The sequence below is a fragment of the Sapajus apella genome, unplaced genomic scaffold (genome assembly GCF_009761245.1).
Source record: "Sapajus apella isolate SASKATOON/1434 unplaced genomic scaffold, GSC_monkey_1.0 scaffold1, whole genome shotgun sequence".
Taxonomy (NCBI): domain Eukaryota; kingdom Metazoa; phylum Chordata; class Mammalia; order Primates; family Cebidae; genus Sapajus; species Sapajus apella.
Window position 1 is genome coordinate 89348153 of NW_022436941.1, and position 72089 is coordinate 89420241.

The 72089-nt window shown below is 35.9% G+C and overlaps 1 protein-coding gene across 1 annotated transcript; it reads left to right on the forward strand.

Moving 5' to 3' along the window:
* Positions 1–24445: 24445 nt before the first annotated feature.
* On the forward strand, positions 24446–32158 carry LOC116553749 (ATP-dependent Clp protease ATP-binding subunit clpX-like, mitochondrial). Its single transcript, XM_032281213.1, has 4 exons — positions 24446–26323; positions 27451–27543; positions 28516–28622; positions 31695–32158. Exons 1-4 carry the CDS (start codon positions 24695–24697, stop codon positions 31783–31785), a joined length of 1920 nt encoding a protein of 639 aa, XP_032137104.1. The 5' UTR covers positions 24446–24694; the 3' UTR covers positions 31786–32158.
* Positions 32159–72089: the final 39931 nt, after the last annotated feature.

Here is a 72089-nt window from a genome sequence, read left to right on the forward strand (position 1 = left end):
CCTAGAGCGATAAGTAAAAGGTAACTCAACCTATGTACTTATATCATTCAAACACCGTTAAAGAAATAAACTCTACAACAACACTTATTTGAAAACTCCCTTTGTGGCTTATAAGTTTTCCTCATTTAGTTCATATATTGCTATTGCTTTTATGTTGCTATCTCTCAAAACACACACATACAAGAGAAAGAAATAAAATGTTTTTCTAAGTCATGATTAATCTTTTTCTCTACCCACTCTTCCATTTCTTTTTGTGTTATATAAGACACTCCAAAAAGGTAAGAGGGAGAGAAATGGCTCACAAAGCCAAAATTCTTTTTAGTGGTCAGTGAAAGAGGAAGAGCTGTGGGCAAATTTAAGTTAAAATTTTCTAACATTATTTATGAGAATAATTGCATACATTCTTGCAATATAAGCCACCTTCCCCAAACCAGTGGTTCCCAAACTTGGCTTTCAATTTGAAATGCCTAAGAAATTTTTATTTCTCCTTCACTACTGAAAGAATTTCAGTGGATATAGAATTCTAGGTTAATGAGTTTTTCTTTTAACACTTTACATATTTGATTCCACTGTCTTCTTGCAAGCATGGTTTCTTCAGAAAAGTCTGTGTAATTTTTATCCTGTTTCTTATAGGTAAGGTGTTTTATTCTGTCTGGCTTCTTTCAAGATATTCTCTTTGTCTTTGGTTTTATGTAGTTTGAATAGAATATACTTACATGTAGATTTTTTTGGTATTTATCCATCTAGGTGTTCTCTGAGCTTCCTTGATCTGTTGTTTGGTTTCTGTTATCAATTTTGGCTTGAATCTGCATGTCAGGAAGGATCTGTCTTTTTGCTTATTGCTATCATTCACCTCTTCCCAGAATATAGCTCACATAGGATGAACAAGTCCTAGATCAGTCACCATTTTCACATCAAGCCCTTCTGTTATGTCAGAGGACTTCAAAATCCATAAAAACAACTTGAGCTCTATTCACGTAGATCTTTGACATCCTCAAATCCTAGAAACTTTACTTCTATTTCTCTTAAGCAGACAACCACATGGTTGCCCTCTTTATCTTACCTGACTTCAATAACACTTTGTGCTAGTGCTCACCCTGTCCTTGATGATAAACCCTCCCATCACTATCATAATACTCTCTGGTATCTTTCCTTCCTCCTCTTGTCTGTTATTCTACTTCATGGACTTCTCTTTTTCCTTTCTCCCTAACGGTTTGTGTCTTCCAGTGTTCATCTTATTCCATTTGTCTTTGTGTTCTAAACACTTCCCATGGATATTTTCATTTACATTTTTGAATAAATTTAAATTCACCCATCAGTGAAGCCAAATAACTGGTCCTCTGCTTTGTTTAAAAGTAGAGGTTTTTACTACTTTTGTTATATATATGAAATACACACACAAACATACACAGGTATATATATATATATATATATATGTATGTATATGTATGTATATTGTACATGTGTCATAATTTGAATGTATGTAGTTGTTAATATTTTTCTTTTTATTAAAACTACAATAATTAAAATGGTATATACATTTTTGTAAAAGTTTCAAATCTTCATCAGATTCAAAAGGGGACTAACATCAAGAAAAGATCAAGCATCACCTCTTACCGACTGACTAAATTTTAATCATCAGCTTGCTGTTCTAATGGGAAAAATCAGGAGGTAACATTTACAGTCAAAGGAGAATTACAAATTGTCAATTACTCACTGTTGTAACTGTGTAAAGGTCTAACCTTCTAAATTACACGGTAAGCTCTCCTATCTGACACCTCACCCTGCAGAAAGACTAAAGTGTCTCACTTAGGTGTTTCACATCTTTATAATAACTTCCCTAAAATAATAGGCTCAAATTGGGTTAACAACAGGTTCTGGTACCTTACCCAGTCATCTGAATTTACAAACTGCCCAGATGATTCCATTACAAATCATAGTATCACAGTCTGGGCCAGTGTTAAAGATCTAGTAGAACTGATAGGCCCTTGTTAACTGAGAAAATAATTCCTAGTCAAAATAGCTGGAAACTTGACTAAACATTTAATATATAAGAGCAACAGTAAGAAATTGGTAAGAAAGTTGGAGGTTTTTATTCTTTTTATTCTTGTATTGTTTTGTTTTTGCTTTCATTTACTGTTTAGCAATTTGATTTTAAACTTTTTTAATTTTTAGTTTTTGTAGGTACACAGTAGGTGTATATATTTATGAGGTACATGAGATGTTTTGATATAGGCATGCAATGTGAAATAATCACGTCATGGAGAATGGGATATCCATCCCTTCAAGCATTTATCCTTTGTGTTACAAACAATCCACTTACATTCTTTTAGTTATTTTTAAATGTCCAATTAAGTTACTATTGACTACAGTTATTTGAATCTCAATCCAAATGGGATGACTCTCTGGTAGCCATAGAATCATATCCTTCAATCATCTTTGACATGATTATTATAAACGAGGCTTAGAGTTATTATATGAATATATGATCCATAAACCTTCCAAAAACTCTATTTTTAACACATTTCTATTTTATAAAATTATTTAATATTCAGCATAAGTAATCAAATTATCTATAACAAATGCCTTCTAATACTCTTTCCATTTTTTCTTAACAAGCACTCACATTTTAATCTTTAAACAAGATTCAAATTATAATTGTATATACAGAAAATAATACAAATATGGGAGAACATAAAGTGCAGATTCTAGCACCAATCATGAGTCAGTTTATCTAGAGGACATACATTTGGAGAGTAGAGATGAGACATGACCTTAATTTTAGCCCTTAAGCACAGTAAGATGTTTAGTGGGTCATTATTTTCACAGTTCAGCAGTACAAGTAACTTTGCTTTATTTTCTTTGTAGGGAACATTTTATGCACCCCATAAAAGTCTTTTTCCCTCTTCACTTCTTTAAGCAGGGGTTAATAATTAAACATTGAATTTTAATTGAGTGTAAGAATATCCCAGTTCACTGAGATCGGAAGCTTTCATTTGCAAGGTCTTATGGTAGCTTCAGGAAAACTTTTCTAACACTCTCCAGAATAATATATTGCTACTACTTTGACTTTATTCACCAAACAACTCCATTAATTTCCAGCAACCAGACTTCCTTGCAAGGTTTTCTGCACCTGGTTTGCAGACGGGATGTAGTAACAGAAGCCCACAGAGCACATCCAGACTGCTGTAGAGGCTAGAATACTGGCTACACTCAACTAATTTTATGTGTCTGCAGAAAACAGGGCTTTGGATTTTTACCAGCTGAAGTTACTGTTCATTGTTTCTCTATTCAACACCAATTTTGCTGTGCACAAATTATAACAAGAAAAGTGAATTTTCAAGATGTCAACCAAGTCATCACTTAACTGAAGTCCTATTCAAATACTGATGGATTCATATGTTGAATACATGTTGATTCATATATTGAATAGAGAGCATGGGGATTAACACTTACCAATAATTTGGAGCCCTGTCATTGACTTTATCTATTAATAGCATGATATCTTTCTAGTAACAATTTCACAACAAAAGCTGAGGGCTCCTCTAAAAAAACAAACAAAAGATGCCTTAATATTCTGCATTCTTATTGGTAAATCTATGTCTGCATTAGTTAGGGGTTGAAGGTTCTACTTAAAACCAGTCTTAAAATTTCTTTTCTGCATTTGACATAAGCTGTCTGTCTGTAATATGCCCAATAAATATTTGGGGAACAAATGATACCTCGTTTTCATTGTGTAATCAGACTTTTTTATTCCCATTTCTTTCACATTCATATGTTTTTCTATATTCAGGAGGGGTTCCTGACAAATAATTAAACACAAGAACCATCTTTGGGTCTTACTCTCTTGGGATCTGCTCTGGTGAACTGTCCCAAGGCAGAGCTGGTATGAGGAACAAACTCTTAGCAACAGTGTGGACAGAGAACATTCCTCCACTTTGCCTCAGGGAGACCCTTCTGTAAAGATGCAGATGAAACAAATGACTTGGCATATTTCCTCAAAGATCTTCTGCACAGATGAGTTAAAACTGATAACTATAGACTCCTTTCAGGTACACTGAAAAAAAGCCTTACACCAACTTAAGCATTCCAAATTAAAGTGCAAAAAGATACAGGAACTCTTGGGCTTTATATGGTGCCTCTGAACCCCACGGACATCCATTTAGAGAGACCTGGGATCGGGAAAAGCATCCCAAGACTGCCTCCAGGACTGCTGTGTGGCATCCCAGGAAACCATCAGTATCTTCCCATAATAATAGTATACTCTTTGGCCCAAATTTGTTTCACTTTTCATAAAGTAATAAAGAAATATGGAATTAGAATATCTGGAGTGATTGATTTTGTGAATGGGGAGATGAAAATAATATAAATATGTAAAGCCAAGAAAAACTAAAAATTTATAAATTTTCTATAGTTTGACTCCAAGAAAGATTTAAGAGTCTATTTTAATTTTATTCTGCCTAAAGTAAGAACAGATATAGAGATAGAATTGTTGCTTGACTATAGGACAAAATGAAATCTACAGCATTTCCTCTAATATTGATTTCATCATTAAATAATTGAAATTTTTCTTTCAGAGAACAGATTTGATAGGCATGTCAAATGATTTTTGCTAACTTTATCTTTTCATCTTGGTCTTCGTGGCAATTATTTCCAGACCATATTGTGGTTTCCTGCACAAAATTATACCCTTAAGCATAGCAGCTTTACATTTACTACAGGCCCAGGACAATAAAAAGTCAATAGCAGGAGAAAATATGTTTTATACGTTCAGTTAACTTTACACAGAACTGGAAAGTATTGGTAAGTGGCACTTAGTTATGTTATCCTACTTTAATATATCTCAAAAATTGACAATCTGAATAGAAATTGCTAACTTCTGCAGTTAGAGATTAAAATAATTATTTCTATATTTAAAGCCTTCTAATAATCTCTCTATTTAGAATTCCTTCTCTTATTTTATAGTGTTTTTATTTTTAACTTAAATGTCTTTAAACATAAAATTAATAGTAATTTAGAAATATATAAAAATATAAATAAACTAAACATGGGTAAGACATGGGTGATCATAATTTCTTTTTCTTTTTTTCTTTTTTTTTAGATGGAGTCTTGCTCTGTCACCAGCTGAACTGCTATGGCGTGATCTCAGCTCATTGCAACCAACGCCTCCCAGGTTCAAGTGATTCCCTTGCCTCAGCCTCCCAAGTAGCTGGGACTACAGGCACGGGCCACCATGCCTGGCTTTTTGTATTTTAGTGGGTTTCACTGTGTTGCCCAGGATGATCTTGATCTCCTGACCTTGTGATCCACTCGCCTCAGCCTCTCAAAGTGCTGGGATTGCAGGCATGAACCATTGCGTTCGGCCATTAATTCTAATTTCTTTAGCAATGTGGGAATTGTATTTGTTTACTATCGTTCAGTTCAGAGATCTTCCTATTGATGATATTGTATCTATGCATTAGTTACCTACTGCTATAAGACAAATTCCTCCAAAGCCTGGCTGCTTAAAACAAAAAACAGTTATTGTATTATAGTTTCTACGGGTCAGAAATTCATGAGTGGCTTTGCTGAAAAGTTCTGACTCAGGTTCTTTCATGGGATGACATTCAAGATGTCAGCCAAGGTTGCGGGCATCAGAGGGCTTGGTTGGGGTTAAGGGATTTGCTACCAGAATAGCTTACTCTCACATCTATTCTCAAGGAACCCTCAGTTCCTCACTGGCAGGAAGCCTCAAGTCCTTGCCACACAGGCTTTTCCATAGGGCTTCTTATTTTCCTCACAAAATGTCAGCTGGCTTTCCCAAAATCCAGTAAGCCAAAAAAGCAAAAGGAAGCCACGAATGCAAGTGATTAAATTTATCTGAGATCCTAGGACATCCACCTTCCTTTGATTCATGTATTTTAATATTTCTCTTAAATCCTTCAATAATATTAGTTTGAAGTAAAAGTGATTGTGGTTTCTGCAATTGAAAGTAATGGATAGATACCACATCATGATTGCTGATTGTATTTCGTACTCTCTCTAAACACTAAGAAAACACAGAATAACATGCATAGGAGCGATCTCATAAAATCTGCAAACAGAAATTAAATCCAAATCATATAAATAAGTTACTTTCATTTGAATTCTAATCTGTCTGCTAGTTGCTATTAGCCTTTGGTTATGACCCTAAATAGTAAGATGCATGACACATTGTCTGAATTTACTCATTTAAAAATAACACCTCGGCTAGAAATGCCATATGTGTACCATACATGTAACAGAGATAATAAAGAAGTGTAAAGAGAGACATTAATACAGTTCCTCAAAATCTTATTGGATGACTGATTTATTTGTGTTACCTCTTTTTTGACAAGAAATTATCAGAGGAAATGTGGAGCATGGGTTGATTTTGTTTCCTCAGGACTGACTTTCTAGTTGCACTCTAAGATATTACATCTCCAGAATGACAACGTCTCTTGATGGAATTAAACAGTGGCCCCCACCACCCCGGAAATGAGAGTAAGAAACATGTGAACAGTGAAGTCAAATGGTTTATTATCCTAAGGTCTGCCCTTAGCAATAGATGGCTGAGGAATACACAGCTTTAATTTAGAGACAGACATCAGATTGAAGGGAAATACAATGAATCTAAGCACAAAAGATGGTAACTAAGCCCAGCAAAAGACTTTAGCATGGATAAGCAAGGGTCATGTGGAGCAATGAATATATTATTTACTCACTGTTCATTCATTCTTTTTTTTTTTTTTTTTTTCTCCCACTACATTAGTTTTAAGTAATGCTTAAATCAAATAGATTTTTATGGGAGAAAAAAAAAAAAAAAAAAAAAAGGGTGTGGGAGAAGAGGCAAAAGTAGTTTGTTTTTTTTTTAACTTTATTAGAATTTGCCTCCAGTACAGCAGAATACTGATATTACAGAACACCAAATGCATACAGAAAGATACTTTCAAAAGAGAAGAGGCAGAACAGAGCCTTGGGGTTATAGCTGACTCAGCCATCTAAAGTGAAGAGTGGAATTAGAGGTGAATACAAGTTTGTGTACTGAAGTAGCTCTAGGCCCCCCCATTAAAATGGGGGTCTAGTAGAAGAAGGCTAGTAGGAAAGGAAGGGCCTTGGGGTAAAGGGGGCCACAAAAACACAGGAACTCCCAAATAGCATCAGGTGGTCGAAATGGAGCAAAGAAGATAGGGGAAACAGGGCCTAGGCAAACTCTAACAATTACATCCTTTCAGTTTTTATTTCCCACGAAATGAATGACAGAGTACCAAATTCACCTTACTGTCACAAAGAAACTCATCACAAGATCACCCATTAATCAAGAAAACATGTGTCAAACTTTAATTCACCCCAAAGAGAGAAATTATGGGATTCATAAGGCCAAAGTGGCTTTACTAAAATCCTTAATTTGCAAAGTTCCAAATACAGTTACATTAATGTATATAGCATATTACCAGATAGTAATTGAGCTACTCTTTTGCCCGTATTCTTACTTCCTTATGACTTGAAAGTTATGAGAAAAAAGTAATGTAATGCTACCTTGGGCATTTGTAGTGGGAGGCTAACTAAGTGTGTGTGGGGGGGGGGCGTAAACCACGTAGCAATCAAGGATGTGGCTCAAAATATAGAGGTGGAATAAATTGAAGAGCCAAGTAGCTCTACATCTGTGGTTCTATTGCCCACATTAGAGTAATAGTTTACATAAACAGTGCACTTTAAATCTTTTGAAGTACTTCCACATATTTTCCGTATTCCATTTTATATCATTACAACAGTCCTAGAGTAAGTTGGGAAGGTATAATTATGTCTGCTAGTTTATTTGTAGAAATAGACTCACAAAGGATATATGACTTGTAGAAGTGACAGGGCAATGGCATACAAATGCCCAGAATCCCAGTCTGGTGTTTGTCTTCCCTAGACCAGAACTCCTAGAACTTTAACACTAATCCCTGGGAATCTTGTTAAACTGTACATTCTAAGGCAGTAAGTCTAGAGATGGCCTTTGTAACAAGCTGCCAAGCAATACCAATGCTGCTGGTTTGCAGTTCTAAACCAGACACCATCTAATTCAATAATCTCCTGATTTCAATGACTGTATATCAATTTTTTTAGACATTTATACAATTGTTACATTTATACAATTGTTTTTATGTACAGACTCAAAAGTCCTAACGGCTGGGATTCAGTAAGTCTGGGATAGGTCCCTGGCATGTGTCTATTTTTTTAATATCCAGAAGTGATTGAATTCATATCCAGGGCTGAGGACTTTTGCACATTAAGAGGTTTACAACACCTGTAATGTACATTTTTATAAATTTAAAGTCAGAGGTTTTCTGTTGAAATTATATTGACTCCAGTTCCATCCTAACTCACAATAAGGGAACTGTTTATAGAATATTGAAACTGATTTCTTTCAGATTTCTATCCCTCATCTTTTGACTTTTATTTCTCTAGTTCCTTGAGTAAAAAGTATTGTAGCACTCCATAATGTCACAGGATGTCAGTTTCACCCATTTTTGTTTAAAATAACATCACTTATAAATTTCAATCCCTATTTTCTTTGATCTTTTAAAATGTCTATGCTTCTTGGTAAATTTATTGTCAGGTGTACTTTTCATAAAAAGGTACATTTTAGAGGTCTATACAGAGATAAGGAGAAAGTGTTCAAGATATAAAAATCATTTCAAGAATTAGATTTTGGAAGAAGAAAAGAACCTAACCCCTGAACGACAATTATATAATGACAATTTATAAATAAATGGCAACCTTATTGCCACAGTTGAGCTTCTCGGTGAGCACATCACAAAAACTGAGATAACAACTAACATTGATAGAAGGTGTTAGGAATGATGTGCCATGCTGGTTTTCCAGTGGTCTTTGGAAGTTTGATAATCCAGGAAGGCATCTACCAGATTTTGCACTCCTGATCTGAAGGATGGGTTAAGAGCAAACTGAGGATCCCCTCAGCCTTCTTTTCTTTGTAAAGATGGCCTTGGCTTTCAAATTGTTAAACTAGATGTCATTTTATTTCCACTGTAGCCAATGTTTACTTCTCAGATAAAAGCAAACAAAGGCGGTGGCCACAGGGTGGCCAGAATTTTGCAAAATCAATCCAACAAATTTTTAGTTCTTCCCTCCTGTACAGCCTTTCCATCCAGAAATTTCAAATTTCTTTAGGCCTTTAGTCCTAGTGGGGTAATGTCCCCAGAGAAGAAATGCCGTCTCAGTTTACAATGCTTTTAAAGTCACAGAAATTTTTTCACAACACACCCTGAACCAAAAAAAATAAACAAAAAAAAAAAACCCAGTTCAATTTATTAAGCAGTTAAATATTTAAATCCTCACACTTTAGTGCCAGCTGAACACTATTCCTAAATGATTTTCATGTGCTCCCTGCTTTCCATCATTACAAAACCCAGCTTCATAAAGATATAATGTAATCAAACAGACCATTAAAAAACCTTAGGTTGAAAGCATTAGTAGTTCTGTACATCCAAAAGACGTTACTTTAGTTCCCTCGAAAGTTTACAATATTTAGTGATGTCCCCCCATATCTGCTGAGATACTCCATAAATCCTCAGCCTCAATTGGAGAACCATTGCTCTAGCACCCAAATTAGAAGCCTAAGACCCAGAATTCCGTTCATGGTGGCTGAACCTTCTAGCCATGTCTTGTGGAGGAAGTCTCTTAATTATTCTAAGCTTCAATTTCCTCACTTGAAAAATAAATAGTTTTCAGCTTTCTAAGAGGGAATATACTTGTATTAGTTCATTTTTACACGCTATAAGAAATACCCAATGCCCGGTAACTTAAAAAGGAAAGAGGTTTAACTGACTCACAGTTCCACACGGCTGGGGAAGCCTCGAGAAACTTACAACCGTGGCAGAAGGAGAAACAGGCACCTCCTTCCGAAGGCAGCAGCAGCGAGAAGAGTGAGGAGCTAAGCAGGAAGAGCCTCTTATAAAACCATCAGATCTCGTGAGAACTCATTATCACGAGAGCATCATGGGAAAAGCGGCCCCCATAATCGTCACTTCCCTCCTTCGGTATATGGGGATTATAATCCAAGATGAAATTTGTGTGGGAACACAGAGCTGAACCATATCAATAGTACTGTGTAAGTAGAAAATAACTATACTAACAAAAGCTGTAGAATGAACTCTTAAAACTCACGCCTGTAATTCCACCACTTTGGGAGGCCGAGGCGGACGGATCACCTTAGGTCGGGAGTTTGAGATCAGCCTGACCAACATGAGGAAACCCCATCTCTACTAAAAATACAAAATTAGCCAGGTGTGGTGGCCCATGCCTGTAATCCCAGCTACTCAGGATGCTGAGGCAGGAAAATCGCTTGCACCTGGGAGGCGGAGGGTGTGATGAGCTGAGATCGTGCTATTGCCCTCCAGCCTGGGCAAAAAAAGCGAAACTCTGTCTCAAAAACAAAACAAAAAAAAAAAAACCTGAGTCTGTCCAGTATAGTGAATTTCAGACTTTTGCCTTTAAAAAGTAGAAATCCTTCTTTAAGTGAAATACCACCAAGAAGAAAAACACATATGTGTGAGATTTGACATAGAGATATTCCAGCTGGAAAAAGCAGACTGGTCATTTTCCTCAGGCCCGTTCCTTGCCGTTTTCATGCTTTGCTCTGTTTTCCGAGGGGCTGAAACTCTTTCTGTTTCCCATAATATCTTGCAATTTGGCTTCTCACTGGGCTCATCTTGTAGGCTATTGCAGGGAGAGTCCAGGGAGAGTCCATCTGAGAGCCTATCAGATGCTTTTCAGTAGTCCTGCTTTTAGTCTCCCATAAAATGTCCCCTCCTACAAGATTTCCATTACTTCAGCTTCTCCTCCCTTTTTCCCTCCAGCCCTGTGGGTAACAGTGATTTCCTGTGATTGCTTATCTTGCAGTTGCCTCAACTTCTCCAGGTTGCTCATTCAAGCTCTTCTAACCTATAGCTAATTTTGTATATTAAATTTCCCACACTGAATTTATGGCAGTTGGTTTTATTTTTCTGACTGTACCCTGACTGATACTAAGATGTGAATAGCCTAGAGCCCTGCGTCTCAACCCCAGGTTTCCTGACTCGAGGTTCCTTAGGTACATCTGAAAAACCATTAAGGCTCTTTCCTCATTCTATCACTAAATAGTTGTATGATATTGGGAGAGTCATGGAATATCTCCAAGCCTCACTTTCCTCACCATTTAGGAGTCAGACTCATCTGTACCTTTCATAATAAATGAAAAAATTTTTAGACAATTTAAAGTATTACACAGATTTTTTATTTATATCTCAAGTCTTTGTAAATTTGGATGAACTAGAAGATAGATATAGATATTTAAGAAATATAGATATAAATGATATAAATATATAGATACAGATAAAGTGTTAGTTTCTCAGGGATGCAAAAAAAATGTCTCCTTCTCCCTAGATTTTAACATAGAAAATTTTAAACTGTTCCTTTAAACAGTTGTAAGATTAAATGAGGATTCATAGATTTATATCAGTTGTAGCAAAGTTATAACAAATCTTAGTTATAGCTTCTGATTCATGTTGTTTCTATTCAGATGTTGTTGTTTATGCTTAACAACCCACACTGGTATTGTACTCATTCTTTCATGTATTGTGGTTTCAGCACTTCCAGAATGGTTTTAGGCAGTTCCAATCTAAATTTTAGGTACATGTGTTCTCAGATAATTACCTTTGGTTGCAAGGAGGATGCATACATATGAAAGAAGTTGGAATTAGACAATTATGGTTTGAGAATTGGTGCTCCAAATAGAAAAGTTGAAATGTATATGTTTGTAAATAATTATGCTCTAGTGTGATTTTTTTGTTTTTTCTCAAAAAAAAAATTCAGTTTCATTTTCTGACTTCCTGGAAAATCAACTCAGTCTAGTGGTAAGAAGACATTTGGGTCAATGTCACTACCACACATCATCTGACCCATGACTGAGAGTATTGATTAAACAGACTATCAGAATATTTAATACATTGCATTGTGATTGCCTCTTTACTTATCAGCTTGACCCACCAGCTATTATAAACTTGAAGGGAAGTAGGATTAAGTCCTTTTCATCATGTAGTTTCAGTGACATCACAGTGCCTGCCACATGGGAAGTTTTCAAAAACACGTGAGATGAATTAATAAGTGCCAGGCTGGATTCAGGCCAACTGATGCCTTCGAGCACAGTCTGACAACAGTACCCTCTCAGCCTTTCCATTGCTTAAAGAAATATAAAAGCTTAAGGATCCTTTACAGCCACTGTGTTTACAGTGGATGGAAGCAAAAGTCTTAAGCCCTGAGACAGAAACAAATGCAATATCTGACAAAACTTTCAAGTCAAACTTCTAAACTTGATCACTCACCATGTCAAAAAAAAAAAAAATTTAATAATGCAAATTGAAGTCAAACATGACAGATAAATATTTTTTATTTAAAAAAAATAGACTAAAGTTAAGGGAGGCAGTGAAATACGTATGGCCATGATAACTGAGGTCAGGTCAGGGAAACTCTTTAGTACCCTTTCCTCTTGGTGCACCTGTTTATTTTGCTAAATGATTAATCCAGAGCTGAATGAATGGCAAAAATGCAGAGCTGATTGATATTTAAGTCTACCTTCCATGTTCTTCTGATTCTCATACACTAATGTAAGCCTCACTCCATAGTTCCATTCCATGACTCTTCTTGTTCATACATTGAATTGGGACAACCCCCTTTTCTTAGTTCTATGAGATCACATCTGACTCAGGTTTTTCTTGTTCTAGTGCTTTGCATTCTTACTACTCAATTCTTCACCACTCAAAATTGATTTTCTCTCATCACCTAGCAAATCGTTTTTGTTGCCTAATGTGTACAACACTTTGTGAAAAGTGTGATGAAACTGGAATATAAAGGAAAGGAAAACCAGAACTACTATGGAGTATTTCACAGTATGACTTCAATTAATTTACTCATTTTTCTATGAATGAACTTTTAGGTTGATTCCAGGTGTTCACCATTGGACAAACATTGTTACAATAAATATTCATGCAAGCAACTCTTAAAACACATGTTCAAGAGTCTTTCAAAAGCATATACTTAGAACTGAAATTTGTAGATTTTAAAGGACAAGAAATATTCAACATTGTTATTATCAAAATTTCTCCAATTGGTTTTTACCAAATTCTACTTCCATTAAGTAGCATATGAAGTTCTCCACATCTCGATATCTTAGTAACATTTGATGACGTAAGAATTTTTTCTTTGACAATCTGTCTGTAAAATAGTATAACTCCTTTGTTTTTATTTATAGTTCCTGATTATTTGTGAAGTAGCATATTTCTTAAGTTTATCGGTTGCTCTTCTCCTAAGAATTGCATATTATACCCTTTACATATTTTTTCAATAATTTCACTTATTGTTTTTATGTTGATAGTAGATTTTTTTATGTATCCTAGATAATATCGTGCTGGCTATATGAATTTCAAATAATTATTGTTCATCTTTTAACTTTATGAGGTCCATGGTTGTTTAGAATATTTTTACTTTGATATAGTCAAAGTTCCAATATTTTATTTTATAGTTTGAAAGTCTTGTATCTTCTCTGAGACTGTCCTCTATATTTGATTCTAAAAACTGCTTTTATTTTTCTTTGTATAGTGTGACATAAGAATCTAATTTCTTCTATATAAACAACTGACTTTTTTCACAGAAGTATTTGTTGTCATTGCTTTATAATTCTGTCTCTATTCCTTTTTTTGGGGGGGGGGGTGGAGTCTTGCTCCGTCTCCCAGACTGGAGTCCAGTGGTGCGATTTCAGCTCACTGCATCCTCTGCCTCCTGGGTTCAAGCAATTCTTCTGCCTCAGCTTCCGAAGCAGCTGGGATTACAGGTGCCCGCCACCATGCCTGGATAATTTTTGTATTTTTAATAGAGACGAGGTTTCACCATGTTGTCCAGGCTAGTCCTGAACTCCTGACTTAAAGTGATCCACCCACTTCTGCCTCTCAAAGTGTGGGACTACAGGTGTGAACCACTGCAGTTAGCCTAATCTATTCTTAAAAGTAGTCTGTCTAAATAATGGTAGCACATTCTAACGTGAATATTCTCTTTTAAGCTATCTTTTTGATCAAAAGTAGCTACAGGAAACTTAAGGTATAGCATGTGTGTATGTGTGTGTGTGTTTGTATTCCAGAGGCATTAAATTCCTGGAAATGTTGGTTTTCAAATATTCACTATGAAATAGTCTCAACTAGAGATCAAAGGGAGAAAAAAAGAATATTAAAGATAGATGGGCACTTTTGATATTTCTAGGCTATAGAAGTCATCCCCAGCCATATCCTGAAACCTAGGACCACTCTGGCATAACCAGAGTCTCCAACTCCTGTTGTGCAGAGACCTCAGATTTATGGTGAGGCTCTGAAATTTGTCTCTGTGATCGCATCTTCAACCTGAATTTGTCATTAGCCTATAACCCAGGATGCAGCTCAGCACTTTTCTGGGAGTAAATAAGAAAGGGATATTTTGAAGTCACCAGCATGTCTCCACTTTAAGGGTGACAAGGTCCACTACCACTTCATTGACCTCTGGATTGAGGTAGACCACTGAAGTGTTTCACTGAGGAAAGGTGACCATGTACTGAATGGACTTGTTTCTTCTGGGAGACATTATATGATCTATTGGGGAAAAAGAAATGACCCAGCACAAACTAACCACAAACATCACAGGTAAGCATCTCTGAGGAGCCGATGGATTCAGTACAGATGACCAATAGTGATAGATAGCTCAGATAATAGGCTTCTTATATAACGGGGGTGAGGGGAGCTGCAGAGTTTCTGCTTAAAAGAAATTCTGGGCCCAGGTGGTAAGAGCACACATATAAAAGCAGCAATTCCTGGGCTTTTTCACTTTAACACTCCTGTAATTTAAAAAGAATGTAATGGATTTTATTTTCAAGACCTGGAAAAACAAAAGTCCTCTTAAGTTGAGAACAAATGTTTCAAGTGTTTGCCTGAAGCCATTCTTTTTATTGGGGGAGTTACTGCCCCTTGAGAAAAAGGGATTTATAATGGAAAAAATGAAACAACATCAACCATAACAGAGCTCAGAAAATAAATAATAAAGTCTCTGTTAGTGCCTGACATTTTATATTTCTCCTGCCTTTTATCCAAAATAAGACAGTTGCTTAGGAAGTAAATAAAGACCAGGCTGATCTGCCCACAGTAGTGCATTCCCATTTGAATGTTCCTCAGACAAAAGACCAAGAATTTTATAAGAAAGACAACCATGTATTTAACACAGCTCTTTTACTTACTTAACCTTTATTACCCTTAAGGGAAAATGGTCCCTTGGCATATGTTAGATTTCCCTTAATTTCAATCCCCCACATAAATGCTGCAGAAACCCTTTCAAAAAAGTCTCCATTAAAGACAGGATTATGCTTTTCAGCTGAACCCACCAACCTGAGGAGGAAACAGCATGGTTCTCAGGACCCAAATCTTCCCACAGTAGAGGTTTTGCATATGAAATTTCTCCATGGGGGACTTCTTGCAACAAAGTACCTCTAAAAACAGTAAACAGAAATAAGTATTCAGTTACCCTCATGAAGTTGGGTACCAAGGACATGGCAGTACATGTGACACTGTCCTTGTTCCCAAGGACTCCTATGCAAGGAAGGCAGAGCCAGTGATTAAACATGGTTTGTGACAATTATTATACACTGATGTATGCTTTTCACTAGGCTTAACTTTTCACATGCATTGCATCCTGTAATCTGCATATGAACCTCAATGAGATCAGGTATTATCACCACTTTCTAAGATGTGAAAGTGATGAATGAGCTTCCAGGTATGAATGAGCCTTTCCAGAGTCCACTGGGCAGGAACAGCAACCAAGGAGGATATTCTGCTTCCTCATCTGGGTACCCAGCTTGTAGGAGTTTCATACACTATATTAGGTTCACAGAATAAAATGTTTACTAGTAAAAATTGACCCTTGTCATTTTTAATTGAATGTGATAACACCAACAGCTATCATTGGTTTTTAAATCTTCACTTCCTCTCAGTAAAATGTGGTAATATAAATATGTTGAAGCCTTACACAGTGCTGCTATTAGGGTTTATGCTAGGGCATCCTCTCAAAGACAATTCTTTTAGGCCATGTTTAACAAGTAGTATCCCTTAGAGAAATCCAAAACAAGCTGACTTTACTCTGACTTTTACACAAATAAATTCATATTAATAATAAGATAATGGCAATTTGTGTAACGATAAGGTAGTGGCAATGATCCTATCGCTCACAAAGTGATTTCCTACTATCTCTCATACTCTCTCCTTTATAATCTAGAGGTTTCTCTACCTTAACCTAGGTTTTTTGCATAAGCTTAAATCACTTAAATTGGTAGTAGAACTTGCTCCAGCATCACCTTCTAAATTATTGTATTGCTATGTTTATAAATTGTTTTAGAACATATATCACATTCTAATTTTTATCTGGTTATCTTTAGTATTCCTCTTATGCCTCTATTAGATTTTAGGCTCTTTGAAGGTGGTAGGCACAATGTTTTATTCATTTCTCAACCTTGGACAGTGCTGGGTATCAGACAAGGTGCCCAACTAAAGATTTGAAATGTAATTTTTTAGAAAATTGTTTTTGTATTGAGAATACTTAGTAGTCTTAAAATGATCTCACAAACACTCCAATAATATTTGCATTATCTCGACTAAATATATAGAATTTTAAAATGTCTTATCTTTCTTCTCTCTCTGCTCATACTTCTTGCCTCAGAGGTAGCCAATATTATGAGTTTACAAAAATCTTTATCCCTAACTGTATTCACCTGGACATATATGTGATAGCATCAATAAGCATAATAAAAAGTACCAAGTGATCACTGTGTGTCTCACACTGTGCTAATTATCACGTTACATATTTTAACTTTTAATTCACATAACAATTCTACCAGGTACATCCTATTAATACTCTCATGTTAAACCTAAGCAAATTGAGGTGCTGAAAATGTATGTACCTTGCCCAAGGTCTCTTCAGTAGTAAGTAAACAGAATGCAAAGAGTCTGATGCTGAGCTCAAGTTCTTAATCATGAGCAGACTATTTTTTAACTACAACAGTTTTCTATACCTATGATAAAAATTATATTGGAATAGGCTTCTAAAAATTTTTTTAATAAAGAAATGTTTAAATACATAACAAGAATAAACAAAATAGTAAAATGAACCCTACATATTCATTGCCCAGTTTCAACAATTGTCAACTCATGGCTCAATCATGCTCCAACCGTACTCTACTTTACTCTCTCCACTCTGGATTATTTTGAAGGAGATGCTTATACATCATATTATTCCATATGTCTTAGTTCATTTTCTATTGTTACAATAGAATACTTGAGACTAAGTAGTTTGCAAAAAAACAGAAATATATTTCTTATGGTTCTGGAGGTTGGGAAGTTCAAGAGCATGGTGCTGATAACCATGAGGAGCTTCTTCCTGCATAACATGGCAAAGGGCATCACAGAAAAATAGGTCAAGAGAATGTATGTCAGCTCAGCTCTCTCTTCCTCTTCTAATGAAGCCACCAGTCCCATCATGGGGCTCCACTGTGATGACCTTATCTAATCTAATTATCTTCCCAAAGTCTCCACCTCCAATCAACATGTCAATTTGAGAATTTAATTTTCCACACGTGAAATCTGGGGGACACTTTCAAACCATAGCATCATACATGTATAATTCAGTATGTATCTCTAACAGATAAGGTTATTAAAAATCATAACCATGACACCATTATCCCACTTAAAAAATTAGCAATAATCCCCTATATCTTCATAAACTTAATAGATATTCAAATTTCTCTGGTATTTCTCAGAATTTTTCTCAGTAAGGTCCATATGATTTAAGTATCTCTTTAATCCACAAATTATTCCTTCCTCTTTCGATTTCTCTTCAATGCGTTTGTTAAAGACACCACCTTCTTGGTCTTATAGTATTTCCCTGGGTAGATTTTGATTATTACATTCTTTTAAAAGAATGATTACATTTATTTTTACTTGATTTTTTTGTTGAGAAGATATCACAAGTATTGTTGTGGACTTCTACCAGGAGGCACATAATTTCTGATTGCCACCTTATTATTATGTTAGCAGCCATTGATATTCATCTCCTAGTCATTATTTTATCAGGGATTACAAAATGCTGATGTTATGATTTTATAATTTATTCTGCATTTATTGCTTGAAACTTTTCTGGAGGGAATATTTTCTCAACAACTAGTTTATTACCCTGTAGTAGTTTCTATATTAAAGACAGGATAAAATTTTAATTCTTCATTTTATTTACCAGTTTTCTAAATAATGAATTGGTTTCCTGGCATGACTAACTTGAAGGTTGAGTATCATTTGGTATTACTATAAGCTTATAGATTTAAGCATCTTTGATATTTGAAAACCACTGCAATCATTTTTTAATTTATGCTCAAAAATTTCCAACTTTGACCAAGGACATCTCCTCAAATTGTCTCCTTTTGACAATTTGTCTCAGTCATCATTGATAACTTTCTTGCTGACTGATGTAACAGGATGATGCAGTAAGATATTTAGAGACTAGAATATTATGCTAATGTGCTTATTTCCACTACGATGGTCATGATGTCTATATTTTTTCAGTAGACAGAGTTACATGTCATATTTGTTTTGAAGCTAAAATACATTTCAAGTTTATAATGATACATCTAATTCAAATACAAGGTAATAGTTTTTACTTAAACTTTTTGATATTATATCTCCTTTTTCCCATACCCAAAACTAGATTTCATAAACATCAACATAACTCTTTTGTTTTATTCTATGCCATGTACATGACAATCTTAGAAAAATACTGTGGTAAATTATTTGTATTAATTGCCCTGGTTTTGCACCACTACTCACATCTACATGCCTTGCTATGTAAACCTGTATTGTTTTTTCATTCTTATTTTGGCTCTTCCAAATGACTTGCCATGGCCAACAGGATTTCAGCAACCATGAAACAAGAAGGAGAAAAAAAAAAAAAAAAAACTTGCATGTTTCTGCTTGCTCTCTTGCATTTCTACAGTTACCGCAAGAACAATGCTTGGACTACTTTGCTGGAGGTACCTGGTCTGTGCTCTTCCTAGTCTGCTGTACACTCATTATATCCTACTGCTTTCTAAGTTGTACTGTACTGTCAGATAATATGAAGGGATCAGAAGAAATGATCTTGAAAAATAGCTTGAAAATTCGATTGTTCTATGACAGTTTATATTTTAAATTCAAACCAAAATGATGGTGAAAATTGATTATGAAAATGACATTTTTCAGTATTTACAGATTGCAGAAAGTTTTTAATTAGTTCACGGATAAGTTTCATAAGCATCATGTTAGTGTTTTGTTTTTATTATACTAAACACTGGGGTTTTGGGAATGAAGAATTCCTTTGACCCAAATGACAGAAACTCAATTCAAACTGAATTAAACTAAATAAATAAATAAAGATGGAAAGGAAAGTATTTATAACAAAAAGCCCAGGACTAGTTATCTTCAGATGTTTCCGATTACCTAGTTGGATGAAGGTACTCAAATGATATTATTAGCAGTTGCCCCTCTACTTCTACAGCTCTGTTTTCCTCTGGTTTGTCCCCGTTTTGAAGTCATTTTTTCCCCTTGCAATAGCACCTTCCGAAAACTTATCAGTCTGAAGGAAATAACTTTTTAAAAAAATCAATGCTTTAATCAGAAGTCCCAGAATCAAGTACCATTAACCTGAGATGGATCTCACTGCAATTAGAGGAATGAAATGTTTTGATGAAAGAACCTTAGGCATGTAGCAACCCATAGATCCAAGTGGAAAGAGTAACCCCATCTAAACCACATGGTCAGAGAATGGAAGAATGGTGATTCCTCAAATGAAAATCAGAGATTTGTTCCCAAAAGAGAAGTGGCTAGATTCTGTACAGGCAAACACAACTAATGTACTTTACAAAAAAGATAAAGAAGAAAAGAGCAGGATATGCTTAGGATTAGTGAGTAGGCACAGTGATGTGGAACATCCATTAATAATCTTCATAATTATTTGATGTTCCTGAAAGAGAAATTTGGGTAAAAAAGAAAAAATAGAAGAAAAACAGACAGTATTATGAAATCATACTAGTTAAACCAACGATCACCTCATACTCCTAACTATCTTCTAAGGCACACGAAGTACTCCTTGAACCACAGAATGGAAATTTAAGACTCCAATTTCAATTCAGTGCAGAGGTAGAGCAGTTATTAACAGAATGAAAGTTTTCCCAATTCTTAATTCCAAGGAGCTTACAGGGACCGCTGTTAATGTTGGGGAAGAAGAAAAATGGGAATAAGTTGTTGGTTTTATAAGATTACATTTTTCCTAAAGGAGAAGTCTATTCACCTGTCCCCCATTATGTTTTTCTTGAAATTCCCTGACTTACAAATTGTTGAATGAGAAGCTAATCAAAGAGCTTTGAGTCTTTCTAAGAAAAGTCTCTAAATATAACAAAATCCATGTTAAAAATATTAACACTTAGAAATGCAGTTATTTAGGTATTTACACCACAAGAAAATGAAAAATAATTTTTCGGTCATATTTAACAGATTAAGCTCCTTGATTTTAAAATAATCAACAACCCTTTTGTGACTGGCATTTTATCAAATTAAAATATATTCTACTTTACACACCCACTATTGTATTATACTCTGAACATCAGAACATAAATAATGTAAATACACCAAATGTTGACTTCAGAGATGTCTATAGGCAGAAAAAGGTTTTCCTGAAAAAAAAGATCCACAACCAAAAATCCATGTTTCAAAATCTTATATAAAACTACCTTAGCCTTCTGCCAAGAATTCCAGTAGAAACTTAAGTTTCTGTTTTGTTTTATTTGGAGTTTTATTGTTTGTTTTGTTTTGTTTTATTTTTTTGTTTGCAGTATATCTTAAAATAAGGGATAGCTGAACAAACATCTAAAGGTTTATTTTCTGTAAACTTTTCATGTATAACCTTTGTGAATCATATACTCTGCTAAACTTTTGGGCCTGTAGGTTTCAGCATAAAAACTAATTCCACTGAAGGTGGCCTCAGAAGAGCAATTTTATTCACTGAGGTTAAAAAATGGATATTTGGCTGGGTAGAGTGGCTCATGCCTGTTAGTTGAGCACTTTGGGAGACAGAGGCAGGAGCATCACCTGAGGTCAGGAGTTTGAGACCAGCCTTGCTAACATGACAAAATCCCATCTCTACTAAAAATACAAAAATTAGCCAGGCATAATGGTACAGGCCTGTAATCCCACCTACCAGGGAGGCCGAGGTAGGAGAATCACTTGAACCTGGGAAGCAGAGGTTGCAGCAAGCCAAGATCGTGCCACCCCACTCCAGACTGGGCAACAGAGCAAGGCTGCATCAGCTTTAGGGAATGGCAAGGAGGTCAGAGTTCCAAAGTAAGTAAGTGATTTGGAGTGCACTAGAAGAGAAATTGGCCGTTAGTGGGATGAGAAGCTTCTCCTGTTTTGTACAATTCAAAATAATATTCTTTATCAAGATCCTAGAGACATAATACAGGTACATTTGAGGGTATCATACATACATATTATATATAAACACATATATATGAACAATTGAATATATGAAGAATATATATACATTATATGTGATGAACATACGAATAATTATTATTTTTTTCTTTTTGAGTTCACACCATTCACATGAGAATTTTAGAGGGAAAAATATTTACAGTTCAATTGCTCCAAATGAAGCTAGTATAAGATTCTTTATGATGGCAATTCTAGTTCAAAATGTCAAAATGATGAACTGTTTCCAGCTTTCATCCAGCCTGCTTCCCAAGATGGTCAGTAAATTTTTTTTATTGGATATTTTCTCTAGATACTGTCTGAACTTAGGCTTATATAATCCACCACCACCTCACTCCAAAGTTTTTAGATTTATGCCCATCACATTTTTGGTCTCCCATGGATGATCATACTCCAGCCAACAGTTATTTTGCGTCTCACTCAACTGGACTTTGCTTAGTTTCAAAAGAAACGTAGACCTGAATTGTACCACAGATTATGTTCTTTTCACACTAAAATCATAAAGGCCCTGTGCAGGCAACCAAGGAAAGCACAAGGACAGCAGTGCTTTCATCTCTCTTCAGAAGACAATAGCTCCAGGCCTCTTGTTGCTTAGTTCCTCTCCCCTGAAGTTCCTGGATTGTTTTCCACTCAAAGGCCAAGCTGCTGCTGCTTTAGCTAATATCAAATGCAGGAACACCAAAAAAGAAACCAGAGAATCACAAACTAGCCAACACAGAATTCTCGACATTATTCAATAGATACTGATTCACATGTTACTTATTCCCAGTTTAAAATACAAAAAGTTGTGCAATGGGAAGCACAATACATTAAACCTGAAGCTTTGAAATGTGCACTGATGATAGCAAGACATGGAGTCAACACAGGAAATATAAGTTTAAAGCTATGGCAAGCTCAGAGAATTTCAGGAACCACAGATTTTACTTTGATGTTTCTAGCTATTTCAATCTGACAAGTAGCAGTTGTAGAGGTGAGAAAGCAGAGAAAGTAGTCAGACAACTTGGATGAACATTTCTCAAGAGGGCTTTTCTTTCCTGTGAGGAATTCTTTTCGACTTATTAAATTATCTACATCTTTAGTAGCAATGTGTTTTCCAATGTAAGACCTTACTAAAATGACAAGTAATCTACTGGGAATTAAACCAAAATGCAAACTTAGCTGTTATTTTTAAAACCACATGTCTTTAAATCCCTTGATTGTTAACTTTTATCCCAAAAGAAGAAGACTTAACTTTTACTGACTTTCACTAGCTAATAACTGGACTATTTTAAGTTCTATTTCCCCCTACCTTGACAACTTAATTGACCTGTTAGAAGTATAAGTTACCAGATAAAAATCATAATATGCTCCAAAAGCATTAAATAAATTTCACATAAAAATCGCAATAGTATATATCTAATAAACAAAGTAGAAGAAATAAAAAATAGATAAAAATACTTTAAGAAACCCATATGTAATATCATGATGCTATAATTTGTATTAAGAAACATCTATTCTAAAGCCTTAACACGGTTGTCTATTTCATATAGGTCAAGTATCATGGCCATTCACATAGCAACTTTCTTTAGAATTAAACTTTGGAATTACTTGTTTACACAAGAAAACTCATCTCAGATGTAGCATCTGTTTCTCACTAAGGCTTAGCTTTCACCTAATTCTCCAAATGGGTTGACCGAGGTTCAAGAATGTGAGGTGACTCGATCAAGAACATACAGTGAATCTAGGGCAAACAGCCTCTCTCCCTGGAGTAGTAGATGGATATCTTGGTACAGAACTCCACTGATGCCATTGTCAGGCCTGTAATGCACACTTACATCTACTTGAAAACCATAGTTCATTGAGAGAATCACTTGGTATCTTAATATTTTTAAGTGTAGCAGAAGAAAAGGAAAAGTGTTATGTAATTTGAATATGTTCACCAGATCTCCTTTATTAAATTATATGTCTTAACTTCAGAAGCAGTCTAAACTATTTGATTATATACATTGCATAATACAGCAAGATGTAGGAAAGGGAAAGAGTTTATATGAAGTATATTCAGTGGTTTAAAAATTAGCAGAAACCTGTTTCTGTATAGCTATATTCATTTATTTCATTTGCAATATAGTCTATATTTATATACTATAAAAGGTAATTTGTAAGTACTAATTTTTGCTTGGATAATTTTTTGTCTCTACTAGGTAAGTATGTCACTCTTTGTAAAGAACCTCAAATAATACTTAAGTTCATAATAAATCCAAACAATTATATTTCAAGGAAATTAATTCTACCATAAGTATAGATCTACATATATACAGCTGAAATAAAATGAACACTCTTATAATTAACCACTGTGTGAACATATATGGTTTTCTATCAATAAGCATGTTTATTTTGATGTTTTTTCATTTTAATTATGACATCTTCTTTAGTCAATTGTATGTACTATGCAGAATCACTTTGACGCTTTTCTAATGTACATTGAATAGAATTACTCAGTCTTTTCTTTCAGCATTTTTCAGAGAGTCATATCTTTTGTGTTCTTGTTATAAGAATTGCTTCAAGTGAAGCAACATATCCACAGAGGTTATTCTCAGACTTAAATGTTACTTTTCTACAAAGCTAAAGTTCTACATTCAGGTATTTCTACATGACTATAACTATGATTGACTCAGTGATTCATGATTTGGGTATTGTAGCTAAAATATTCTCTTCCATTCCAATGGATATTGCATAATTCTCTCAGATACTTCCACCAAAGAGTTGCTCAAATTGCCTTCTATTTAATTTTTTTTAAAAAATAAGTGCGTTGGCCCCCCACCCCCGCCCTCGGCCGAGGACGCAGGCGCGCGCACGCTCCCCCGGCCGGGTAGGCGGGGGTGGGGGGAGGAGGAGAAGGCGGGAAGGGGTTGGGTGTCTGCTCCGGTGCTAGACGCTGTGGGGCACGGAAGCGCGAAGGCCTGGCCGCCGGGCAGGCGAACTCTGCACGGGGTCAGGGCCCACGGAGGATTCGGAACTGAGTTGGCGCGCCTCGGGAGGAGTCGCGCCGCCAAGACCCGGAAGTCCTCAGGGCGTGAAGCCCCGGCCGAGGCCCCGCGGAGATGTCCAGCTGTGGCGCTTGTACCTGTGGGGCGGCAGCCGTCCGGCTCATCGCCTCCTCACTCGCCTCTGCCCAGAGAGGTATTTCTGGTGGTCGCATTCATATGTCAGTTTTAGGAAGGCTTGGGACATTTGAAACTCAAATTCTGCGAAGAGCTCCTCTTAGATCCTTTACAGAAACGCCAGCATTCTTTGCCTCAAAAGATGGAATAAGTAAAGATGGTTCTGGAGATGGAAATAAGAAATCAGCAAGTGAGGGAAGTAGTAAGAAATCAGGCTCTGGGAATTCTGGGAAAGGTGGAAACCAGCTGCGCTGTCCTAAATGTGGTGACTTGTGCACACATGTAGAGACCTTTGTGTCATCCACCCGTTTTGTCAAATGTGAAAAATGTCATCATTTTTTTGTTGTACTATCTGAAGCAGACTCAAAGAAAAGTGTAATTAAAGAACCTGAATCAGCAGCAGAAGCTGTAAAGTTGGCATTCCAACAGAAACCACCACCTCCCCCTAAGAAGATTTATAACTACCTCGACAAGTATGTTGTTGGCCAGTCATTTGCTAAGAAAGTGCTTTCAGTTGCTGTGTACAATCATTATAAGAGAATATATAATAATATCCCAGCTAATCTGAGACAGCAAGCAGAGGTTGAGAAGCAAGCAGAGGTTGAGAAGCAGACATCATTAACACCAAAAGAGTTAGAAATAAGAAGACGGGAGGATGAGTACAGATTTACAAAATTGCTTCAGATTGCTGGAATTAGCCCACATGGTAATGCTTTAGGAGCATCAGTGCAGCAACAGGTGAATCAACAAATACCTCAGGAAAGACGAGGAGGTGAAGTATCGGATTATTCTCATGATGACATAAAACTTGAAAAAAGTAATATTTTGCTGCTTGGACCAACTGGGTCAGGTAAAACCCTGCTGGCACAAACCCTAGCTAAATGCCTTGATGTCCCTTTTGCTATCTGTGACTATACAACTTTGACTCAGGCTGGATATGTGGGTGAAGTTATTGAATCTGTGATTGGCAAACTACTCCAAGATGCCAATTATAACGTGGAAAAAGCACAACAAGGAATTGTCTTTCTGGACGAAGTAGATAAGATTGGCAGTGTGCCAGGCATTCATCAATTACACGATGTAGGTGGAGAAGGCGTTCAGCAAGGCTTACTAAAACTACTAGAAGGCACAATAGTCAATGTTCCAGAAAAGAATTCCCGAAAGCTCCGTGGAGAAACAGTACAAGTTGATACAACAAACATCCTGTTTGTTGCATCTGGTGCTTTCAATGGTTTAGACAGAATCATTAGCAGGAGGAAAAATGAAAAGTATCTTGGATTTGGAACATCATCTAATCTGGGGAAAGGCAGAAGGGCTGCAGCTGCTGCAGACCTTGCTAATCGAAGTGGGGAATCAAATACTCACCAAGACATTGAAGAAAAAGATCGGTTATTACGTCATGTGGAAGCCAGAGATCTGATTGAGTTTAGCATGATTCCTGAGTTTGTGGGACGGTTGCCTGTGGTGGTTCCATTGCATAGCCTAGATGAGAAAACACTTGTACAAATACTAACTGAGCCACGAAATGCTGTTATTCCTCAGTACCAGGCCTTATTCAGCATGGATAAGGTTAGATTTTTATTTTTTTGTACTCGTCAATTTTCTTGCTATTGAAATTCTACATAAATTAACCTAACAACAAAAACAAGTTCTGCTCATTTAGAACACCAACTTATTCCTTACTAAATACAGATCTAGGAATCAAGGAAGGCATATTGTATTATGTTAGAATTTAGGAGTTGGCTTTATTTCTACGAATTAAAACCATCATTGTAGCTTAAATCCCAAGAAAAATAATGCCATTAGCCTCCTCCAGCACCTCCAAGCCAAATATACCGGATTGTCTTGTCCTTTCGGCCTTGACATTCTAAATGCTTTTTTGTGACATAGTGTATTTTTGTATTCTTTTGCCTAAGTAAATGTCTCTGTAGCCAAATACCTGGCGGTCACTCTAGCTCACATACCTAATCAGATAAATGGTTTGGGTTTTATGAACTTTGTGTCTCTAAATATCAGTCTCCTTCTCTCCTTTGCCCCTGCCTCAAGTCAACCCCTTTGTTGTTATTCACCTTGACCCACACATTTAGTTCGGAATTGGTCTGCCTGTCTCATGTCTGCCTGTGACTACCACCACCAAAATATCATTATCTTTCTCTTTACTTCCAGAATGGATATTGAGCACAGTGTCCAGCAGATAGATACTAAGTTCTTAAATAGTTATTGAATGAGTAAAGACAAGGCTATTGTTTTTACTCCCTTGCTCAAAATCCTCCAGTGGTTCCCTGGTCTTATTTAGATGCCTCCCCCTTGGCTGCTCCCTGAGCTCCATGTGCATACACTGGACTATAAATGCAAGTTGGCTAATCTGTCATCTGTCACTGCACAATGGACTGCAAGTCACTTGGCAAAGATGATGTCTTCATCATTAAATCCCTAGTATGTAACACACAGAGGTTTAGTAAATGTTGAAAAAAACGCTAGGGAGTCCGCGTCGATCTAGAAAACTTCTTCAAGCTTAAGAACAAACTTGATACTCATAATACTGATATTGTCACAGCTTAATTGATAGAAACAAGTGCTTCTTGAAGGCAGGGTTCCAAAACACCATGACAGATTGTGCCCTTACTTAGTGGTACATTTTCTGGAGGTAGAAATTAACACCTAAAAGTTATAATTTATTTTTAATGTATTTGTAGTGTGAATTGAATGTTACTGAGGACGCTTTGAAAGCTATAGCCAGATTGGCACTAGAACGAAAAACAGGTGCACGAGGCCTTCGGTCCATAATGGTGAGTTGGCATTATTCTATAAAAACTAGATTATTTCTTGGTCTGAGTTTTGAGAACATTAAGCTGCTCTTTTTTTCTTTTGGAAAATATGTCTAGAAAATTGGCATAAAGTTGTTTTTTAGTTGTTGGGTTTTTTTTAAATGACAGAGTCTCAAATAAAGGAGTACAGTGGTGTGATCTTGGCTAACTGCGATTTCTACCTCCCAGGCTCAGGCTCAAGCGATCCTCCCACCTCAGTCTCCCAAGGAGCCGAGACTATAGGCAAGAATCACTACACTCAACTAATTTTTGTATTTTTAGTAGAGACAGGGTTTCACCATGTTGGCCAGGCTGGTCTCAAACTCCTGACCTCAGGTGATCTGCCCGCCTCAGCCTCCCAAAGTGCTGGGATTACAGGTGTGAGCCAGTACACCCAGCTGATTTTTTTTTTAAATCACACTAGATTATATTTTGCTTTTTTTCAAAAATGAACTTTAAGATGTTTGCAACCAAGGACATATACATAATATGGTTAATGAAACAGAAAATCAGGATCGGGCCTGGTAACTCACACCTATAATCCCAACCCTTTGGGTGGCTGAGATAGGAGGATTGCTTGAGACCAGCCTGGGCAACATAGAGAGACCCTCATCTCTCCAAAAAATAAATAAATAAATAAATAAATAAACAGGCTGGGTGCAGTGGCTCACACCCATAATCCTAGCACTTTTGGAGGCTGAGGCGGGTGGATCGCCTGAGCTCAGGAGTTCGAGACCAGCCTGGGCAACATGGCGAAACCCCATCTCTACTGAAAATACAAGAAACTAGCCAGACGTGGTGGCACGTGCCTGCAATCCCAAATATATATAAAGATATATATATATTTGTTGTTTGTTTTTCCCTGAGTGCATGGATTCCAGTTTGTGACTTATAGAATAAAAGCATTATATGTAATCTGTTTTCAGTGGGATTCATTACCTTTTATCTCTTTAGGAAAAGCTGTTACTAGAACCAATGTTTGAAGTCCCTAATTCTGATATCGTGTGTGTGGAGGTTGACAAAGAAGTCGTAGAAGGAAAAAAGGAACCAGGATACATCCGGTAAAGTGTATTTTCAAGCCAGAACAGATATAACATTTAAGATCCGCTCCTCATTGCTATGTTTGTTGGTTTGTCATTTTAAAATTACATAAAAATTCTTGTATTTGTAAGGGAAGCAATAATCTCAACTTTGCTTTAGAAAAATCTAATTTGGGTTTATAAAATAATATTATTTTGTGAGCCTTTGAAAGCTGATCTTCAGGCCGGGCGTGGTGGCTTACGGCTGTAATCCCAGCACTTTGGGAGACCAAGGTGGGCAGATCCCGTTTCCACTAAAAATACAAAAATTAGCTGGGTGTGGTGGCATGCACCTGTAGTCCCAGCTACTCAGGAGGCCGAGGCAAGATTCGCTTGAACCCAGGAGGTGGAGGTTGCAGTGAGCTGAGATAGCACCACTGTACTCCAGCCTAGCGACAGAGTGAAACTTAGTCTTAAAAAAAAAAAAAAAAAATTGATCTTCAAAATTGCTCTCCACCTTTTTCCTCTAAAAGGAAAATGTTTTAAAAGAGACATAAAAGTACTCCATCTATAATATCTGTTCCAGGAAGAAAAAAGAAAAAGAAAAGTAATCCAAATGAGATTAAAATGAACTTTGCTGCTAATTCTCTAAATTTATTAATGACTTGTCTTTCACAAGACCAAAACTGTCATAATTTTTTCTCTCAGTAGTAGTGTCATCAGTTGACAAATTCACCTTTTTTACCTATATATTTATCTTACTTGAAGGGGTCAGCAAATTGCCTCATAAAGGGTTAAATACTTTAGGGCCGTGAGGTCTGGTTTACAGCTACTCAACACTGCTCTCATTGCAAGAAAGCAGCTAGAAGACAGTACATACATAAATGATTGTGTCTGTGTTCCAGTAAGACTTGATTTGCAGTAACAGGCAATGGGGCTGGACATAGTGGGTCACGCCTGTAACCCTAACACTTTGGGAAGCTGAGGCTGGAGGATCCCTTCAGCCCAGGAATTCCAGACCAGCTTGAGCAACATAGGGAGATCTGTCTTTACAAAAATAAAAATAAAAATTTGTTTTCTTAATTAGGTATTCCAGCTACGTGGGTGCGTGAGATGGGAGGATCGCTTGAGCCTCAGAGGTTGTAGCTGCAGTGAGCTGTGATTGCACCACTGTACTGCAGCCTGGGTGACAGAGTGAGACCTTATCTCAAAAAAAAATCACAATTTTTAAAAAGGCAATGGACCGGGCATGGTGGCTCATGCCTGTAATCCCAGCACTTTGGGAAGCTGAGGAGGGTGGATCACCTGAGGTCAGGAATTTGAGACCAGCCTGGCCAATATGTTGAAACCCCACCTGTACTAACAGTACAAAAATTAGCCAGGTATGCTGGCAGACGCCCATTGTCCCAGCTACTTGGGAGGCTGAGGCAGAAGAATCACTTGAACCTGGGAGGAGGAGGTTGCAGTGAGCCAAGATCGTGCCACTGCACTCCAGCCTGGGTGACAGAGAGACTCGGTCTCAAAAAAAAATTAAAAATAAAAAAATAAAAAGGCACTGGGCTGGATTTGGCTAGCAAGCTACAGTTTCCTAACCCCTGATTTATTATATAAATAATTTATTATACAATGCTTGACATTAATGTCACCTACACAAAAGTTAGGTTTCTGTTTAACTCTGGTATGTTATATTTTATGTTTACTTCTCTTTCAAGATAACTTTGGAGGCAGTTGCTTGGGTTCGAACAACTTAGACCAGAGAGAGACATAATCTTTTATTTTTATTGTTGAATGACATTGATATGTGGCTTTTAAAGGAATTCTGGTGATCTGAATTATAATTTTTACTAATTCGAGACAAGATGGATTTGGTCAGAAGTAGTTACCTTCTTTACCATATATATATGCTAAATTCAAGCATTTGAGTTGAAATAACAGATGATGCTGGGCGCGGTGGCTCACGCCTGTAATCCCAGCACTTTGGGAGGCCGAGGCGGGTGGATCACGAGGTCAAGAGACCGAGACCATCCTGGTCAACATGGTGAAACCCCGTCTCTACTGAAAATACAAAAAATTAGCTGGGCATGGTGGTGCGTGCCTGTAATCCCAGCTACTCAGGAGGCTGAGGCAGGAGAATTGCCTGAACCCAGGAGGCGGAGGTTGCGGTGAGCCGAGATCGCGCCATTGCACTCCAGCCTGGGTAACAGGAGCGAAACTCCGTCCCAAAAAAAAAAAAAAAACAGATGATAATTTATTTCTTGGAGAAAAGATTTTTTAAGCCTTCACAATTGAAGCCATGTTGTCCCTTTTTTTTGGAATTTGTCAGGGAAAATGTTGGGAAATTTATTTGCAACTTTTGGTTGTATAGTCTGTTTCCCATATTACTAAGCAATTTTTTTTTCTTTTGAGACAGAGTCTGTCTCTGTCGCCCGGGCTGGAGTACAGTGGTATGATCTCAGCTCACTGCAACCTCCACCTCCCTGGTTCAAGTGATTCTCCTGCCTTAGCTTCTTGAGGAGCTGGGATTACAGGCGTGCGTCACCACACCTGGCCAATTTTTGTGTATTTAGTAGAGATGGGGCTTTACTATAGGTTAGCCAGGCAGGTCTTGAAACCCTGACCTCAGGTGATCTGCTCTCCTTGACCTCCGAAAGTGCTGAGGTCGCAGGTGTGAGCCATGGCACAATATTAAAATTGCTCCAGCCAGGCACGGTGGCTCACACCTGTAATCCCAGCACTTTGGGAGCCTGAGGCAGGCAGATCACGAGGTCAAGAGATTGAGACCATCCTAGCCAACATGGTGAAACTCTGTCTTTACTAAAAATACAAAAAATTAGCCGGGTGTGGTAGCGCACACCTATAGTCCCAGCTACTTGGGAGGCTTGAGGCAGGAGAATCACTTTAACCCGGGAGGTAGTGGTTGCAGTGAGCTGAGATCGTGCCACTGCACTCTATCCAGAGCGAGACTCTGTCTCAAAAAAAAAAAAAAAAAAAGTGCTCCTAATATTTTCTATTATTGTGGCTTTCTTAGCTAGGGGGGTTACTTTGCTGTTTTGATTTTAAAGATCATGTTTACCTGCGTTTATAATTTTAAAAAAACATGACTTTTCATTGTAGGGCACCAACGAAAGAGTCCTCTGAAGAGGAGTATGACTCTGGAGTTGAAGAAGAAGGATGGCCCCGCCAAGCAGATGCTGCAAACAGCTAAACTGTAATACTGCTGTCCTGTATATACAGCTTTTCCTTCTTTTGTTTAGGATCATAACTGTCTCTGCAGTCTGATATTAAAGGCATTGGATCTATCTTGGATATCATACATGGTCAGAGAAGCCTTTAGGAAAAGAATCAGATCATGTATATTATTGTAACATCACATTGATTTAACAGAGGACGTTATATGGACTTTAATGACACGGTATTTAGAGATAAAATGTACATTATTTTGGTTCAGTTTTTAAAAAATATGCTTTAACAAAATTCTTAGGAATTCTTTTAGGCAGTGAAGGTATTGCAAAACTGGATTTTACAATAATGTTACTCTACAAATGGGAAAATAAATTCTTTAAAATTGAATATTGAGATACCATTCTTTAGTGTTACCTTTTTTACTCACATGTACTTCTGAAAATATTGGAATTTTATTCATCTTAAAAATTGGACCAGGTAGTTTTCAAGTAGTTAAAAATTACATTGAAAAATACCCTGAAGAACTATATTTTGATAATTGATAATTGGTTTAGCTGTATTACTTGTCTTCTTATCTGCTAATGCATGACACTAACCTCAAATGGTTCTGTAAAAAAGACTATTTTCTTACCAACTTGTCTGATAATTACCATCTTTTTTAAAGATGGAGTCTCGCTGTGTCCCAGGTTGGAGTACAGTGGCTTGATCTCTGCTCACTGCAACCTCCACCTCCCGGGTTCAAATGATGCTTCTGCCTCAGCCTTCGGAGTAGCTGGGATTATAGGCATGCACTACCCCGCCCGGCTAATTTTCGTATTTTTAGTAGAGGCAGGGTTTCACCTTGTTGGCCAGACAGGTCCCAAACTCCTGACCTTGAGATCCGTCAGGCTCGGCCTCCTAAAGTGCTGGGATTTCAGGCGTAAACCACTGCACCTGGCCTTATTTACTATCTTTAATACATTTTAGTACTATGGGCGAGTACACAGAATTGAAGTCTGCCTTAAATCTTCAGAAAGATACATACCTATTTTATTTTATTTCTTTGAGACAGAGTCTTGCCCTGTCACCCAGGCTGTAGTGCAGTGGCACAATCTCGGCTCACTGCAACCTTTGCCTCCCGGGTTCAAGCAGTTCTCATGCCTCAGCCTCCTAAGTAGCAGGACTACAGGTGCGTACCACTACATCTGGCTAATTTTTTGTATCTGTAGTACAGATGGAGTTTCGCCATGTTGCCCAGGCTGGTCTTGTAACTCCTGAGCTCAGGCAATGCAGCCACCTTGGCCTCCGAAAGTGCTAGGATTACAGGCATGAGCCACCACATCCAGCCAGGAAGATACATATCTAATTCTATAAGTAGCATGCAGTATCAATCATAGTAACAGCCATGTGCTGACCTAAATAAAATTTCCTGATACTGTGTACTTAACCTGAAGTACTGAACTAGTTTTTTTGTTTGTTTGTTTTGCTTTTTGGTGCTGAACATTGGTCTAATTCTTTGGCTTCTTAGAATGTTAAAGAAAATGTCTGTTTTGCTATCAGCTAAAGTAATGTGTTCACACTAACATATAAGTTAATAACCTTCATTATACCACAAAGCTAAAAAGTGGTGGGATATTTGGGGTCTTAATGAAAATGGTATCATTTCCATAAATACTAAAATGTGGGTACCTTTTTTTTTCTTTCCTTCTATAATGGTGATACAAGTTATATATTCATTCAGTTTAATCTCATTTGAAATTGTTTAAATCAGAGTACATGTAAATATTCTTCTTTTTTGTTTATAGACTCTTGTACTTTCCTTTTACACAGTTTTTCTTAGGGAAAAACTTAAGCTATTAGGAAATTCTAAATCTTGTGGATGAAGAGTTGGGCTTTCTATGATAGAATTAATAAAAGGGATATAAGGTATTTATGGCTGGGGTAGGATCAGAAATGCACTTTGTATTATAGTGAGTTAAGGCTGGTTGCTATAGTATGGAACAGAAACACCTGTCCTCCTTGGTCTCCCTAGTAATGGTTTGAGTTCTCCCCAGGAAGTCTTACATATTATAAGTTTGTTCATGACCTTTCCCTTATAGCATCATTTTCCTTTTTGTAGAGTGGAAATCAGAGTAGCTGCTAAACATATTCAGAGTAATCTTCCAGAAATGGACTGGGAGGCATTTTAGTCACAACAACTTACATTAGGCTTTGGAAGTTGTTAACAAAGCATAATCGATGTTTTTAAATCAAACACAATTTGTATCTTGGAACTTACATTTTGACATTTGAATAAAACAAAAAGACTAAATGAAAAAAAAATAAGTGCGTTATATGAGATTTTAACATAGGGAAATGAAAGAAAGTTGAAGAATGTACAAAAATATGTGTACTCTCTTTGAAACTTTTAGGTAAATATCACTTGTTTCTAAAATAAAAAGTTAAATTTAAAAGGTCTGATCTAGGTCATTTTTAGGAGGAATAAGGTGATGACTAAAGTTCAAATAAATAATAAGATTCTGAAAGTAGAGGAAGGTAGGACATCCTTTAGAGTAAGTTTTTGAGTTATTCTCAAATGTTATTAGCCCTTAAGTATTTCTTTGTCTTCTTAAAGGTCCCATGTTGTTAATTTACTAAAACAGACAAAACATCTGTAGTGATACCAAATACAAAATATTATGCCTGAGTCTAACACTGGCTTGTAACAAATGTTCTTCAATCACCTTATATCGACATCATTTTGGTAAGTCATTCAGGAAATACGTATGGAGCACTTGCTGTATCCCATGTATTATACTGAGCATTGGAGATGCCAAGCTGTAAAATAATTCTTGGAGAGCTAGCTGCAGTGAAGAGAATGAAGATGACCCATAATGAACTCTATTCCAGTGATCCTGTTCTTAGGAGCATGCAGGAACACTCCCTGAAGTAAGCTATGTTTTAACCTAATTAAAACAAATTGAATATTTCATTTCACTATGTAGTTTACAAAATGTCTCATGTAGTTTTTCTCATCCAGGTCTCACCACAGGCTAGTACAGCTAGATGGGGCAGCTTTTTCATTCCCATATTACTGATGAGAGTTACTCCCAATTATACCAGAGGCCTGAAGAGTTTTAATTTATGTCCTCTGGACTCCTGCTTTTGTCATCTTTCTACTACTTTATACCTCCCTAGATAAGGGTCTTGTCCGACTGATTCCATAAATATTCCATTATTTTGTAATAGTAAAGCTAATATCCAATGTAATCATTTTTCTTTGACTTTTACTCAGTTCTTACTTATTTCTCAATATATGGTAAATAATAGTAGTTATTCTCATTTTAAGCCAAATATCCTTTCTCAGAAGATTTGCTTTTGAAAATAAGTGTTTTTCCTAGAGTCCTGTAAGTAAATCAAGCACATTTTGGTGTTTAATTTTCAAGCCATTTATTACCATTTAGTATACTGAAGAAGCTTACTCATGAAATATATTCTGTATAATCGTGCTTCACACAATGTATATTTTGGACTTTTTATGTGCCATGTATTATGCTGAGTCTTGGGGCTCATGGTTTAATGTAGGTAGCAAGATAGATAATTATAATATGGTATCAAAATTATTATATATGTATGTCCAGGACTTTATGAGAAAACTTTTGAGGAACTCCCTAAGTAGAGAGTTAGAAGGAAGCATTTTAAGCTGAGTTAAAAGTAAATACAAAGGTTTGGAGTTGAGGACATAGCAGTTCAAAAAATTGGAAATAATTTAGAAACCCTAGGTACAGAGAGAGTTGAGAGTTATGGCACTGGACAGAGATGAGATTACAGATAGTGGCTTTGCATATCAGGCTAAGGATCAGAAGTTTTATGCTGAAAATAAGGGGCCATTGAGGGATTTTAAGCAAAAATGATGTGATCAGGTTTACATTTTATGAGGATTGCTGTAGCTGCTGTGTAGAGAATAGATAAGAGCAGAGAAAACTTTAGACAGGAATAAATAAGACCAAAACAATAACCAAGAACAAACTGGTAAGAACTTGTTTGACCAGGTAGTTAAAGCCGGTCTTGAGAAAAGTGGATGGACATAAGAGTTATCAAGATGGCCAATAAGATTTAGTGGACAATTGGATGTAAGTGGAGTGGAGGTGGTAATGGAGCAAAATATGTTAAGGAGGCCTTTCAGATTGCTGGCTTTAATAACTGAGGGGGGCGGCTTTTCATTGAAAGGAGAAACCAGATTGTCAAGAGGTCAGATTGTGAGGTGTTTGGGGAAGGCTGAAGGGGAGAAGATAAGGTGTTCATTTTGGGACACATTAAGGTAGAGCTGTCTGTGTATGTATGGACAGTCTAAACACTGGTAAAATGTCTGTGGTAGTAATAGTTGGGAGTTATTTGCCATAATAATATTAGGTTTTCTGAAAACTATGTGTACTCTGAAGTTAACAGCTCAGGTTTTAGAGAGAGACCCAGGCCAGAGTTTGCAAAATAGATTTACTTCTAACTGTTTAATTATCAAAGCCTCAGCTTTCCCATCTATTAATGTCTGTCATGTATGACTTTTGCAAGAACAGATTTTAAAATGTGTAAAATAACAAGCATGATGCTTAACATATAAAAGGAATATAGTAATTGTACATTATCATTATCTTTTAAAGATGCCCAAAGCAACTGTTAATGATGGTTAATTTTATTGCTTAAAATGTTTAAAATGTTAGCAATGATTAATTTTATATGTCAACTTGACAGGGCTAAAGCGTGCCAAGATAGATGGTAAATATTATTTTGGCGTGTATCTGTGGGGGTGTTTCTAAAAGAGATTAGCATTTCAATCAATAGATTGAGAAAAGATTACCCTCACAATGTGGGCAGTTATCATCCAAACCTTTTGACATCCTAAATAGAACAAAAAGGTAAGAAAAGGTTAATTCACTCTCTCTGTTTCAGCAGAAACATCCTTCCTTTCCTGCCCTAAGACATCTATGCTTCTGGTTCTTTGGCGTTTGAAGTCAGATCAGGACTTATACACCTGGTCCCTCTTGGTTATCAGGTCATTGAATTTGGACTGAATTATGCTACCAACTTTCCAGGTTCCTCAGCTTGCAGATGGCAGATTATGGGATTTCTCAGACTTTATAACAATGGGAATCAATGCCTATAAAAAGTCTCCTTATATATCCTATTGGTTCTATTCCTTAGAAGAGCTCTAACCAATACTAATATATTCTTTTATAAAGGATTTTTAAAATAATTGAAATAAGTGCCTCCGAATTCAATTGTTTTATTATTTAATTATTTGACATATTTAAATATAAATATACACAACAATATGATTTGTCAAGGTTTTTTAGAAAATAGATTACCCTGCTTTCTGGTTCAGTACATATAAAAATTACTCTTGAAATTAAATATACAAATTTAAAACTCAATTCTATCGCAGCAAGTGAAATCTTCTCTCTTTATAACAAGTTAGTATTTTGTACTATCATAAACTATTATGATTTTTATCACTTGTATATATCAAAGGTTAAGATGTTTAAAAAAATATGTAGCGATATCCCAGGCTTCAATTATCAAATTGTATTTTTTTTTGTAGATAATTTCTCCTTTTACAGAAGACAGAGATGATAGTCCAAAACATTCATCTGGATTTAATAAGTTCACATTCTAAAATATAGCAGGGTACAACCTCCTCCCATCTTACTTGTGAGCTCATCCTTAAGAATTCCCTTCAGTCATTCTTCCTTTCAAAGCTTATTGGAAGGAAACTGGAAAGTCTGGTGACTTTTTTTTTTAACCAACTTTTTGTGCTACAATTTGAAAAGTCTGAATGCAACACAATCAATACTCCTCAACTGCAGAACATAAACTTTTAGTACTTCTTGTTCTGGAATCTCAACAGAAAAAAAAAATAGACTTTTACTTAGCCTTACCCCATTAGCTTTAATAAGTCGTTTTCATGGAATTGTTTTAAATAATAATGGATGTGAGATATATATTTAAATACCAGTTTTCGAACTGGAGTCATAAAATAAATACATTTTAAAAAATGAAATAAAATGGAATTATATGGAATATATCAGAGTGAAATAGAAAATACCAAACTTGACTTAATATCGAAAAGGTAAATACTGTTTTGTGATACTATATGTGTTATATGATACATACAGTATTGAACTGGGAGGTACTTACTTTAATTATTTTTAAAATCCTTTATAAAAGAATATATTAGTATTAGTATTCTTCTGAGGAATAGAACCAATAGGATATATGAGGAGACTTTTTATAGGCATTGATTCACATGGTTATGAAGACTGAGAAGTCCCATAATCTGCCATCGGCAAGCTGGAGAACCTGGAAAGCTGGTAGCATAATTCAGCCCAAATTCAATGACCTGATAACCAAGAGGGGCCAAGTGTATATGATACATATAGTTGTGCATGTGTGTATGCTTGTATATTGAATCAAAAGATATGTGAATTGTAGACAGAAGTTGGAAGGCCATAGCATTGTGGAATTGTCGCTATAAAATATGCAAACTGGAAAAGATATAATAATTCTTTCCTGAAATATCCTTTTCCCTATGAACTTACACCCAAATTGTTTTCAAAATCTGTCTCACAATTCATTTTTAAATGGAAATGTCTATTAACACTACATATTAATGATGATGATGACGAAGTTGATAATAACACGCTTTTATTTATATTATATTCTTCAAGGGATGTCTGTTATTTAATTTTATTCCATTTATTTCTCAGCAATACTGCAAAATCAACTGGATAAGTAGCTGTAGTTCTGTTTACACTGAGGTGCAGAGGGGCCAAGTGATTTGCCTCTAGTAACTCAGGAGTTAATGCATTAACGTGGTCGTTTAACATTCAATTATGCATTTTTTCTCAGGATTGTATTGTTTCATGCCATACAGCTGCAATTAGTTTGCCATTTTTATCTCTGTGGGTTTTTGTCATTTGTTTTGCACTTAAAACGCTATCTACAAAAATGTCCAAAATATCTGGAAAAAGGCAAGAAGGACTAAAATAGAGATAAGTTGGTGATTTAGGGATTTGCAAGTTCCCAGCTGTTTTCATCTAAGACTGAGGCTTTAACTGCATCAACCTAGCAGCCAATCTGCTATGTAGGTATCTCTTTTATTCCCAAAACTATCATAGGACCTGGAATGTAATAGGTTACTCAGTAAGTATTGCTGAGTTGAAGTAAAAATTGCAAACTCTCAGAGCATATTAATAGAGGAATTCATTGCACTATGAGATCAACTAGAAATTAAAGGTTAGATGGAGGGAAGAGACCACATAAGGTAGCTTTAGAGCAAGTTTCCAATACAGCCACATACAATAAACTAAGAAGCCTCCCTGACTTTTCTAGTGCCTGCAAAATTCATGGAAGGTAGAAATTATCTGACCTAGCTATTCCTCTAAAACACCCAAAGTATGATAACTTTTAATGGAAGATTTAAAAACTACTGATTTGATTAGTTCAATTGATTTATTTCTATTTGTTAAATTATATTTGTCTAGAAAATTGTCCGTTTTAGCAAACTAGTCTCTAAAGTTTTCCATGAAATTCACTTATGATTTGTTCAGTTTCTGTGTGTCTGTAGTTTTCCCTTTTTCATTCCTGTAATGGCTAATACTGAGTTTTAACATGATTTGATTGAAGGATACAAAGTATTAATCCTAGTTGTGTCTGTGAGGGTGTTGCCAAAGGAGATTGATATTTGAGTCAGTGGGCTGGTAAAGGCAGACCCACCCTCAATCTGGGTGGACACAAGCTAATCATCTGCCAGCATAGCTAGAAAATAAGCGGGCAGAAAAAGGTGAAAAGAGAGACTGGCTTACCCTTCCAGCCTACATCATTCTCCTGTGCTGGGTGCTTCCTGCTTTCAAACATCAGTCTCCAAGTTCTTTAGTTTTGAAACTTGGACTGGTTCTCCTTGCTCCTCAGCTTGCAGAGGGCCCATTGCGGGACCTTGTGATCATGCGAGTTAATACTTACTAAACTCTCCTTTATATATATATATATATATATGTATATTTATATATACATAGTCCATTAATTCTGTCCCTCTAGAGAACTCTGATGAATACAATTCCTAACAATGCTGATTTAGGAGTTGTTTTTAGTTTGTTGTTCTTACTCTAATAAATATATTCTACTAATATATTTAAAGAGCTGTCTTTTGGTTGATTTTCTTTATTCTAATATTTGGGTACTTTTTATTTCACTAAAATATGCCTGTAATTTTCTTTACTCAGCTTTATTTGTATTTATTAGATGTTTCCTTTGTTCTTTAGTTTAAGAAGAGACATTAAATTTTTATTTTTTTCTTAACATATATTTTTGGAGGCTACAGATTACTCAGTGAGCACTCTTTTGTTTGCATCCTATAAATTTTGATATTATTGTTCCCTTGTAAATATCCATTTTGATTCATTGTTGAAGAATGAACTGTTTCTAATTGTGTTTTGTGCTACATTGCTATGTCAGATTTCTTTTGATGAACATCTTCCCTCTATATCTTTCTCTAACCCAACCCCACACAGTCTTTTATTATGTTTTAAGTGGGTCTCCTATAAACATCGTATAGCGGGATTTTTTAAATTTTTGTCTTGAAATATTTTCAAATTTTAACAGAAAATTTAAAACTATACTCACAGAATATCTTTCTGAATGATTAGAGAGAAAATTGGAGAGATTATGCCCCATGATCCTGGAATATTTATGTGTAATTCCTAGAACATTTACCTAAATAAAAGAATGCAGTCATTAAAATTGAGAAATTAGCATAGACAGATGGCTACAATATAATCCACAGACACCGTTAAAATTTCAGTAGTTTTTTTCAATAATATTTTCTATAGCAAAAACTATCCAGTCCCCAGCTATATTTTATATTAACCTCTGCTTTTCTCCTTTAATCTGAAATAGTTCCTCAGACTCTCCTTGACATTCATGAGCTTGACACTTTCTAAAATAACATAATTTTGTAAAATGTTCTTAAGCTTTTATTTGTCTGATATTCCATCGTGATTAAATACAGGTTACATGTATTTATTGTAGGAATATCACAGAAGTGATGCTGTGTTCTCATTGTTCTACCGGATGGATGCAATTTCAATTTGGCTTACTACTAGTTGTGTTAACTTTTATCACTTGATAAAGGTGATGTCTTCTAAGTTTCTTCACTGTAAAGTTATTTTCCCCTTTGCTATTAACAAATCTTTAGACTAAATAAATACACCATTCCTTGTCAAATTTTCTGTCACTAGTTTTCCCATTCATTGATGTCTTTATGACTGAATTATTAGTAATATGGTTGCCAAATAATTATTGATGTCCATCTATATTTATTAATTGACTTTCTATTGTAACAAAAAGCTTTCTTTTGTCTCCATTTATTTATGCATTTGTTTATTTATATCTGTATGAACAAATAACTTTCTATTTAATCACCAGGTTATAATATATTACTGTCATTATTTTGATGTGCAAATCATTCCAATATTTGTCTAATGTGGGTCTCTTCAAGCCAATTTTGTCTACCTCATTTTCTGAACACTTCTTCACTTTCTGGTACAATAACATTTTCCATTTTCATCTTGTCCTTTGCCTGCCAAAACATTGGAACCAGCCATTTACCCAAAGGCCCTAGTTCCTTATGGCTGAGAATTTATTTAGAAACGAAGATCAATGTGGACATTGGTATTGTGATTACTCAGGTCTCTCAATGGACACAGCTAGGGAATATATGTAAATACACATTTACATCTATGTGTGTTTTACTCAACTATATATGTATATATTTTTAAAATGTGAGTTAATACCAGTGTCTCTGATTTCAGTGCAATACCATAGGATTATTTCCAGTTTTACTTTTTTCCATATTTGTACAATACCATAGGATTATTTCCAGTTTTATTTCTTTCCATATTTGTAACCTCCTTCTCCTACAGTGAGAAATATGACTCCCATTGCGTTTGGCTGCTTGGGCTGCTGTAACAAAATACAAAATACCATATCCTGGGTTGCATAAACAACAGAAATTTATTTTCTCACAATTCTGGATGCTGGGAAGCCTAAGATCAAGCTGCCAGCCTATTCAATTCCTGATGAGGTCTTTCTTCCTGGCTTCCAGAGAAAGAGAGAGAGAAAATGCTCTAGTGTCTCTTCTTATAACTACAATAATCCCATCATGAGGGCGGGTTAATCTCAATATCCCATCTAATCCTAATTCCCTCCTAAAGTCCCTGTCTCCAAATACCATTGTATTGGAGGTTAGGACTCAACACATGAATCTGAGGGAGATACAAACAATTAGTCCATGAGACCCATTATCCTTGACATGATTTTTCATCAGATCAAGTCTCTTGTGTGAAAACTAATTCCAAGTGCTGCTACTGCAAAAACATTTCCCCCTATGTAGACACTCAACACTCTTTTTAACTTACTCAGTCCCTGACAACCTTGTCAGACCATCACCATTGCTTCCACTATGCAGTCACCAACCTGACCCTCCAGGTTTCACCATTCCATGCCAGGCAGGCACTGTTGCCATCATCTCTGCCACCTGATGCAGGCACTCTTTCCCCTACTCAGGCTCTGAGGTCCCACACCAGGCCATCTGCCCTGCCCCTCTTTGCAGATGCCCTACTTACTCTGTTTGGGCTCTAATTCTAACCATTTCCCCCCATAAACACACACATATACGCATACATACATACATAGACACTGCATATGTTTCTCTTTTTTGAACTTAGCTGGTGGTTTTTTTTTTTTAGACACCAGTATTAATTGACAACCTGGTGGCTTTAAGATTTAATTTTTAAGAAAGGAGGAAAGACTTTTTTTTTTTAAAAAAGTACAATTTAAATACTTTTAACTGATGAAATTCAGTACTTTTATATTTATTGAAATTATTGATAAAACTGAACTTTCTGCCACTATTTTGTTTTGCTCTCTTATCCTGTTTTTCTTGTTTGTTTGTTTTTTATTTCTTTTCTTCCTTCTGTTGAATAGAATTTCCCTTATTCATTTTTATATTCTCTAATTTGGAGATTATAATTACCAATTTTAAATTGTTTCTCTTACAATTTTATAATGTTTACTGACTTATAATGGTCAAAGTTAGTCCACATTGCTATACTCCTTTTAATAAAGATTTGGAGATCTGCCTTCATTCACTTCTTCCCATGTGACACATTACACCTATCCACAATTTTAGTTTTACTTTCTTTTTACACTATCAAATTGGCCATTTTTATTATTATTCCTTGTTTTGTTCAATTAATGTGTGTTGAGATTGACCTGACCCTTTACCAGTTTCTTGGATGTTACATAGTTTCATAGCAAGTTTAGAATTGCAATTAGAGATTTATTTATATTCATTCTTGTTCAGACTTGTATTTGCTTAATCTGAGAAATTATATCTGACTGTGGACATTGTGTTTTCACATACTGCTTCTCACCAACGTCTTTTTTATTTTCTTCAGGCACTTTTATTAGTTGAATGTTGGATCTTTAGTTCTATTCTTAATATATTTTAACCATATTTTTGAATTTTTTTCATTGTGCTGCATCTTTAGGAATTTCGTCAATTTACTAATTCGTTTTTTACCTTTGTCTAGTTTTTTCAGCTATGGTAATTCCATTTATATAGTGTCTTGTTCTTTGCGTATAGCTTAATTAATTCTTTTATATGTTTAATCTTTTAATTATACTTATTTTATCATATATCTAATATAATAAAATATATGATTGTGTATTTTATCAAAATAATACAAAATTATTTCTTATCAAAATAATACAAAATATTATCAAAATAATACAAAATTATTGTGTATTATATCAAAAAATAATACACAATATTCACAGTCACATTATTGACAGCCTTTGAGAGAAAGTGTGATATTGATATGCACAGCAGATTATAGAAACATGGAAAAGTGGACTTTCACCCAACTTTTAGGAGACAAGGAAGTCTTACATGAGGTCCTTAGACTAAGTTGGAGTTAAAGAGCAACTGTGAAAAGAATTACAGACAGGTACACTGAATAAGCAGTCTGAGAAAAATCATAATGTGAGCCCCTAAAAACAGCTTCCAGTTGTCAGCTTTTAAGTTTAGGGGCACAAAATAATCATATACAAGTCCATTAAGGGTAAGGTAGGTAACATATTCTTGAGGGCTTTATATGCTTTCTTAGGCACTTGGACAGTTTAGGCACTTAAACAGTCCAGTGGAGACTTCTCCTTTCCACCTGGGAATTAAACATGTCCTCCTTCACTCCTAGAACGGCAGATCAGCTTAACTTATTTCCTTTTCTTATTTTAAACATTTAGCTCCTATATTTGGAAAATGAATAGTTGTTACTGCCAAGATAAGAAGAAGTAAAAGGTGGAAAAGAATGCTCTAGATGATAGGAAATCTGCCTGTGACCCTCTCCTGCCTAACGGAAAGCAATATGGAAGAGGAATATAGTACAGAAATGCAGAAACAACTACTTTTTAATCCAACCTGTAACATATAAAGCTAAACCGAGACAATATTTAAGCCCTATTTGGCAAGCGTCAACTCAAAGAAATATTCATCCTACCCACTAATCAAATTTCTGGGTGGATCAAATATTCCCAGAGTAAGGGTCTTTTTAATCAGAAAATAATAGTTTATTGTGTCACTATCCTACCAAAGCTGGCTAAGCTCAGAGTACGTGCAATTAAATCTAGAAAGAGGCTTGTGAAGGAAGCAGAGAAATTCAGCAAAGTGAGAATTTTATCTAGAAAGGAAATTTTGAGTGTGGCAATTAACACCTGGGGCTAACTAGAAGCAAATAGACAACTAGTTTTTGAGAGTTGTACTGCCAAAAAGGACCACCATCCTGAGAGAAAGCAACTATCAGAAACAAAGCATTCGTTGTTTCCCAGTTGTCTACAGACAATAACTAAGCTGAGAAAGCAATTCATCCCCTAAGGAGGGCATATTTTCTAATGCCCACTTTAGATGTGGCCAAAGAAGATAAAAGAAAGAAACTTTCAGAGGGGTCACCTAAGAACCACAGAGAACAATGTAATAGGAAACTCCCTTCTAGAGGCAGAATCTGGGCCTAATTATGAAACATTTTCCATCGTCAGGGTAAGTAGCTCCCACCCAACGAGTATTCAATAGGAGTTCACAATGCTACTTGTGTATGTCCACCTGCTGTGTGTCTCCTATTCTTTTTGTTTCTGAATAGTAGAGTGAGTTTATTGTGGTTTTTCTATCTCTAGACACAATTGTAGACACTGGGAGTTTCAGAGAAGCTCATAAGTGATAATTTTAGTGTTAAGGTATCTGGAGAAACAGGAGCTGCATCCTAGTCAGGAACCACTCAGCAATCCTGGGCTTTGAGCTAGGTGCAGTTATTAGATATGATTTTTAAATTATCTTCTTTGAGAAGGGAGTGTTTTGTGTATGTATGAAGAACTAGAGGAAAGACTATGGTAGACATTAGTTCAGTCCACCAAATATTTCTAGTCTTTCAGAGGGTCCCATTGTAAACTTGCACTTCCTCTTCCCACTTAGAGTAGCCATATGACTTGTCACTTAATAAATGAACAAAAGTGGCGATGTCATTTCTAAGTAGACATTTTAGGATTCTGTATGCGATTTGCCACATTCTCTTCCTCTGCCTCAATGATTGAGAAAGCATCTCTTGAGGTAGACAAAGTGAATTTCTGAATGACTATAATGGACAGAGTCCCTATCTAATCCTCAGTGGACTTGTCACTTAAATAAATCATAAGCCACTATGATCTGGGGTTGTTTTCTACAGCAATAAAGCATTATATATCTACACTGATGCATTTGCGTTCTTTGCCATGTGGTATTATAATTACTTTTTCTATATATTTTTCTCTCAGAAGGCAATAAGCAACTTAGGTATACAGGCTATTATCTTGTTAATTTTGTTTATTTCATCAATGTAACTGTTAACATGTAAATATAGTGCTATCACGCTTCTTAACAATGTGCCAGTAGCCCATTCTTCACATACCCAAGTGTAAAATATTATTTCCCCCATTTTATAAAGAGGAAACTGAGTCACCTAAGTTATATAACTTACCCATTGTTACATGGCTAGTAAATAGATAAAAAGGATTTAAACTCAGACAATCTGGTGCCAAAGTTGACAGATGTTACCACCATCACATCTTTATGCCACATCTCTGCATGCCCAACAATAAGTTCCTGTTGAGTAAATGAATAAAAACTTGTGGCTCTTTGGTACCTGCAGTACTTTAATAAATTTTCATCATCTAAGACAACCAATTTCCTTCTGACCTCTTTTGCCTCCCTAACAGTCTGAGTCACATGCTAAAATATTCAAAGATGTTCTTCATCACTGTTCAGATATTTCTGCACTCTTGTCTTTTTGCTGAACTTTCATAGCCAACTCCACCATGAGGGGAGGACCATATTTTCTGATTTCTCTGCTTCTATTCTAGAACTTTGAATGTTGTACATGTGTGTACCAGCAACTCCCTGGGCCCAGCCACGCTCAGCCCACTCTAAAGGATCATGTGTTCTGAACAGCTCTAAAGAGTCTCCTGTGGTAGATACACCTGAAGGGGTCCCCACCTCTGCCTTCACTGCCCAATGAGTCACACCTGTGTGTAATCCCCTCACCTACGGTGTAGGCACAACCTGTGACTTGCTTCCAACCAATGAAATATGGCAAAAGTGAAAGGATGTCATTCCCTTGAGTAGATTTTATTTGTGGCAAAGGTAATGAATGTCCCTTCTTTTTTCTTTTAAGATGGAATTTCACTCTGTTGCCCAGGCTCTAATGCAGTGGCACAATCTCCGCTCACTGCAACCTCCGCCTCCTGGGTCCAAGCAATTCTCCTGCCTCAGCCCCCTGAGTAGCTGGGATTATAGGTGTGTACCACCACACCTGGCTTTTTGTATTTTTAGTAGAGATGGGGTCTTACCAGGTTGGCCAGTCTGGTCTCAAACTTCTGACCTCAGGTAATCCACCTGCTTCAGCCTCCCAAAGTGTGGGGATTACAGGCATGAGCCACTGCACCTGGCAGATGTCACTCTATAATTATGTTGCATTGTATAAAACTCTGTCTTAGCAAGCAGGAGATTAAGAGATTCTCCTGGAGCCTTTGAGAAACACAGTCTCGTGAATTGTCTGTGAAGACGGTCACAGGACCACAGAACTGCAGGCAACCCCTAGCTTCTCAGGACCTTAAAAATGTGATAAAGCTACCTTAAAAGCTACAGCTACATTTTTTTGAGTAGCTGGTAAACATCAAGGCCCTCAGTCACGCAACCATGAAGAAAGGAATTCTACCAGCAACTGGAATGAACTTAGAAGTGGGTTCTTCCTTAGTGAAGCCTCCAGTTGAAAATTTAGCCTGGTGACATCTTGATAACAGCCTTGTGAGCCCCTTAACAGAGGACCTACTGAAACCATGTCTGGGCTCCTGACCCATGCTAACTATATGCCAATAAACGGTGGTTGTTTTAAACCACTAAGTTTGTGGTAATTGTTACTCAGCAATTAGAGAACTAATACACCTCCCTAACACATTTATCACAGAATTTATTTCAAAGCCATTCCCATGTCTTCGGCTCTGAATATCTATCTAATTTTGCCCTCTGGATAGCCTTGCCTCCCACTTTATGGTATGTTGTCTATTCTTTGAATTTCTTCAAATTCTTTTCTCTCCATGAACAATTATTATTCTTATTTTCTCTTCATTTGTGTCTGTTTCCATGTTCCTGTCATAGAGAACAAAATATCTCTCCATTAGCAACTCTTATACTTATGCCTTTATTCCTTTTTTTCCAGACTGCACTGCTTTAGGAGGTTTTTTCTAGAACATCTTTCCTCTACTTGAAATACAATTTCTCTCTCTCCCCTGACGCAGTGTAAAAATACTGGCATGCCAGAAATCCTAAGCTCAGTTCTACGATCCTTTCAAGTTACTATCATATTTCCCTCTTTACTTTTATTTTTACCATTCAATTTTTTCCAAATAAACTGTACTTGTGATGTTTAGCTTCCACCCTTAAACCATTGTTAATTCCTTGAAATCTGACTTCAGCCTTCATCACTCTGCTGAAACTGCCCTTTCAAAGATCATTAAAGTACAGACTGCCAACTCTAATGCTGTTTTGTGTTGTTTTGCTTCCATTTTCATCTTTCTCAGCGTCTTGGTGGCATCATGGACTATTGGCCAACAATTCCTTCTGGACACTAGCCATTCTGGTTCTTCTGTTCATGTGATCTTTCCTTGTATTTCTCTTTATCTGATTCTAAAATCCTGTGTTAGGTGTTCCTTGTTTGTGCCCTCACAGCTCTATGCATGTTTTCATCAGCTTTTAAAAATCTCTCCTGTAATTATCCATTTACTTATTGTATCCTCAGTAGACTTTGCTCTAGTGAGGCAAGTGCAGGGGATCTTTTTTTTTCTTATCTGTAGCATTTGTCACAATACAGTTCACAGTGTAGCTTAATAACTGTTCGTGAGATGGAAAAATTTTCCCAAGCATGATCATTTGGTCTCACAGGTCATAAGAGATTGATGCATATCTCCAGAAAGAAGTTAATAACTGTTGGAGAAAACACAGTATATAATTGAAAAACGAATAAATAATGAGCCCTTTTATCACACAATATAATACAATATATCAATTGTAAAATCTATGTAAATATCAACATGTTAAATATAATGGGACTTTGTCTCACCATACAAGAAATAATTCAAGACAGATTTTAGACCCAAGCATAAAAGGTAAAACAATGACAATTAAAAACCAAAATGCTTTTAGAAAGAGACATAGAAGGATCTCTGTGTAGCTTGGAGCTTAATCCAAAAGTTTCTTAGACAAGTCACAAAAAGGAACAATCACTAAAAAAAAAAAAATCAATAAATCAAATTCATCATATTTTAAAATGACTATTCTTCAAAATGTTATTGAAAATGTTTGCAAAACATTTATCTGTCAAAGGAGTTTTATCCAGTATAAATAAATAATGATTAGAATTCAGTAATAAACAAACAACTCAGAATAAGATCAAAGAATGGCCAACAAGCCTATAGAAAAAAATAACATCATTAGTTATCAGCAAAATGCAAATAAAAATCAAAATACCACTACACATTCAAAAGAAACAAATTACTGGTGTACCATGTGTGAATTAATTAAAATATACTGATGGAAAGAAAAACCCATATACAAAAGGTTCTGTATGCTTTTATTTATATGAAATTTTAGAATTGCAAAACTAGAATGACAGGAAGTAAGTGGTTGTGTAAGAGGGCAGGAGTAAAGATTGACTGGAAAGTGATAAAGGAATATTCTGGCTGCCACAAATGTTTTGTGTCTAGAAACAGGTTTGGATTGATAGGTACTATATATATTCATTTGCCAAAACCTAGCAAATACATACTTATGATTGTTTATCTCATATATAAATCACACATCAAGAAAAACTAAATAAGTATCAAAATCTAGTTAAGTACTCTAAAATATTTAGAGGGAGGTATATATTGACATCTTCAATTTACTTTGAAATGCATCTGAAATAAAATGGATTAAGAGTTGCAGAGAAGAATGGAGAGATGGATAAATATGTGACTTAGAAATTATAGTAAACTGTTAGCAACAGACTTTACATAGTGAGTATGTAAGTGCTTAATGTAAAATTCTTTTAACTTTGCTATAAGGGAAAAAAACAGTGGGGTACTAAAGTACTGTGTTGGGATAAACTCCTTTTCATTCCACATCCTTAAGAGTTGTTTGAAAATTTTAACATAGTCAAATATCTGTATAAAAATTTTTTAAAAGATAAGGCTTTGTCATGTTTATGTAACTAATTTATCCATGAAATTAAATTAATAGTACTAAAAATTTTATTTGGAAAACAATATTTGACTAATATAATTGCTTCTATAACCTCCATCCTCATATACTGAATAAGTCAAGTTGAACTTAGACTTATTCAATATATGAGAATGGAGGTTATAGTAACAATTAAGGGAAAAGTAGCATTTACAAGTTCTCAGCTATTTGGGTTTTTTTTAACTGTTTTAATCTTTTACTAAATTTCTTGAGCACTACTGAACTCATTACTACTTAACTATTTCTAAAGTTTCTCTTAAAACTAAAGAGCAAGTACATCCATCAGAGAGCCAGTAGTTTATTTGCCAGAATACCTTTCATTTCCATCTGTCTCCACTCCTACCTGTTCCTTACCCCTTCTCTACAGCCTATTCAATTTCATGCAGTTTTCCTTGTGTGAAGACTGAATTCCTATTTCCTTCTTTCTGATCTCCATTCATTCTTGATCACAAACCTAACTAAATTATGGTCAGTATTGCTTAGCTCCTTTCTCCACCCACTCACCTTCATATGACCAGTCACACTTTTTCTTTTAGAAAACAGTTTTTATGCTGGCCCATTTCTCACAGTAGCTTTCATATGGATTTTTTTTAATTATCCTATATACTACCTATATTCCCAGAGTATGCAAATGTTCAGAGAGGAAACTCTGGAATTTCTAAAAATTGTTGGTAGCTTAGGGTTTAGTTAAGAGGTGCAGAGAAGGATGGAGAAATGGATAAACAACGTGTGATTAAGAAAGATATACAAAACCCTCTAGAACGATATCCAAGAAAAGTTCTCAGTTAAGTTAAAGCTTTTTTTTTTTTTTTTTTTTTTGAGACAGAGTCTTATTCTGTCACCCAGGCTGGAGTGCAGTGGCGCAATCTCGGCTCATTGCAACCTCTGCTTCCTGGGTTCAAGCAATTTTCCTGCCTCAGCCTTCCAAGTAGCTGGGATTACAGGTGTCCACCACCTCAACCAGCTAATTTTTGTAATTTTAGTAGAGACAGGGTTTCACTATGTTGGCTAGGCTGGTCTTGAACTCCTGACCTCAAGTGATCCCCCTGTCTCGGCCTCCTAAAGTGCTGAGATTACAGATGTGAGCCACCACAGCCAGCAAGATAAAGTTTTTTTGTTCTAATCTTGTATAAAGAGATCAGTGCTTGGTCACATTCAGCAATATTAAGTTTTAATTCCTTTCTGACTTGAAAGTCAGTTGTAGTTGGGAATAAGATTATTTAACATCTTCAATATTCAGGAAACAGATCTAGATAAATAGAGGGATACCAGCTCTTCCCATCTTTGCAAGCAAAGGCCCTTTCCTGAAACCACTTTTCCTTAAAGAAGTTCTGAAAACAGTAAAGTTACCTAAACTAAAACAATATGAAATCTTTTCTTAGTTTAGCTATGATAAGAAAACATAGTAAATGTTAAATGTTAAATCTAAACAGAGCCTGAATAACCACCTACTGCAGCATTTTCTAAATATCTTTGTGTAGATCTCCCATCCAATAGGATTTTGTTTGGTGCGGTTCCCTGATTAAGTAAGATGGAAGGTGCTGAATTCAATCAAGTTCAAATCCAGAATAACTGGAGTTGATTTTAGTGATCTCTGAGAAAATAACTCATTTTTTCTACTGCTGTTTTATTAACATTTGCAAAGACACGATATGATTAACCTAAATTGTTTGACTACAAAGTAGCAAAACTAGTGCTACCATATAGATCTCCTGATTCCAAGTCAAGAGCTATTTACACTATATCTCAATATATCCCATTAATTTAATTCTATGGAATTAAAAATAATAAACATGTAATATGCATATTTCTGCAAAGGTTTGCAGAATATATCCTTCTAGCAATCTGACATTTTTTTCTTTCTATGAGAGGAAAAAAAAATCAAATATTTATTTCTTAGACTATTCCAGAATTTACTTCCAAAAAGGCAGGCATTGTCAGAAAAAAAGCTAGTACAAATATTATTATTTTTCCTCACTCGTTGTTCTCTTTCTCAATCAAAAACCAAACAAAAAAGCCCAAGTAATTCAGCTCATAAAGTCCCTGCAAGTAGAAAAGATCTTTCTTTTAGCAAAAATAAAGATTTTAGAGGTAAGCCTTCAAAATAAAGCACCTACTTAAAGGCAACAGTTGATCTAACTTCTCCCATTTCATATTACATACAAACAAATCTGGTTATTTTCTTAAATAAGTAGTTAACAAAAGATCACTCTTCAGCAATGTCTCTGATAAAGATCTCAACAGGTAAATCCAAAAATAATATTGTCAATATCAAGCTGGCAGGAGTTATTCCTAAATAGCCCATGAGATAAAAGCCAAACCAGTAACAGTAGAAAAAGGAAATAACATAAAAGAGAGTAATTGCTATAAAAGGTTCTCTATTTCATGTCTTCCAATTGTAAAATGAGTATTATTTCTCAAATTATTTTATTTCAATGAGAAATTTTTATAATCTAAACCATCATCTAAACTCTTTGGCAAATAAATATCAACAGAAAGAATATTCCCCCAAAGATATCAATAAAATGAATTCTAGTTTATTCCAGTCTTCTTTTCTTATCCCTGAAAGGTGCCTTTCAAAATTTGCTCAATGTCTCAAACACCAACCATAAAAAATACAATTTCTTTTACAAAGTGTGTGCCTTCTAGCTAGAAGTGAATAGAACATGAGTAAAATGAAATCAGATTCTTTTGATCTTAAAAATCATTTAGTTGCAGTTGCCATCATTTGATCAAAAACGGATGCTGTGTCATTACAAACCTCATTGAAAAAATAGGAAAAACAATGTAGATACTTCTGTGATTGTTCTTCCCTTTTTAAAAAAAATAATGTTCAAGTTCATGTTGACTCCTGTGATATAGTCCTCCAGGTATCTGACTAAAATTGGATTTTTGCTTAATCAACTAGGCTAATTAAGGCTTCTGTTCTGGTCTGTGAATGACAAGGCAGAGTATGGCTTCAATCAAATTGCCGGTTGACTCATCCATGGGCCTAAATCATACCCAGTAATGTAATCAAACCAGTTTGGCTAAATTACACACCATATATCAGTAAATGGCTTTTCTGGGTCACTAGCCTACACACAATCTGGCATTAAATTATAGCAGATAAAAAGAAATGTTTTAATGTTTACAAGAAACTCACATGTATTACTTAAGGTCTTAACTAATAAGAAACTATTAGAAGAAATAAAGAGAGACATGAAAGCATAACAACATTGTGTCCATCCCAAATGTCATTAGCTGCAATCTTTAATCAGGCACTCATTCCAGTTACTGGGCGGTATCACCAACCTCCCACAGGGAAGTTAGCCACAGCCACAGACCAAGAATGAGAAAATGAATTTGAAAAAAAAAAAAAAAAAAAAAAAAGAACCTGAATGATTACTGAGCCCAGATGGGGAAAAGAAAGGTTAACTGTGGAACTGGTCTTATTTAAAGGCCACCAGTAAATTTAAGTCACAGAGAAACTTGCCCAAACAGGGAAAATACTATGTTTCCCCACAAATAGTAAACAGACAAACGAACATACTCAATTGGACCCACCAGCTGAGACGTTTCCCAAATTTTATTATGGAACATAAGCTCCATGAGCTGGAGTATAGGCTAAATACTGCACTGGGGCAGTGTAGGAAAGAAGCAGCTGGTTCTTATTATATTTGTGTATTTTTCTTACGGGTAAAAACGTGGGCGAAGTGCCATGGTGCACTACCGGGCAGACCTCCCAAAATGGCAAGGGCAGAGCACGGGCTTTCCTGTCACTATCAGGGATGTGGTCAACATAAGAATATTTTTCCAAAGAAATTCCAGCAAGAAGAGGCCTTGTCACATGGCCATAGGCATGTACCTCTGAGGAAGAAGAAATAAATAAGGGACAGCTTTTTAAAAGTACATTTAAAAATCTGATTAAATTATACTAAGAGAAACTAGATGTAGATAAATATTAAACATTATTGTCTTTAGAAACCTGTATTAATTGCTTGCTTATTTGAAATGGCATGATGTTCAGCTACCAGTAGAGACACTACCAGAATCATGAGTTGGTAGAAGGGCAGCAGAGGAGATAAAAACTCAAATCTCTCTCTCCTCTCCCTTAGATTTCCTCCAACTATCTCCCATTGCACACACCTAATTGGAAGTGGAAGTCAAGGTAGCCCCAGGGATGCCATGGCAGGCATCAAAGCAGAGTAGGAGAGGGCAGAGAATGGATTTGCAGGGGCAACTGAAGACTGGCCTGCATGCTCCCATAGTTTATTCTCAACACAGCAGTGAGAGTGAGTCTTGTCACACCAAGGTCAAAGGTGTCAACCTCTCTTCTACTCAAGATCTCCTATGGCTTTCCAACTCATCAAGAGGAAGACTAGACTCTTCACAAAATCGGCATGCTATCACCCCACCTTCTCTAACTTCTCCTCCTCAACCACCTTCCCTATAGCCACCACCAGTCACCTTCTATTCCTCAAGAATCCCAGGCTCGCTGCTTGCCCATGCTGTTCTCTGGGAGCACTCTTCCTGCAGATTCAGAATAACTCATTTCCTTGCCTCTAGCAGGTCTTTGCTCAAGTGTCCCTTTTCAGTACGAGATACCATGACTGCCCTATTTAATATTTTAATCTCACCCCACCCTCGAATATCAGTTCTTTTTTCATTATGTTTTTCTGATAGCACTTACCACCATCAGCCCAACTGGTTTTACTTTTTTGTTGTGTGTTTTTCCTAACTAGAATATAAGCCCCCAGGTATATGCTGTCTATTTTGTTCTCATATGTAACCCCAGAACACCTAGAATGATGTCAGGTAATAGTAGGCACTTAATATTTGTTGAATAAATAAATGAATGAAAGAATGCATTAATGAATATTTTAAGATATTTAATCTTAACATACATTTTGATTGTTAAATATTACTCATTTATGGACAATAATCAACATCTCCCATAATACAACTTGGTAAAAATGAGTTTTTCAAAGTTTAATTACATGCTTATTGTATGCAATGCAGGCGGAGGGACAAAAACCATTCCCATCACCCTTTCTTCACATTATTAAGCAGCATTAAAACTTAACAAATTGCTTTGGACAAGGGAAAATGATCTCTCTTTGATTTTAGGAACAAAACAAACTTTCTCCCTTTTTAATGTGAAGTTGTAGGTCACAATGAATGACTTACTAATTACCAAATCCCACAAACACTCCTCGGTACTTATCTTTCTTGACTACTCTAGGTTATCTGACACTCTTGAGCACCCCTTTCTTCAAAACATTACTTAGAGATTTAATTTATTATGGCTGAACAAATATGTGGGAGACTGGTTCTTCAATAAAATTTATTTTGTTAAACGTATTTCTTATGATTGAAGTAATAAAACTTGCAATTGAAAAATAAGATGTAAAGTGCTATTGGTTGACTATATAAGGATTCATACTTGTTGTGAAAAAAAAATCAGAAAAATAAAGAAGAGAATTCAAATCACACCACTCAAGATAGGCAATTCAAAAACTTGATGTATATTTTGCATACATACAAACAAAATTTTTAGATAGAAACAAAACTCTTACAATATTTTTGTAAACTAATTTTTTACTTTAAAATATGTTAATTTATTCTTATTAAATTATATGCACACACATCTACATCATAATAACTATAGAATATCTCATTGTTAGAATGCACCAAATTTGTTTTACTCATGGATCATTCTGTGTTTAGATTGTTTCCATTTTTCCAGTTTAATACATTTTGATTAATCTCCTTGAAGATACATTTTTATACAATTAGCCCATTATATATTCAAGAATAACCCTTAGAAGTACAATTGTTGGGTTTTAACATCTATAAAAATTAAGACTTTGCCTGCCTGCCTGCCTGCCTGCCTTCCCTCCTTCCTTCCTTCCCTCCTTCCTTCCTTCCCTCCTTCCTTCCTTCCCTCCTTCCTTCCTTCCTTCCCTCCTTCCTTCCTTCCTTCTTTCCTTCCTTCTTTCCTCCTTTCCTTCCTTCCTTCTTTCCTTCCTGCCTTCTGGCCTTCCTGTCTTCCCTCCCTCCTTCCTTGCTTTCTTGCTTTTTTATTTTACTTTTAGTTCTGGGATACATGTGCAGAATGTGCAGGTTTGTTATATAGGTATACAAGCACCATGGTGGTTAGCTGCACCTATCAATCCATCATTTAGGTTTTAAGCCCCATATGCATTAGGTATTTGTCCTAATGCTCCCCCTTCTCCTTGCCCCCCACCTCGCAACAGGCCTCAGTGTGTGTTGTTCCCCTCCCTGTGTCCATGTGTTCTCATTCTTCAACTCCCACTTATGAGTGAGAACATGTGGTGTTTGGTTTTCTGTTGCTGTGCTAGTTTGCTGAGAATGATGGTTTCCAGATTCATCCATGTGCCTGCAAAGGACATGAAGTCATTCTCTTTATGGCTGCATAGTATTCCATGGTGTATATGTGCCACATTTTCTTTATCCAGCCTATCATTGATGGGCATTTGGGTTGGTTGGTTCCAAGTATTTACTATTGTAAATAGTGCTTCAATAAACATATGAGTGCATGTGTCTTTATACTAGAACGATTTCTAATCCTTTGGGTATATATCCAGTAATGGGAATGCTGGATCAAACGGTATTTCTGGTTCTACATCCTTGAGGAATCACCACACTGTCTTCCACAATGATTGAACTAATTGACACTTCTACCAACAGGGTAAAAGTGTTCTTATTTCTCCACAGCCGCACCAGCATCTATTGTTTACTGACTTTTTAATGATCACCATTCTAACTGGCATGAGATGGTATCTCATTGTGGATTTGATTTGCATTTCTCTAATGACCAGTGATGATGAGCTTTTTGTCATGTTTGTTACCACATAAATGTCTTCTTTTGAGAAGTGTCTGTTCATATCCTTCACTCACTTTTTGATGGAGTTGTTTGGTTTTTTTCTTGTAAATTTGTCTCAGTTCCTTGTAGATTCTGGATATTAGCCCTTTGTCATATGGTTAGATTGTAAAAGCTTTCTACCATTCTGTAGGTTGCTTGTTTAATCCAATGATAGTTTCTTTTGCTGTACAGAAGTTCTTTAATTTAATTAGATCCCATTTGTCTATTTTGGCTTTTGTTGCAATTGCTTTGGGTGTTTTAGCCTTGAAGTCTCTGCCCATGCCTACGTCCTGAATGATACTGTCTAGGTTTTTATTCATGTATTACTTTGTTTCGTAGATGTCGTTTTGACCAAATCTCCAGAGTAATAGTGGAGTAAATGGATGTGCTTCGCTTACTCCTAACACTAGAAAAAAAAAAAATCACTCTTGATGTCTGCTATTTTTAACCAGCCATTTCAAAAGAACTGCTAGTAAATATACTGAATATACAACAAATGAATTGAATATTTTTCTCAAACACAAATTGAAAACCATTGGCCTCTCCACTGAATTTAGCATACTATTAGGACTTGCTTCCTGCAATTTTTTAAATTGAGCTAATAATTAGGATTTAGGCGTTTTTACATCAAATACAATTTCTATCTTTTGAAAAAGCAAGGATCAGTCAGTGTTAGGTCTGCAGTCATTGGGGACAAAAATGGCTGGGACTGAATATCTCTTTGCCCCTTTAGATAGGATACGTGCATTCTAGTCAACCATAGTCCCCAAAATTCACATATTATATGCATATGTGCTTGAACTAAAACTATTTCACTGACATGCATTTCCTGCCTGATTCATATAGGTATTGGATTTTTGGTACTTAATCCAAAATACTAATTTTCAAAATTCCATAAAATTCTTTCACAGACCCCACCATAACACACCACAGCCTCCAGCTCTTGGGTTCAAGCAAACATTCTGTCAGCCTCCAGAGTAGCCAATACTATAGGAACATCCCAGTGTGCCTTGTGTCCATGAAATACTGTTATATAAATGGATAGTAATTTCATTAACCAATTACCTATTTGTGAAAATTGAGGTTATTTTCCAATCTTTCAATTTTAAACATATTCTTATGAACTACTGATTATTTACTTGGCAGAAAAATATTAGTTGTAGAATTATTGGTATGCCTATTTTGAAAGCTGTAAGCAAGCATTGACGAATAGCCTTCTAGAAAAGTTGTTGGTTTTACATGAGCACCAGTAGAGCATGTATTCCATTACCTTCCAAAAGTTAGGTATTATTATTTTTAAAAATTTGTCAAAAATAGGTTTTTATTTTTCTATCAATTTATCTTAGTAATTTTTTTGGTTATATTTCTTACTAGTAAAATGTATCACTCAGTACCTTTTTGTTGCAGGTAACAGAGAACCACTCTAGATTGCCAAAGCCAAAAAGGAGACAGATGTGTCTCCTGGAACCAAGGGCATAAGCACAGCAGAACCTCAGGAAAGACTAGAACCAAGCCAGGTGCTGGAAAGTCCATGGTAATTCTGAAAGTGTTCTTCACAGCCTGTCAATTCTCAATGTTTGTGTGGATCTGTTTATTCTGTCTCTCTCTGTCTCTCTCTCCCTCTCTGAGGTAGATTCCTCACTGTCCAATCAGCATGGTGGCAGATGGTCTTTTCAATTGTCTGAGTTTTGATTATGGGATCATACTTGTAGTAAGGCTAAATCTTAATTTGTAGATGGAGGACTTTGTTTGGTTTAACTTAAGACAGATGCCCATTCATCACTGTCCCACTTGACTCTATATTGTTTAAACATTGTTGCAAGGGCATAATGGAAGGAACTTTTAGGGGAGTTTGATGAAAAGTATGAAGACAACCAAAATGGTTATTACTGTAGGAGACTGAATATGTTTCTGTGGGTTCATTGGTCATTTGAATTTCTACATGTTAGAATTACCAATGTATATTCTTTGCCCATTTTAATATGGGTGTGTTCATCAATTTCATACTAATTTGAAAGTGCTTTTATTTATTATAGTTATTATCCCCTTTCCACCTATACTTCAAATTACCTACTGGTTGTGATATAATTTTTTTTTGATATAATTTTTTATTTTGTGTATAGTCCCTTTTCAGTCCCAAGGTTTCAAAGTCATATAAATATGTCAACTGGGAAGTAAGATTCCATTAGTTCTCCTCAGGTTTTATAACTGCTGAGTGTCCATGGGCAAGTTTAGTTTCTCTACACTTTGGTTTCTACATTTTGGAAAATGAATCTAATGCCCTACTACTGTATAAGTTTCTTTCAGGGATTAAATAGGTTTTTACATATAAAACATAAATGCTTGACACAATGCTTGAAATAAAAAAACTGCTGAGTGAACAGCTGTCATTTTTTTGTTGTTATTGTTCTTATGCTCAAAAGGGCCATCTAACCTCATATTTTTTTTAAAAAAAAGCTTATTTAAGATTGATTTTTTTATCATTTCATTGCTTTATAGTTTACATTCAACTCTTAAATTTATGTCCAATTATTTTAGTGTACGATAGAAGAGAGAGATTTTACCTCATTTTATATGATTAACCAAATGCCAACATTATTTATAGATTAATTATTAATTATTTTTGTTCCACTAGTTTGAAATACCATTATTTTAACATTATTATTTATGAAGTGTCTGGGTCTGTCTTGGAAGGTATTTTATTATATTCTATTTTTTGTCATGTATTACTCTGTTTAAAACAGTATATTGAACTATTACCTTCTGCAGATGACATGAGTCTATATCTCAGACATCATAGAGTCTCTGCCCAAAAGCTCCTTCAGCTGATGAACAGCTTCAGCAATATTTCAGGATACAAAATCAGTAGCATTCCTAAACAACAACAACCTAGCCAAGAGTCAAATCCGGAATGCAACTTTGTTCACAATTGCCACAAAAAGAATAAAATGCCTAGTAATACAAAGACCTCTATAAAAAGAATTACAAAACGCTGCTCAAAGAAATCAGAAATGACACAAACAAATGGAAAAACATGCTTATGCATAGGAAGACTCAATATTATGAAAATGGCCCTTCTGTCCTAAGCACTTTACAAATTCAGTGCTATTCCTATCAAACTACCAATGACATTATTCGCAGAACAAGAAAAAAACTATTTTAAAACTGTGGAATCAAAAATGAGTTCAAATAGCTGAGGCAAGCCTAAGCAAAAAGAACAGACCTAGAGGCATTACTTTATCCAACTTCAAACTATATTTCAGGGCTACAGTGACCAAAACAGGATGGTATTGATACAAAAACAGACAAATAGACCAGTGAAACAAAATAGAAAGCCTAGAAATAACATTGCGCACCAGCAAACACGTCCTTACACCACATACAAAAATTAATTCAAGATGAATGTATTAGTCTATTTACACATTGCTATAAAGAACTGCCCAAGACTGGATGATTTATAAAGAGTACTCAAAATAGCATGGTACTGGTACCAAAACAGAGATATAGGCCAATGGAACAGAACAGAGGCCTTGGAGGCAATGCCACACATCTACAACCATCTGATCTTTGACGAACCTCACAAAAACAAGCAACAGGGAAAGGATTCTCTGTTTAATAAATGGCACTGGGAAAACTGGCTAGCAGTATGCAGAAAGCAGAAACTGGACTGCTTCCTGACATCTTACACTAAAATTAACTCCAGATGGATTAAAGACTTAAACAGAAGACCTAACACCATAAAAACCCTGGAAGAAAATCTAGGCAAAACCATTCAAGACATAGGCATAGGCAAGGACTTCATGACTAAAACACTGAAAGCATTGGCAGCAAAAGCCAAAATAGACAAATGGGACCTAATTACACTCCAGAGCTTCTGCACAGCCAAAGAAACAATCAGAGTGAACTGGCCACCAACAGAATGGTAAAAAGTTTTTGCAATCTACCCATCTGACAACGGGCTAATATCCAGAATCTACAAAGAACTAAAACAGGTTTGCAAGAAAAAAACAAAGAAACCCATCCAAAAGTGGGAGAAGGATATGAACAGACACTTTTCAAAAGAAGACATATATGAGGTCAACAAACATATGAAAAATTGCTCATCATCACTGATTATTAGAGAAATGTAAATCAAAACCATTCATTGAGATACCACCTCATGCCAGTTAGAATGGCAATCATTAAAAATCTGGAGACAACAGATGCTGGAGAAGATGTGCAGAAATAGGTACAAGAAACACTTTTACACTGTTGGTGGGAGTGTAAATTAGTTCAACCATTGTGGAAGACAGTGTGGTGCTTCCTCAAGGACCTAGAATAGAAATTCCATTTGACCCAGCAATCCTATTACTGGGTATATACCCAAAGGATTATAAATTGTTCTATTATAAAGACACATGCACATGTACATTCATAGCAGCACTATTTCCAATAGCAAAGACCTGGTACCAACCCAAATGCCCATCGACAATAGACCGGACAAGAAAAATGTGGCACATATACACCATGGAATACTATGCAGCCATAAGAAACAATGAGTTAGTGTCCTTTGTAGGGACAGGGATGAACCTGGAAACCATCATTCTTAGCAAACTGACACAAGAACAGAAAATCACCCACCACATGTTCTCACTCATAGGCAGGTGTTGAACAATGAGAACACATGGACCCAGGGAAGGGAGCATCACACACTGGGGTAGGTTGGGGGTCAAGGGTGGGACAGTGGGGGGGTGGGGAGTTTGGGGAGGGATAACATGGGGAGAAATGCCAGATGTAAGTGACAGGAAGATGGAGGCAGCAAACCACATTGCCATGTATGTACCTATGCAACAATCCTGCATGATCCGCACATGTACCCCAGAACCTAAAGTACAATAAAAAAATAAAATAAAAAATAAACGAGATTTAATTGGCTCACAGTTCATGGCTGGGGAGGCATCAGAAAACTTACAATCATGGCAGAAAGTGAAGGAGAAACAAGGCACTTTCTTCACAAGATAGCAGAAAAGAGAATAAAGGCAGGAGGAGCTACCAAACACTAACAAAACCATCAGATCAAATGAGAATTCATTATCACAAGAACAGCATGGGTGAACCACCCCCATGATCCAATTATCTCCACCTGGTCTTTCTCTTGACATATGAGACTAATGGGGATTATAATTCAACGTGAAATTTGGGTGGGAAAACAAAGCCTAACCATATTATTCTGCCACTGGCTCCTTCCAAATCTCAAGTCTCTCACATTTCAAAACTATTCAAGGCTTCTCAACAGATTTTTAATTCATTCTAGTACTAACCCAGAAGTCAATGTGCAAAGTCTCATCTGAGACAAGGCAAGTCCCTTCTGCCAGGAGCCTGGGAAAAAAAAGTTAGTTACTTCCAAGATACAATGTAAGTACAGGAATTGGGTAAATGTTTCCATTCCAAAGGAGAGAAATTAACCAAAACAAAAGGGCAAAAGGTCCCATGCAAGCCCAAAATCCAGCTGGGAAATCATTAAACCTTAAAGTTCCAGAATGATCTTCTTTGTTTCGAAGTCTCAAATCCAGGTCATGCTGATGCAAAAGGCAGTCTCCCACAGACTTGAGCAGCTCCATCCCTGTGGCTTTACAGAGTACAGCCCCCCTTCTGCCTGCTTTTATGAGCTAGAGTTGAGTGGCTGTTGCTTTTTCAGGTACATGGTGCAAGCTGTTAATAGATCTATCCTGGGGTCTGGAGGACAGTGTCTCTCTTTTCACAGATCCACTAGGCATTGCCCCATTGGGAACTCTGTGTAGGGTCTTCAGTTCCACATTTCTCTTCTGCAGTGCCCTAGCAGACATTCCCCATGAGGGCTCCACCCCTGCAGCAAACTTCTGCCTGGCCATCCAGACATTTCTATGCATCCTCTGAAATCTATATGAAAGTTCCCAAACATCAATTCTTTTCTTCTGTGCACCTGCAGGACCAACACCACATGCAAACCACAAAGGCTTTGGTCTAGTACCTTCTGAAGCAATGGCTTGAGTTGTGTGTTGGCCCCTTTTAGCTATGGCTGTAATGCAGGGCACCAAGTTTTGAAGCTGCACACAGCAGCAAGGCCCTTGCTCTCACCCATGAAACTATTTTTCCCTCCTATGCCCCTGGGCCTGTGATGGGAGAGGCTGTTGTGACAAACTCTGTCATGTACTGGAGACGTTTTTCCCATTGTCTTGGTGATTAACATTTCTGCAGCTGGCTTGAATTTCTCCTTAGAAAAATGGGTTTTTATTTTCTATTACATTGTTGGTGGCAAATTTTCCAAATTTCTATGCTCTGCTTCCCTTTTAAATAAAAGTTCCAATTCCAAACCATCTCTTTGAGAATGTATAAAACTAAATGCTTTATTTTATTTTTATTTTTTTTAAGAGATGGATTCTTGTTTTGTTGCCCAGGCTGGAATGCAGTGGCACAATCTCAGCTCACTGCAACCTCTGCCTCCTGGGTTCAAGCGATTCTCTTGCCTCAGCCTCCCAAGTGGCTGTGACTACAGGTGCCTGCCACCATGCCTGGCTAATGTTTTGTATTTTTAGTAGAGATGGGTTTCATCATTTTGGCCAGGCTGCTCTCAAACTCCTGACCTTCTGGTCTGCCCACCTGAGCCACCCAAAGTGCCGGGATTACAGGAGTTAGCCACCACACCCAGCCCTAAATGCTTTTAAGAACACCCAAGTCACCTCTTGGATGTTTTGCAGCTTATAAATTTCTTCTACCAGATACCCTACATTATCTCTCTCAAATTCTAAGTTCCACAAATCTTTAGGGCAGGGGCAAAATGTTGCCAGTCTCTTTGTTAAGGCATAGCAAGAGTCACATTTATTCTAGTTCCCAACAAATTTCTCATATCCATCTAAGATTACCTCAGGCTGGACTTCATTGTCCACATTACTATCAGCATTTTGGTGAAAGTCATTCAAAAAGTTTCTAGGAAATTCCAAACATTCCCCCATCTCCCTGCCTTCTTCTGAGCCCTCCAATCTGTTTCAACCTCTGCCTGTTGTCCAGTTCCAAAGTCACTTCCATACTTTCAGTTATTGTTATAGCAGCACCCTACTTCATCAGTACCACTTTACTGTATTAGTCTGTTTTCACACGTTTGTAAAGAACTGCCTGAGACTGGATAATTTATAATGAAAAGAGGTTTAATAGACTCATAGTTCAGCATGGCTGGGGAGGCCTCAGGAAACTTACAATTATGGCAGAAAGTGGAGGGGAATGAACGCAGGGAAAACTATCAAAAACTTATAAAACCATCAGATCTCATGATAACTCACTACCACAAGAACAGAATAGAAGAAACTGCCCTCATGATCCAATTCCCTGCACTAGGTCTCTCCCTTGACACATGGGGATTACGGAGATTACAAATCAAGACGAGATTTGGGTGGGGACATAAAGCCTAATCCTATTAATGGATTAAAGACTTAAATGTAAAACCTAAAACTATAGAAAAAAAAGGAAAGAAAGAAAACCCTTGATGATAACTGGACATAGGAACAGGCAAAGATTTCATACAAAGATGCCAAAAGCAATGGCAACAAAACAAATATTGACAAATGTGATCTAATTAAACTGAATAGCTTTTACACAAAAAAAGACACCATTAAGAGAGTGAATAGACAATCTACATAATCAGAGAAAATTTTTGCAAGCTATGCATCTGACAAAGGCCTAATATCAGAATCCGTAAGAAACTTAAGTAAATCAAAAAGCACAAAACAGCCCCACTAAAAAAGTGGGTGAAGAACATGAACAGACACTTCCCAAAAGAAGACATATTAAAAAATGTCTTTTATGTTCAAAAAGCATATCGAAAATTCTCAATGTCACTAATTATTACACAAATGCAAATCAAAACCATAATGAGATGATATCTCACACGAGTCAAAATGTCTATTTTTATAAAGCCAAAAATAACAGATGCTGGCAAGGTTGTGGGGAAAAGAGAATGCTTATACATTGCTGTTGGGAGTGCAAATTAGTACAACAATTGTGGAAAGCAGTGTGGCATTGCTTCCCAAAGAACTAAAAACAATTGCCATACAACCCAGCAATCCTATTATTGGGTACATACCCAAAGGAATATAAATTGTTCTACCATAAACACATGTACACATGCTCACTGTAGCACTATTCATAATAGCAAAAACATGGAATCAACCTAAATGCCTGTCAGTAATAGGCTAGATTAAGATAATGTGGCACATATACGCCATGCAATACAATGCAGACAAAAAAACAAACCAAAAGAACCCAACAAAATCATGTCCTTTTTAGGAACATGGATGAAGCTGGAGGCCATTTTCCTAAGCAAACTAATGCAGGAACAGAAAAACAAATACTACATGTTCTCATTTATAAGTTGGAGCCAAACAATGAGAACCATGAACACAAAGAGGGGAACGAGACACTGGAATCCACTTGAGGCGGAGGGTAAAAGGAGGAAGAGGATCAGAAAAAGTACCTATCAGGCACTATGATAGGTATAAACTGCACACCAAATTCCCATAACATAAGTTTATCTATCTAACAAACCTGCACATGTACCCATGAATCTTAAATAAAAATTAATAGAAAAAATAATAAACGAATAATTTTTAAAAACTAATTAATGGTCTCCTTTTAGAATGCGACTGCACTATTTTTAATACATGTGATCACCTTTATCAAGATTGACATTAAGTAAAACCTATTTTAAGTATCTTTAATATAGTCAAAATATGTAATTGAAATGAGATGATGGTGAGAAATCTTGAAATCAGACTAGTGAGAATATCAGAAGTAAAAACCAGGCTTTTTGTCTCTAATTAGTTTATAATATCAGCATAACTAAAACTAGAGTTTTACTGTTGCATTTCATGTGACAAATATTCTTATCTAAAAACTTAATATTTATAACTGAAATATAGATTTACCATTAAACTTATTAGGGGTTACTAGCAATATCTATAGTTAATTTGGATGTTTGTAAATGTGGACTATTACCATTGCTATATCTTTTATTTGGAAGACTATAAACCCCATAAACATTTCTACTAAAAAAATTTAAACCTCAAAACCTGATCATTTTTATGTGATATTAAGAGAAAAAAAATTGACTTAACAAAAACCAAGATAATAAAACCTAATTTTATAGAGTTATGTTTGGCCTTGAATTTTATTATGTCGAAGAAAATAAGAAACTAAATAGACTTTGTAATAAAATCTGAATGATTGTAGAGAAACATTTTGGCAAAAATTAATTGTGATTGTTTGCTTAGGTAACACAAACAGTATAGCAAAATTGTATCCCTATGGCCACTACCACCAATTAAATTTTTGTTAAAATCTGCCTTTTAAATAAAAGAATTCTTTTATGTTAATGGAAAGTCCCTTGATCAAATCCTCATTTTTTTTTTGTATATATAGCCAAAGCAGTTAGCCAAAATGTGTTACAAAAATTTAAGTGAATGAATGTAAGAAAATTTATAATAGTGCTACAAATAAAATTAACTCTCATTACCACTTGCTACTTTTGACTTTAATAATAAGGTCCTAAGAAATGATTTTCTATAGAGGTAAAACTGGTGGCAATATTGTTAACACAAAAAATTACATATTATACTAAATGAATTAGTTTATTAAAGGCACATCTAAAAAGGAAGTAAAATTTTAAAAACCAAACTTCAACCATAGACTCCTGCAAATGCATCTCAATATGGGTTTGACACATTGTACAACAAAATATGGGTGACTCTTTATCCTTAATCTTAATTTTTTTTAAAAGAGAATTTTAAGAGAATTATTTACAGATTAACACAAAAATCAGTGATCTCTGTTCCTATAACGAATCTGTCAACAATATGAGCTGCCTAATATAGAGAAGACACCCTGCTGCCTGAGCACTATCTTGCTGGCCATTGCCTCTGTTCTACAAAGTTCTAACATTACTCACAAGCTGCAATAAAAAGAGACTTCCTGGGACACTGAGTCACAGAACTTCACAAGACCCCTAGATACAGCCTCAAAGGCTTTGGTAAGAAAAGGGCTGTTTTTTGGTTTTTTTTTTTTTTTTTTTTTTTTAGCTTTTATCATACTGTGCTCAATCCAATGCAGTGAACCATAGGATGATGTCCTTTCATGAGTTTCATGAGTTCTTCAGGGTTAACAGTGAGTAAAATTAAGTTGTGAAATGTTTCTTGGCTTCTTTAGTTTAATTTTAATAAATAAGTTATTTTTAGAAGGAATTTTAAAACATGAGCCAATATTTTGTTTTCATTTTAACTATTTTTCTTATATAATGCAGCTATATGATGATATTTATGTAGTATAAATGATACATTCTATAATAAGTGCCACATTTACATATGAAATCATTTTATTACTGTAGGCTTTTGGAGGACTTGAATGAGGCAGATTCTAAGGTTCAGTCTTACTCTCGAATTGTATTGCTATTAAAAGTTATTTTCAGTCAGAAAGTTAATTTCATAACACCAAACTTTTAGGTTTCTTCCTATTTTTACTCTAACATTCGAGATACTCACAGTACCTCTGTCTTCTGGAAAGTAAGAGGTAATTGTTGGAGAGGAAATTCTTAACATTAACAACCCTCAAAATCTAGACCTTGATCCTAGATGTATGAAAGAATGTTGTTGCCAAATTGACACCAGTCACAAAAGACTTTGAAAATTAATTCAAAAAGAGTTTACACATGTTGTCAAATCCCTGAATAATATTGCCTTGATCCAAGTAGGCCATTATGGAGGACTCAGAAATCTCCTATAGAAAGCAAATGATTATGGGTGGAATAAGCTGAATTGATTAAAGTGGACACTTGACATCTGGTATATTTCCCCATGCTTTGAATGAAGAGATGTTTCATGCTTTCTGAAATTTCCTTTCTTGCCAAAACTATCCCTTGGTACATTTACTATAGGAGAGGAGCAGTCTAAAACTATTTCATTTGGGAAAGTTACATGGTAAAAGTCACATTGTGGATGCTCCATATCAACATTTTTAAAAGTCTACATAGAGTCACGTGTAAAGGCAATCTGAAGATTAGAGGTCAGTTATATTCTTGCTTTTTCATTGTCTGCAAATTGATACGAATGGTTAATGTATTAAATAACTTTACATAAGATCAGATATCTTTTGAGCATCTACTAATTGAACCAACTCTTTTTCCTTTCCAACCACTCCTAGAACATAGGAACAAAAGTGACCTTTGTCATCGGCCGTAACCTAGGTTTGTTTCTGTCAATAAATTTTACAATTTTTCATTGTTTTATATATTGCTCTACTGAAAAGAAGGACAAAAGAATAAATAAAACCTTACTAAAATATATGGCAAGCTCACAGTGGCCAAGGTGCAGCCCTCACTTATGATCCTTGAATGATCAGTGAAGAGTACTGCAGTCAATAAGGCCAAGGAAAGAGAAAATAGGTCCTAGGTTTGAAATTCAGGTAATGTAGTTTTGTGGTTTTTATTACTTTGTAATATCTCTACAGACATAAATATAATCTTCCTGTTTTAAGTGAACATCTGTCATAAATAACTTCAGTGCTTGTTCTTCTGTAAACTACACAATACATCCTATAAGTTTATGGAGTGTTATAATGCAGAAGTTAATTGTATAATTCACTTAACCAAAGTTTTGCTGTTGCTTCAGTACCATTCATAATTCTACATTTTCACAAGAGAAGTAGTAGGAACCTGACACATAATGCCTCATGTGAATTTCAGATTAGAGAGAAAATCAATGGCATTAGTTTACCTTGTTCAGGTAAAAAAAAAAAAAAATAGAAAAAAACAAGTCATAAAGACTTTCTTTACCTTTCTCTTTAATCTAAAAACCACAAAGATCAAAGGTAGACAAATCGATGAAGATGAGGGAAAACCAGCATAAAAATGCTGAAAACTCTGAAAACCAGAAGGCCTCTTCTCCTCCCAGTGATTGCAACTCTTCTTCAGCAAGGGCACAAAACTGGATGTAGAATGAGACTGACAAAGTGCCAGAAGTAGGCTTCAGAAGATGGGTAATAACGAACTCCTCTGAGCTAAAGGAGCATGTTCTAACCCAATGCAAGGAAGTTAAGAATATTGATAAAAGGTTACAGAAATTACTAACTAGAATAACCAGTTTAGGGAGGAACATAAATGACTTGATGGAACTGAAAAACACAGCATGAGAACTTAATGAAGCATACACAAGTATCAATAGCTGAACTGATCAAGCAGAAAAAAGGATATCAGAGATTGAAGATCAACTTACTGAAATAAGGTGTTAAAAGATTAGAGAAAAAAGAATGAAAAGGAACAAACAAATCCTCCAAGAAATATGGTACTCTGTGAAAAGATTAAACCTATAATTAATTGATGTACCTGAAAGTGACAAGAAGAATGGAACCACATTTGAAAACACACTTCAAGATATCATCCAGGAGAACTGCCCTAACCTAGCAAGACAGACCTATGTTCAAATTCAGGAAATACAGAAAAAAGCCACCAAGATACTCCTCGAAAAGAGCAACACCAGGAAATGTAATTGTAAAATTCTCTAAGTTTGAAACAAAGGTAAAAGTGTTAAGGACAGCCAGAGAGAAAGGTCAGGTTACATACAAAAATAAGCCCATCAGATGAAGAGCAGATATCTTTTCAGAAACCCTATAAGCCAGAAAAGACTGGGGGCCAATATTCAAGATTCCTAAAGAAAGGAATTTTCAACCCAAAATTTCATAACCAGCCACACTAAGTTTCACAAGAGAAGGAGAAATAAAATTCTTTCCAGACAAGCAAATGCTAACAGATTTTGTCTCCACCAGGCCTGCCTTACAAGAGCTCCTGAAATTAGCACTAAATATGGAAAAAAAAAAAAAAAAAAACTGGTATCAGCCACTGCAAAAATGCACCAAAATATAAAAAAAAAAAATAACGATATGAAGAAACGGCATCAACTAATGTGCAAAATAATCAGCCAGCATCATAATGACAGGGTCAAATTCACACTTAACAATATTAACTTTAAATGTAAATGGGCTAAATACCCCAATTATAAGACATAGACTGAAAAATTGAATAAAATATTAAGACCCATCTGTGTACTGTATTCAGGAGACCCATCTCATGTGCAAAGACACACAAAGGCTCAAAATAAAGGGATGGGGGAATATTTATCAAGCAAATAGAAAGGGGAAAAAAAGCATGGCTTGCAATCCTAGTCTCTAATAAAACAGATATTAAGCTGACCAAGATAAAAAAAGACAAAGAGGTCATAATGGTAAAGGGGTCAATGTAACAAGAAGAGCTAACTATACTAAATATATATGCACCCAATACAGGAGTTCCCAGATACATAAAACCAGTTATCAGAGACCTACAAGGAGACTTAAACACCCACACAATAATAGTGGGAGACTTTAACACCCACTGTCAACATTAGACAGATCAACAAGACAGAAAATTAACAAGAATATTCAGGGCTTGAACTCAGCTTTGGACAAAGCAGACCTAATAGACATCTACAGAACTCTCCATCTCAAATCAACAGAATATACATTCTTCACAGTGCCGCATCATACTTATTCTAAAATCGACCACTTCTCAGCAAATGCAAAGGAATGGAAATCATAACAAACAGCCTCTCAGACCACAGTGAATCCAAGTTAGAACTCAGGGTTAAGAAACTCATTGAAAACTGCACAACTACAAGGAAATTGAACAACTTGCTCCCAAATGATTACTGAACAAATAACAAAATTAAGGCAAAAATAAAGAAGTTACTGGTAACCAATGATAACAAAGAGACAATGTAACAGAATCTCTGGAACACAGCTAAAGCAGTGTTAAGAAGAAAATTTATAGCACTAAATGCTCACAACAGAAAGCTTGGAAGATCTAAAATCAACACCCCAACATCACAAAAGAACTAGAGAAGCAAGACAAAACACATTCAAAAGCTAGCAGAAGACAAGAAATAACTAAGGTCAGAGCAGAACTGAAGGAGATAGGGGCGTAGAAAACCCTTCAAAAATTTAGTGAATATAGGAGCTGTTTTTTTTTGAAAAGATTTACAAAATAAATGGACCACTAGCTAGACGAATAAAGAAGAAAATAGAAAAGAATCAAACAGACAAGTCAAACAAAAATGATAAAGGGGATATTACCACTGATCCCACAGAAACACAAACTATTGTCAGAGAATACTAAAACACCCCTACACAGATAAACTAGAAAATATAGAAGAAATGGATAAATTCCTCCTGGACACATACACCCTCCCAAGACTAAACCAAGAAGAAGTTGAATCCCTGAATTGACCAATAACAAATTCTGATATTGAGTCGGTGATTAACAGGCTAACAACCAAAAAAAGCTTCGGACCAGATTGATTCACAGCCGAATTCTACCAGAGTTAAAAAGAGGAGCTAGTACCGTTCCTTCTGAAACTATTACTTCTCCCTTGCTCATTTTATGAGACCAGCATCATCTTGATGCCAAAACCCAGCAGAGACACAACAACAACACAACACAAAAATATCAGTCCAATATCCCTGATGTACATCAATATGAAAACCCTTAAAAAAAAAAAAGCAACAAAAAAACCCCAAACAAATAAAGAAACAAAAAACTGGCAAATAATCCAGCAGCATATCCAAAAGCTTATCCACCACAATAAAGTCGAAGTCATCCCTAGAATATAAGGCTGGTTTAAAATATGCAAATCAATAAACATAATCCATCACATAAGCAGAACCAATGACAAAAACCACATGATTATCTCAATAGATGCAGAAAAGACCTTCGAGAAAATTCAACATCCCTTCATGCTAAAAATTCTCAATGAACTAGGTATTGATGGAACATATCTCAAAATGCAAGAGCTTTTTATAACAAACCCACAACCAATATCATACTGAATGGGCAAAAGCTAGAAGCATTCCCTTGGAAAACTGGCACAAGAAAAGGATGCCCTCTTTAACCACTCCTATTCAACATAGTACTGGAAGTTTTGGCCAGGGCAATCAGATAAGAGAAAGAAATAAATGGTATTCAAACAGGAAGACAGGAAATCAAATTGTCTCTTTTGCAGATAACATGATTGTATATTTAGAAAACTCAATCATCTCAGCTGTAAAACTCCTTAAGCTGATAAACAATTTCAGAAAAGTATCAGGATACAAAATCAATGTGTAAAAATTACAAGCATTCCTATACACCAACAATAGACAAGCAAAGAGCAAAATCATGAGTTAACCCCCATTCACAATGCCACAAAGGGAATAAAATACTGAGGAATACAAGTTACAAGGGATGTGAAAGACCTCTTCAAGAAGAAATACAAACCACTGCTCAATGAAATGAGAGGACACAAACAAACGGAAAAACATTCCATGCTCATGGATAGGAAGAATTAATATTGTGAAAATGGCCATACTACCCAAGTAATTTATAGATTTAATGCTATTCCCATCAAGCTACCATTGACTTTTTTCACAGAATTAGAAAAAACTACTTTAAATTTCATATGGAACCACAAAAGAGCCCGTATAGCCAAGACAAACCTAAACAAAATGAACAAACCTGGAGGCA

Excerpts from the sequence above, each read along its gene's own strand:
- LOC116553749 (XM_032281213.1), top strand. The coding sequence starts at position 24,695 with ATGTCCAGCTGTGGCGCTTGTACCTGTGGGGCGGCAGCCGTCCGGCTC. Across the intron at positions 26,324-27,450 it reads CCTTATTCAGCATGGATAAG|TGTGAATTGAATGTTACTGA; the intron begins GTTAGATTTTTA and ends ATGTATTTGTAG. Across the intron at positions 28,623-31,694 it reads AAGGAACCAGGATACATCCG|GGCACCAACGAAAGAGTCCT; the intron begins GTAAAGTGTATT and ends TTTTCATTGTAG.